The sequence below is a fragment of the Neltuma alba genome, unplaced genomic scaffold (assembly GCF_004799145.2).
Source record: "Neltuma alba isolate B1F8T4 unplaced genomic scaffold, ASM479914v2 tig00011306_pilon, whole genome shotgun sequence".
NCBI lineage: Eukaryota > Viridiplantae > Streptophyta > Magnoliopsida > Fabales > Fabaceae > Neltuma > Neltuma alba.
This window is the reverse complement of record NW_021636015.1, coordinates 283-72,371: the sequence shown is the minus strand read 5'-3', so window position 1 is coordinate 72,371 and position 72,089 is coordinate 283. Positions and strand designations below refer to the sequence as shown.

The window sequence follows — 72,089 nt, the reverse complement described above, 5'->3', positions numbered from 1 at the left end:
AAGATGTTAGCTAAATTAGCTAATATGGTATATTTTTTTTAGAATACCCTTAGCATCTTCCTTAATTCCCTCCCCCCTCCTACTTAATTATTATTAGAAAAATATCAATATGATTAATTTGAAAAAAGATTAATAAATTTGTGAAATAAGTCTTATATATAAAATTAATATAAGCTGCTAAATTAGGTCCTACATTAAGGACTGAAGGAGTATTAATATTATACTTTTAATAATCTGACTAATTCATTGCCAAAACTCAAATGTCAAAATAAATCTATTAAATTGTTGTATTTTACTCAATTTTAAATTCAATATTTATAATTACCAATTTTGCAATTAACGGCTTGTAATTTATAACTCATAAATTCAATTTTATAATCACATTGTCGTGAAATATCTTAGTATTACATTTTATTGATTTTGGACAAAATTTTTCTTGCACTTTACATTTGTATATTTAGTTACTTACGCTAACATGAAAAATAAAAATATAGATAAAAACTAAGATATTTTTAGCCAGCAACATAAAAAGTAAGATTAACACATACATGCACCTGCTCTCACACACATTCATTGCCAATACATATGCTACCTCCGATCTTGACTACAAATGCTAGACAAAGGGCATATTTTTATCTTAAATATAAAAGCCCAACTCTTACTTCTCAAATTTATATTTTTTCCCCCAAAGTCTCCTTTTGTTTTTTAACAGACCAAACTATCCCTATTTTGAATGCACATGATAGAAGGTTTTCATCAAGAGATAATTAAAAAGATATTTTAGAAAAATTAATATATATATTTATCATAAATAACTAACTTAACTAATCTTTTTTAATATTTACAAATTAATTATTTAACTTTTATACTAAAAACCAAAGAAATACTATCAATGTAGGGGGCAAAGATGTGTTCGATTGAAGGAAACAAAGGGACGAGAAGACGTTAAAAATGTTAAAAATTTGGAGAAGTCTAGTTAGAAATTTTTAATTAATTTTTCTTTTTTCTTTTTTAATTTTACATCTTCACCTTATTAAAATTTTACAATCATATTTTTTTTTAAAATCAAATTTATTAAAAATATTTCTCATCATTTATTTTCCTTGTTTCCCACACAAACAAACAAGGGTAAAAGTTAAAGTTGGCCTGCGGCAGGAAAAAGGATAAAGCATTCCTAGTTTTAAAAGAAAGATGAGGGGAGCAGAGGATAAAGCATTCCTAGTTTTAAGAGAAAGATGAGGGCAGCAGAGGACTACTGAAAACGAAATGTCTGTCCCGGAGTTCACTTTGCAACAATATATATAATAGAAGGCTAAAATAAATATCCATTTCTTTTATGATTTATTTATTAATTCTTTAAATATTTATTTTTTTATGTTTTGGGCTACGAGCTTTCACATCATATCATATTATATGGGAGATTTCCTCGTTTGTAATATTTAAATTTAAAACTTTTCTATACGTGGGCCGTGGCCCAAAAAACTCAAAAACCAAGAACTTTTTCACATTGAAAATCAAAACCCAACAACTTCTTTTTTAATGAAAAATCCTATCACTAGTTATCTAGATTTACTTGAGAATTCATGAGATATCATAATTTTTTGTCGGCAAGGCATGGTTTAGGGGAAGGAATAAAAAATTCTTATTTATTAATGAAAAATAAGTATTTTATTTATAAGCTCTTAATAATTAGTTGATGGTTAAATTTAATCATAAATATAAAATTTTGATACACTTTATTTGGTATCTTTTACTAAAATATTCTTATTAATTATAAATTTTTTTTATAAAAAGTAATTTTAATTATCTGCTGCACATGATGAAAGAGAATAATTTTTTAAAAAATCAATATATATTTATAATAAATAACTTATTTAATTAATTTTTTAATCACCCAAAATAGTTGTATATTCCTGTGAACTTGCGGTGGTCTCAATTTAAAAGATTATCATATGCCATAAAAAATAATAAATAAAAAATTACTGAGAGAGAGATGGTGGTGCAAAGTACTAACCACAAGATTGCCACCGCCAGAAGAAGGAAACGAAATTGGTTTGCCGATTCGGTAGCTTCCTCCCTCCAAATCAATCAGTACTCCTCCCAAATCTTTCACTCCTCTCACCAATTCGCGTCCCTCCGTCGCAATCGCAAATGCCTCTTCCAGAGCCTTCTCGAACGCTTCGCTGCTCTCCTCTTCCCCCGTCGGATCTCCGCCGTACTCCGCCGGGTACACCACTCTCGTCTTCCCTTTCTGCATTTTGCACAATTTCACCGTTTGGATCCCGAGAACAATTGCGGAGAACAAAAATTGCGTAGAAGCTCCAATGTGGCATCACATTCTTACCGTAATCTTGGTTTCAGGCGAAGCCGCTGCAGCGATGAGCTTTTGGTGAAGCTTCAGGCTGAATTCTGATAGCTTTGGAGCTGTTTGTGTGGTGCTGAAACATGTGGATTCTTGTTGTAACAGCAAGAATAATACTGCAAAACCTACCGCGGAGAATCTGCTTATCATTCTGCGTTTATTTTTCCGAGTGATTTTGGGCTCTCGAGAACAGAGAAGAGATGGGGATGGAGAGCCAGAGGTAGAGAGATGGTGACAGGAGATCAGTAAGAGAGGCTTGTTCTGGAGGAGAGTGGTCGGTTAACTATTAAAATGAAATTTAAAATTGTCAGCGATAATGTTATTGAGGGCCAAAATAATGGTGTAAATTTTCTCAACACCAACGTCAAATTTTTGGGGACCGGGTAATTGGAAAATAATAAAAATAATTTTAAAAAATATTTTTCTGTAAAATGTGAGAGAAACTCTTTTTTATATTTATTTTATATATTATAACATTATTTTAAAAATTATGGTTTGATTTTTATCCAAATTATATGACGTAATAATCAAATTTTTAACTAGATGTTCTCCTCAGTTTTGTTTTTTTGTCTTGAAAGAATTTTGAACTATTTAATCTATCTTTCTTAGCACCTCCAAGTAAAAAAAAAGTACATGTGAATGGATAGAAATTGACTGGTTAAAATCTGAAAAAGTACTTATCAAATTGAAGGATAATTACTATACGTTATTTTTAAAGATAACTTGAAATTTTGCAAGTAAATATATTACTTGATAATTATAAATTAACTTGTCAAATTTCGAATGTGTTATTGGTAATTATAAAACTTTTACTTGCTATTTTTGAGATAACTCAAATATTCTAAACTTTGAATTTTATTTTATGGTTAAAATATAATGAGTAAAAAATTTCTACTTGACAACTATTTAAGTTTTGACAAATTAATTTTGTTGTTATTACACATCACATTTATTTATAAAATTTTAAGTTATCTTTAACAAATTAACATCTCAAAATGCTTCCATCAATGGGTACGTGTTTGGATACTGAAAAATCAATATTTAGTCAATTCCTAATTTTTATGTTTATTCATATTATTAGGCATTTACTCTTAAATGCATTTTCTCTTAGCTTAGCGGAAAATTTCCAAAAATTTTAGACCCAGAATGCTATTATCATAATACATGGGCTTGATGATCTTCTTCTCCCAAATTCTTAATTTATATTTTAAATTTTTTTCCGAATAGAAAGATTAAAGCATCAATAACTCAGTACAAGTGTTGAGATTAAGGCTAATCTTATTTTAAATATTGAAAATGACATATAAAGAATGATTATCCTTCTCGTAGTTCCCAAGGGCGATTTACCTTGGCCTTTTTATGCAGCACGCTCCAATGGCTCCCAGTATATTTATATTACTTATAATTTGTTTTCAGGAAAATGACTTACTCCTAGTATCTTTAACATAGATCTAATTCGGGAGTGGCTTTTACTTAAAATTTATTTGACAAGTTTATTAATTTGTTTTAAATTAACCGTGTTACTATTCCGCCAACAATAACCAAATAAAAGAAGGAAGAAAGAAATTAAGAAAGATGTTTAGAGTATTTTAAAAAAATCATACTAACTAATTTAACTAACATTTTTAATCTATTCAAATTAATTAATTAGGTGATACATTAAAGATTAGAGGAGTAGTTCAAAATATAAGTCATTTGAAGAATAATTAAGACTACTCATTTTGTAATTTTGTTCCTATAATTAATGTTTAAATGTAATACTGAAAACATTGACCTGAAAAATTAAGAAGAAAAATATATGCAAAAACAAGTCAGCCTACACATATATATATATATATATATATATAACTTGTCATTTTTTATTCTTTAAAGGGTTAATATAATTTTCACCCCCGCTCATTTTGATTTTGGTTCTTCAAATTTCAAACTAATGATTTTAATCCCTGAAATTTGGTTTATCTTAAATTTTAGTCCCTGAAAGTGCAACGATATTAAATTCTATTAAAATATCATCAATGACATTAAAAGTGGTAATATGGATGCACCAGATAATACCTAACTAGATCTTACGTGGACAACATATTGTAGCATAGTGAGCAACTCCTGAAAAAATAATGATGAAGGAAAAAAGAAGGCTAAAGAATTACATTTTGAGGACTTGTTCTTTTTCTCTCTCTTTTTATTATCCACACAAAATCTAGCTATATGCTATTTGGTGAGTCTATATGGCCGCTTTCATGTTGTTTATGATACTTTGTAAATTTTAATACTGTTACATTTTTTGGAACTAGAGTTTCAAAAATGACTAAATTTTAAGAATCAAAACCATGAATTTGAAACTTGAATAAATAAAACAAGATAGATCCAAATTTCAAAGATAAAAAATTACAGTAATCCTTTCTTAAAAATAAAAATTTTCCAAATAATGAAATTTTATCCTGAAACCAAACAGTCAGATTACTAAGTTGAATTCTGGCCCAAAAAAATATATTATTAAGTTGAAAATAGTGTTAATATAATTGTTCTCTTTTTTGGCAAATATTTTAGAAGGCGCGAAACTTTCCCTCTGGCGAGAGGCGCTGATGGAAAGGTAGCAAGAACACACGTGGTAGAAAGGAGAATCCGGTAAACCCACGTCTCATTGATCTCATATTCAGCGCAATCATTAACGGTTTCCCCAACCATTTTGTGCCTTTGGATTTCAACTGAAATGGCCAAATTGTCCTCGTATGCCTTGTATTTTGGAAGAAAAATTAATTCAACTACACGAAAAATGGCATCTAATCATGTGAAAGCGAAAATCGCAAAAAAATTTTAAAAGAGAATATATCAAACACCTTAAAATATTTTTTTAAGTAAATTTAGTATTTTTAAAATATTTTATGATACATCGGTATCCAAAGTTATTTTTTATGTGTCTTTAGTATCTTAAAATGTTTTTTTAAAAGCAATTTTAGATTTAGCAATTTAGAATGTTGGATGCACTAAAAATAATTTAGAAAGTTAGAAGCATATTAAAAAAATATTTTAAGGTATTGAATATATCAAAATATAATTTAAGGTTTGTAGAAGGCTTCTCACATTTTATATGGCATCCTATTGAGTGAATAATTTCTGGTAAAATTTCTTCTTTCTTTTGTTTAGTAATTTCTTGATTTTAATTGAAAAAAAATTGGGTGTAGATGGCAATAGTTCTACTTGTAATAAGAGTAATTAAGGAATCATAAACATGGAAAGCACAAGAAATAAAAAAAAAAAACATAAAAACAATATAAATATAAGGATAAAAATGTCTTTTAATTTTAAAAAATTACTTTTGCATAAGTCATAAGTAGATTTTAAGTGTTTTTGCAATCATAATCAACAAAAGAATCAATTTTTGACCCATAAATAAAATTGGTAAAAAACTGATCCAAAATCATAGTTTCAAAAAACAAGTTATAAACACGGTGATGCCAAAGAGAATCATAACCTGACCCTTTTTTAATATGTAGTAAGACAAAATGCATTAAAAATGATGGCAAATGTTGAAGACTAGATTTAAATAGCTCTTATGATATGTCATTTACCTAATTCAGATTTAGATTGATGGAGTAATTTTGATAAAATTTAAGTTTTGATATGATAAGAAAAGGAGCAAGCAAATTTGAATATGATGTAAGAAATTTAAATTTTTTCCCTTACATCAAATTTGAATTTGTTCAAGAAAATTCGAATTTGTTGTAGCAAATTTAGCTTCTTCTTTTTTTGCATCAAATTCAAGTATACTCAGTTCTTTTTTGCAGTTTAAAATTTAAAAATGTTTTCAATGTAAATTAAAATTTGTTATGCACAATAAATTTTAAATTTTTGTGTAAAATTTGAATTCATTACATTTCTGTTACACTGTGTTTTTGACGTTTTGAACATAACAATGTTTAATTAGATATAACTTCTCAATTTAAATTCAAACTGGGTAAATAGCCAAAGCTCTCTGAGTCTCAATTTTAATGAACAAGATCCATTCAAAAACACTTTGTAATTTTAAAGTTATGATCGAAATAATGAGCAAAGGTCAGAAATGTTTATTCTTACCAGATTTTGAATCAGATTTGAAAAATAATATCTAATTTATATGGAAGCATTTTTTATTAAGGTAAATGTTAAAATACTTATTAAATGAAGGTTGATGCTTGTTGGCCAGTCCGTGTGTGCTGGTTGAGCGACTCACTGGTCACAAAATAGATAAACAGGTGACAAGGATAAAAATTCAATGATATGTTGAGTGTTCAAACAACTCCACATGATTTTATTGATCAGCCTCTAAGCGTTTTATTTAAATTTAAAGCCAATTAGTCTTTTGTATTTTTTTTTGGCTGGTGATGAAAAACTGGTTCCCACAAAAAATGGTGGGAATGGATCTTCCTGTGTTTAAGGGAAAATTTTTAGCTGCAGAAAAATCCCTTCTAAAAAATTTGCTACTAAACGCGCAAAGCCAGGGTCTTTCTTTCCCTTCTCAAGATCTTTAGAGTAACAAACAAACTCTAATTGTTAGCGGTTTTTCATTGGGTTGAGTTGTTAGTTAGAAAAATTATAATCAAGTCCTAAAAAAATAATTACTAAAACATCTCAATGATAATTAAGTAGTTTATAATAACAAGTTCTACAGTAAAAAAATAAGCTCTGAGACTTATTTTATAATCTTTTTTCTTAAAACTTTGTTGTAATTTTCCCTTGTTACTCTTTAGCGTTGTTTCTTCCAAGCTTAGCTTGCCACTGTTATGAAAAAAGAATATTGATAATTGCCTGATTGGATGTGTAGAGATTGGGTGTTTTGAAAGTCAAATTACTTTACTGATTTTCTTTTTTTTTGTATGTAATGTAATATTTGGACTTTGGAGACCAAGAAAGAGAGGGAGGAAGAGGAAGAGGAAGAGGAAGGGGGTGGAGACTGTGGAGTCGATGCTCATTGTTTGGCTGGTTTGAGCTTCTAACTTCCTAGAAGAAAACCCAACAAGTTCCTCCCTCTCACCTCTACACTCTCCTCACCTTCACCGTTTGCCCCACCTATAGGGGATAAAACGAGGGGCAAACGAATTATGACATGTTAAAAAATATTTATAAACATATTTTACATAAATTTAAAAAAATTTTATAAATATTTATAAACATATTTTATGTAAATCGAAACAAACTCGTTTTACGTATTTATTTTATATTTCATAAACTGTGTTTGGGTCTTTAAATGAGAATAAGGGGTTTTAATTAGGAGTATTCAATTTGTCTTATTTCAGTGGGTCCGTTCTAATCCCGATCATTTTGAGATAGGACGGGACAACAAAAAAATTTTTTAGGACAGGACCAACATATTGAACGCGATGGGACGAGTCATCCCATCCCAAAATATGTAATAAATTAAAAAAGAAGTACAAACACAATAAAAAAAAATCAAAGCCCAATAAACTTGTCCACTAATTTCAAAGGCCCAAAGTAAAGTTGTCCATATTTTTTTTCCTAGCCTATAGTGCCAGGCCCAAAAAAAAACAAGAAGGAATTCTTAATCATTTTTTGTTCATACAAAAAAAATCATAAATTGTTAGACCCAAAACTAAATTTGGAAAAAAAAGTGAGGAGGGGAGTCCCAATCCTATCCCTGTTCCTATTAGGACGGGACATGAGACAAAAATTTCTTTCTGCCCCTGTTCATCGGGACGGGACCTGGAAGACCCTTATCTAGTCCTGTTGTCCCTTGAACAGCCCTAGTTTTAATTGACTTGAAAATGAACAAAAATTCAAACTAGCTATTGAACTGATCAAGACAATGAGTTAAGAGTCAGTAAGTTAGATCGTAGTCAAACTGATCATATTAAAATAATACAATTAATTTGACAATAGCAAAATATAACATTCATAAATAATAATCTTTCAATAAAATATAAGAAACTAAAAAAATAATTTAAATGTTTAATTGTACAAAACTAACCTTAATAAAATAATTGAGGGTATTTAGACATTATGTAATTTGATTATATATGTAATTATATACTATATAATGTTTGATCATGTTAAATTAGTTGAAATCATACAGATAAATTGGTTAAAATTTACAAGATTATATATGATTTTATTTATTTGTGTAAATATAGTATTTTTAATTAAAATGTATAAAAACATTTATACTTAATTATAAAAATAATATTTAATCCTATTTACTGTTTTTTAATTCTGCATGCGCAACCCATCCTTTTTTTTGAAAAATTCTTTCTCTTATTTTTCAAGTAATAATTGATATGCAACATCACATCAATCAACAATTCAACGTTCTTTCGTCTTTACTGCAGCTTCCGCATTTTGGGTTGCTTGCTGGGGTGGGAAATTATTTTTGCCCCACTTCAAAACACAGCATCCAAGAGAAACCCTCTCCCTTCTTCATGGATCTGATCGGCGCTTTTTATCATAGGAGAACAACAATGTTGGAAATAAATATGACAGGGGGCTCTCCTTCATTTAGATTGTTCCTCCTCTCTCCCTCCCTCCTTTCTTCTTTTCATTTTTTGGGGAGAAATTAAACCGGATAACCCATTCTAACTACAACTCACAGATCACCCGGTTTTGTAGCTTTAACCAGTTAAATGCCAGTTCAATACTTGGCAGGTTTAGAATTTGAACTTGACCGGATTATTAACCAGTTCATTGGTTTTTCTTGAACCAACCAGTCTAACTTTTTAATTTTTGCTGCTTGAAATTAATAGCAAGGGATGCACATGATCCATGTAAATATATATGTTTTCTGTTTGATGTTTAACATAAAAAATAATTAAGTTAATTACTCCTCCGGTCCTTAATATAAGACCCATTTAACTAATTTGATTAGATTAAGGAAGTTAGGTAAGTTAGTTAATTATAAAAAAAGTGACACATTTTTCCTAAAACACCATAATCATCTTACTTAATACCTCATATTCCTCTTCTACTTGACTATGGTTGGGGGTATCCATAGGGGTAATTTAGAGAAAATTGATAAATATGAGAAATGGGTCTTATATTTAGGACCAAAACTAACTCAAAAATTGGATCCTATATTAAGGACCGGAGGAGTACTTATACAATAAATAAATATTGTTGAAAAAGTGAATAAATATACACGAAAGACAAATTTCCAATGGAGGTAGTATAATATTGGTCCATACTACTGTCTTTTTCCTTGTTTTGCACAAATAAAACAGTCATGACCCTCTCACAACAGCATCAATTTATCATACCCAGTGCTCATACAATGTTTTACTTAGCTTGCATAATCCACATTCAAATAGAGTTTTGGAGCAACTCGCACCAGAGAAAACGATGAAAACAAAAACCAAACAGTGAGAAAACGATAACCAAACACGCAGAACCCACATGTGCCATGCGAGCTAACCTAATCTACTGACCCGTTGCACTATTCTTGTGGGTTTCTCTTATCATTTGTGTGTTTCTGCTTCTTTTTCCCCCCAAATTTTTTCTCCTCAGATCGTCTTCTTTTCCTCCTCAGATATTTTCTCCTCATATCTTGGAGGAATCGAATTCTACTGATTTTTCTGAGGCCTTGAATCACAGTTTGTTTCCTTCTAAACATCACCAAGAACTTTCGAAATCCTTCGTTAGTACAGATCAAGGCCGCTCCAAAACCTAACAATTGAGGAGCGAGTTTGAGTTTGGTTAATCTTGACAGAAATACACGAATAGAACAAGTATTGCCGGTGGAGGATGCTAGGGAATCTGTGCTCAGGTCAGAGGAAGGACTCACCTGAAGGCAAAAAGAAAACGAAACGTCAACAAAGTGATAATATATATGATGAGTGCTTCAAAAAGAGCAAAGCAAGGAACTTGAAAGAACTTGAAAGTGACCTCATTGTTAGCAGGAATATTAGGATAAATGTTGTAGAAGCATTTGTACTCTTTTTCTTTAGGAGGCCAACTCCAACACCTCCTCAGTCTGGTCGGATATGACATTTTTAAATAAGAGCTTGACGCAGGGGGAAAAAAAAAAGGAATTCAGAAAAGCATCCATAAGAATACGTTCATGACTTGTTTATAAGACCCAGAAGAGTCTCTCTACTGCTCACCCAAAACTTAAAGGAATTGGATTCTCTCCATTACTCTTCTCATCCTCTTTCCCTCCACTACCCTCCTTTTCTCTTCACAACCATTGGATCAAAACTCCAATGGTCCAGATTTAATATGTTATAACATTTTATAAAAATAAATATTATGATAAAAAATAGATAAATAAATTTAAACTGTTAAAATCTAATCTGAACAGCTCATAACTACAGACTGTTATTATAAAGCAAATTTTTTTAATTTTTTTTATTACAATTGTAAACTGTTCAGATCAGATTTTAACAGTTTAAATTTATTTATTTTTTTTTTAATAACATTATTTTTATAAGATGTTAAATCTGGACCATTGGAATTTTGATCCAATGGTTATGAAGAGAAAAGAAGGGTAGTGGAGAAGAAGAGGATGGGAAGGTAGTGGAGAGAATCCAAATACAAACTTAAACCATACTTGCTTTTTGTAGGATTAAAAGAAAACGCTTGTAAACCAGCCGAAGATCTAGAGGGTGGGAAACTATGGCACAGATGAGCTTGAGACAAGATCAAAGGTGAAGGATGATTTAGAAAGTATTTGAATGGAATCAAAATCATAATTTTAAAAATACTTTTACGGTATATAAAGTAAAAATGTAAAAGAGTTACCTCGCTTTGCCAAAAAATACTCTTAAGAAGTTGCTTCCAAACACCCCTGGATGAAAATGGAATCCTTAAAAAGTTTGCCTTTTAATTATTTGGGCTTCGCCTTCTTTATTCACCCAGAAATAATTAGTTTAGCCTTCAGAAGAAGTATAATTAAAAAAGTTCAGGTCTTACCGGCGATGGATGGTTGGTACTTAGTAAAGGAGATCCGGCGAACTCGACCCTTCACACTTGGACGTGGAGAATGGATGTGCGTAGGAAATGAGGAGAGGATTGAACGGAAAACGCGTGAGAGGGCATTGAATGGATGGAGTTGGAATTTCGTTCTTTTCTGACCCATGTTAAACGAAAACCAAAAAGGACAATTTTGCTGTTCTGGCGGTGGGTACCTTTTTAATGATTATAATATAATAATGATAATTAGATGATAACATGATAATAATAAGAAAAAAAATGATATTAAAAATTATAATATTTCAATTAAGATATATAAGATTTTAAAATTCCAAAAAAAAGTAAGTGATAGTTGATCAGATATTTTATAAATATCTATTATGCTTCTTCTAAAGGCTAAACTAATTTTATTAATAAATTGATAATGACAAGTGTTAAACAGCTAATGATAAGAAATTTACTGACAATAATAAGTTTGATAACTTTTTTTAAAAAATTTGATATAAGGATACTTTAATCATTTGATCATATTTACAAAATATTATATCAGGTACCAGTTCTTCTTTTTAAATTTTAAGTTCTTAAATATTGGAATTAGAATATTTTAATTTTTAATTTTTTAATGTATTTTTTCTAATAATAATGATGGTATAAAGCAAGGAGAACAAACCAAACTGGACCGGACCGGCAGGTTCAACCGGAAAACCGGTGAACCAGTTGCCGATCCGTTTTGGTTTGAAAAAAAAAAACTGGTGCCTTATTGAATCGATATTAAACCAGTTCAACCGTGAAAAACCGATAAGAATCAGGTAATTTGACGGTTGGATGGGTTGTCCGGTTTGGACACTTTTATTTTTTTAAAACCTCCAATCCCAGAAAACGACGCCGTTTAACATGAAAAAAAAAAAGAAGCTAGGTGCCTAGGTTGAAATCGAAGCTCAGCTCAGCTCCCACCACCCCCAAGCTTTAGTTTTGCTTTGCCTTTTCACCATTTTTCTCCCCTCCCCCAAATCGAAAATCCCTAGCTGAATCCACTCTCATTGTGCTGGATTTTTCTTCACCATCGAAGGTCGCAGATCTTTGTGTAACATTGTCTAGGACTGCAAGTCAAACAGTTGAAGCAGTAGGCCATTGTGGTCGCCTCCCGTCATCGCTTCTTCTTCACGGTGGCAGAATCATTATCGCAGCTCGGAGGTTCTTCCTTCTACTTCTACTTCTACTTGTTTCCAGCTTCTGTGCTCTTGTTGTCTTGTTCATTACTTTCATTCAGTTAGATGTGCTCTGCTTTTTCCTTCATTGGTCATGCTTTGTGCAATTGTTGATTGTTCCGGTTTTGAAGAGTGAGACTGAGATATGTGCGTATAGCACTATAGCTTCAAAGTCATTTTTCTTCTTCACGATACCGATTATTCCACTTTGCTATTTTCTTTTTCTCCAATATCAAAGCCATTTTTTGTTTTTTGCTCGTCTGACTGTCTGAGGCTAAATTGAAAGTATAAACACTGAAATAGGTAGTTGAATTTGTCAATTTGATTATGCTCTTGTTCCATTGTGTGAGACTGACTGATATATGAAATTTGAATTTCATATTTGAGGTTGAGCCGTTAAGGAATATTAGAATAGTCAAATCGTTTGCTGAATTAGGATTGTTTTATTCTAATAATAGGAATGCATTTATATATCTTGAATTAAATTGTATTATTTTAATATGACCGGTCCGACTTTAGTTTGACCAGTTATCCTTGACCTACTGTCTTGACCGGTTTAGTTACCGGTCCGGTTTTTTATTCTTTGATACAAAGTAAAGTTCATCAACATATCCTATCCTTTTTAGATTTAGATTGAAAAGTGAAAAATTATTTTTAAAAACATGCTTTTTTAATTAATAATAACAAAAGAAATCAGTTATTTGTTTTTGGGCTGAATTTTTTTTTATTATTCTAAAACAAAAGTTGCTTGTCAGCTCGGACTTTTTGGGGGGGGTAGAGTGTAGATTACTATCCATAGGCTATGCTGCATTATCATGACAAGACTCATCACTGGATTGCATCTTTGTGTAAGTCGTAAAAATATTTTTGAGGGGATAATATTCTGATCACAACTCATAGACGTACCACGGGAAGAGAATTTTGATGTTACTCTTCCCACCAAGAATGTACGCAAGATTAACCATTTTGTTGTTGAAATAAAAACAAGTTAGGTGCAATCCGCAATCACAAATCAAAACACAAGATACTGAGAAAGATTAGGAGTTTACTCAGTTCTTTCCTAAGTTATGATGAGTGTTCTATGTTCAAACATGATGGTTTGTGGATTAAAGTAATCATTGAAGATAGATCTAGGAGGTGTTTGAAATTGATCAAAATGTTTTTTAAAAATATTTTTTCATAAATTAAAATATATTCATTTCATATACTATAAAATTACTTTTAAAATTATAATTTGGTTTCAATCTAAATGCTTCCTTATTCTTTCTAAGGAGCTTGCAGTCCAATAATTCAAGTCCACTTTAGCACAGAATTGAAAGTCCCAAATAACAACTTATGCGAGAATGACATTGTTCACCAACATTATGCCATGGTTTAATGAAATGAGTCATGACTAGCTGGCGATTCTTTTTTTTTTTTTTTTTGAATTCGTAGGCAGCGATTCACCTATTCACCCAGCCGAATCACTTAAACTATGGACCCGTTTAGCTCACGAAAGATTTGCTATTGGAAACGGAAAATCCAAATTTTCTATTGGCATTAGTTTGGTTCGAGGAAAAGGCAGGAATGAAACGAAAGGCACGATCTGATTTTTATTTAAATAACTAAAAATCTGTTTCCACCTAAAGTGGGGGAACAGGGGAACAAATTTCCTGTCACGTTTGCAATAACTTATTTTATTCATTTATCCTTAAAGTCGTAAACCAAAAAAAAAAAAAAGAGACTGGAGCTTGACTTAGACATAGACGATATCATCATGTATGGAGAAGGCTGAAGAGGACGAATGCTATTTTGCAGGTGTTGAGAGCAGGAACTAGCATTGTTGACAGGTTTGTAATTGTCCTCTACTCTTATTCTGTTCTTCATTTACAATCTTCTTCTTTTCTTCTTGCTTTGTTTGTTACTGCTGCTGTGTCGAAGTCAATAGAAATAATGGAAACATTTTGAACAAACTTAAACTTGGGTTTTATGTATGAATTGATAAACATGTGTTGAAGATGGAACCTGATAAACATTTTGTAGATCATACAGTAAGAGTACGAAAATATACGAAAATATATGTCTGGAAGTCATGGTTGCTTGTTTAGTTATGGTTGTGGCTATGAGAAAGCTATTGATTGTAATGTTTGTGTGTAGCAACATCTATATATGAGCAAGTTGATGAGGAAGTTGCCATGCTTGTTTGTGAGCAGGTCACCATGTTCTTGCACATTTTGGGTGATTGCAAAAGCATTCCACTATGTTAATGAATATATGGTGTATATATGAAGCATAACTTATATGTTATTTAGTTGGTTTGGACTTGTTTCATTTGTATCTGATTTTAATTTGCGAATTTATTTTGTTCATACACGAAAAAACAAAGCAAAATAGAGTTGGTATTGTGCCTAAGTGAATTTGAATTGTGTGCGCAACGTTGGAATGTATGATAATAAAGTTCAAGCTTGTAACAACCTAACTTTTATTTTTGATATAAAAATTATAAAAAAAATAATATTAAAAAGAGAGAATTGTTAGAAAATCATTATTTTAAATTAAATTAAATAATAAATTATTATTTAAATTCTATTATATTATAATTTTAAAAAAAAACTTTTCCACCAAATAGAGGTTATTTTAAAAGAGGAAAAAAAAAAGGAGATGGTTAGTTGGGAGATGAAGGGAGAAAGAATAAAAGAGAGTGAGAGGCAAAAAGAAAAAGCAGAGGCGCAGAAGAGAGAGAGAGAGAGAGGCGGAGAAGTACTAGTATTTTAAAGAAAAAAGCAAGTTTTGAAGATCAATTACATACATAAAAATACTTGTTGGCAAATAGTCTTTATGATTATTTTTTATATATTTAAAGTTTTTTTTAGTAGAAAAGAAGATTCATTACTCAAAGGATATATACAAATGGAGGAAATTTACCCAAAAACAAAGTGATTTATCAAACGACCGGTTAGCCGCGCTCAAACTTAAAAATCTAAGAGACTCATTAGCAAGGATGGCGTGTAGAGCCAAAGCGATGGCTTCATTAAGTACACTATGGCAACGCACTCTTTCATTGGCAAACGCCGCACCATTCCTGGCTCTCCAAAACTTCCAGCATAAGATACCAAACAAGACGTTCCAAGAGGGTCTGTTCTCATCTCGTTTAAGGTTCTTAGTCAGCCATCCTTTAAGAGGCTGGGAGTAGAAGTAGGGATAGATCTGAAGCTGGAACAATCAACTGCCAGCAAGAGTAGGCAACATTGCAAAATCTGAAGACATGATTTAGGTCTTTAGTTTGGCCATTGCAAAGTTTGCAAGAGTCTCTAATGGCCGTATGTCATCTAACTCTTTTGCTGTTTGTGGGTAGTTTGTCATTAAGAACAAGCCAAAGAAAGGTCCTGATCCTTTGACGACCAGGCCACTTCCATATGTAGTCTCATATACTACTTTCCTCAAACCACTCATCTTTCTTCAAGAGTCTATAGGCTAAGCCCACAGAGAAATCACCTCTTTCCGTGAGATGCCAGTAGCACCTATCAAGTTTGCTGTTGGCTGATGGGGGATTAATTTTCAGAATTTGATTAACATGTTTTTAGAACTTTCCATCTGCTTGATTTTGATGAGTTTAAGAGTAATGAAACCCAGAATTCCTTAAGTAATAATGAGTTTGGTCATGTTTGTTCATGTAAGGATTCTCCGAAACCTAGTTGTGACAATCACAAGAAACTTGAAGTTAAGTTCAAGCTTCCTCTTCGCGACTCTGAAATGATACTTGACATGATGCTAGAGGCTAGAAGGTGGGGCATGAAAATAAAACTATACTTGCTTGTAAGCCAAAAGATGACAAGTTTGATATAGTGAATTCTTGCAATGGCCTTCTTTTCCTGTAGGATCAGTTACTAGGAATTCACGGTTTCTTTACAACCCAAAGCCACTTATTGTTTGTAACCCAATCACAAAAGAGTTTATAAGACTTCCAGCACGATCCAAGAATAATAAACTGATCATTACATGCCTGCATTTTCTTTGGATTAGATTATCTCAAGAAAACTAATAAATATAAAGTGATAAGAATATATGATCGCAATGCAATCCATGATGATAGAGTTGTTGAAATACTCACATTGACGATGGAAAGTAAATCTCTCACTTGTTTGAATGGATTGCTTCATTGGCTTGGTTATCATTGGACGGAAGTGTCAATTTTATGTTTTGACTTAGAAAGTGAGATGTCAAATTTATTCCCTTTTTCTTCTACAATATCATCCATCATAATCACAAATATGAATGCTGAAAGTTGTGTTGGGCTAGGAGAATTAAAGGGAAGTCTCTACAAATGTTGTCCAATTGAAAATGAAAAGCGTCTGAGGTTTTGGACTATGAAGAAGTATGGCGATGAACAATCTTGGAATGAAGTTCTCAGGTTTAATGTTGAAGATTGTGATGATGGGCAACATTTATATTAGCTAGTAGTTGTTTTTGGCGGTCTTGGAATATTTGTTTTTGATTTTTGCATTTTGGTATAGATCATTTGGTTAAAAAGTTCTTTTTGTGTGTGCAAATTTGTTTTAAAAATTAAAAACCATAAAATTTTATCCCATAGAATTAAAAAATTAATATTGAATATTAATATAGTGATAGAAACCATTAGCATTTAAAATTACTATGATTTTAAACTTTGATACAAATTTATTCTAAAAAACTTATGGGTATCTAGTGCTCTTGATTGAAAATTTTCTAGACAAATTTAAATATTAATTTTTTTTATTATTCTCTAATACTGATATGAATATATATATTTATATAAGTGTGCAATATTTAAATTGCGGGAGGATGAAGTTTTATATTTGGCGAAGTACAATGCTGGCATGAGAATATGAGCATGGATTTCCAGAACTTTTGATTATGTTATGTTCAGTGGATTATCGTTTTAGTTAGCAGTTTTTTATTAAATTTTTTAAGGTTCTATTTGGTGTGTGAGAGAAATGAAAAAAGGAAGGGAAAATTTTAACAATGAGCTCAATATAAAAAATTTTAATTAGTTAAAACTAAGTGGACGTGTGTGGCCTGAACGGGAACACTACGTCAAGATAAAATCTGGTAGTTTTCTTCTAAAGCATGAACTTCAAAAGCAGGTATTTTTACAATTAAAAAAAAAGCATGTATTTTGAATTTTAGATGTCTTTTTTAAGTGAAAATTTAGATTTCTTTTAGACTTATGAGATCCCTCGTGCACATGGGAACCAATTTTTCACATCTTATCTTATTTCTTTTCAGTTTCTTATTAGTTATTATAAGAGATGAATAATCGAATTACGTTAATAAAAAAATAGTTAAAATTAGTTAAGAACAATTAGTGCATAAAAAGTATAATTTTTTCCAAAAACACCCTCGTTAATAAGGAAAGAGAGCATAAGAGAGAATAATTAAACTATTAAAAGAAAGAGAAGTAGGAGGGAGAGACAGTGTGAGTTGGAGACAAAATAAATATGAGTAAAGTAGAAAATCAACACAAAAAAATAGATATCACTTTTAAGTGTCTCTTACATATAAGAACATACCATAAACATCAAATATCTCTTATAATAAGAAACAGAAAAAGTATTAGAGAGGACGATACTCATCTTATACTAAATATAAAATTAATATTATAATATAAATTATATTAAAAAATATATTTTATATTTAAAATCGGAATAATATATTATAAAAAGTCATAATGCTGAGAGCTAAGACCCCACCTTACATCAAGTACTAAGGGCAGGGCTCTTCACTTATTGTACTGGAAAAGAAATAAAAAATAAGAAAATAAATAAAAGTTGTTCTTACTTTTTTATTTTTAAAAAATATTATTGTTATTTTTATAGAAAAAATTAAAAATAATCACTTATTTATGCAAAACTCTAACATACTGTATCATTCCTGAAAAATAAACAGCACCACTTGTTAACCAAATTTCATGTGATATCATGAGATGTATACTAATTTTCTTTTATATATATACTTTTTCAGTTTTAAATATAAAATCCTTATATTAGTGTGTATAAAAATTTTATATTTAAGACTTGAGGAATATATTGATTTGATTTGATTGGCTCAGCATTTTAAGATATTGAAAAATAAAATAAAAGCGCAAGGAAATAAATATTTTCAAATACACGGATATGTTTCATCCTGATTTCAAAAATATGACGTACTATTATTTCCACTTTATTAGAGCACATGGCACTCTTTTCCTTTTTCGGCTGTCTTTATCATAAATCAATCAAAGAAGGAAGATATTAAAGAAAAAAAGTATTGTTGGCTAAGGGTTTTGTTTCTTGTCAAAAAGAAAAGAAAAGAACATAAAAGAAGAGAGAAGAATTATTGCCGGGGCATGTTCAGTAGGGGGCGGACAACACTTCAATGCATTATATATTTTACTTCTTTTCTTTTTTTAATGTGCTTATGTGCTAAGTTTTCTGCTCTATCCTTCTTGACTTGTTTTTTTTTTTTTTACCTGATTCTTAACTTGTTATTTTTTTCCACCTGATTCTTAACTTGTTAGTTTGTATATTATATATTTTACTTTTTGTACTTAATAATAACAACTTTAATATTTTACTATTACCCATTATGACTTTATATTAGGAGGAATTACAATAAATTTCAAAAAAATAATTAAAAAATAAATATAAAAAATTGTCATTTTTTATTCTGAAATTTATCATTACAAGCTGTTTAGATTGTTATTCGGACTTTTTAGTATTTTTTTAAAGATCTCATTGTAATTCTCTCTTTACATTATGCATGAAATTTGAGCAATTTAAAAAATTTTGTGGTACTATTATAAAGTTTAAGAAACAAGTATATGTTGTTTATAAATCATAAATAATATAAGAAATTAAGTGGATTTTTAAGTGAGTAAATTTGGCAACCGACTTGTATGTTAAGGCTTCTTCAAAAGAGTTGTCTTTTTTCTTGTCAAAAAAAGTTCAAGCAAGATGAGTTTTAGGAATTTATTAGAATTAGGACATACTTCTAAGCCCAAAAAATAATTATAAAGGTATTTATAGATAATTTATCAAAATGCTATAAACAGTAAAATTATTTACGAAAATGCTATAAACAATAAAATTATATACCTAAATACTGTACTTTTAAAAATATTTACTAATATACTGCACTTAAACTTATTCTTGGCAAGAATAACTTTTAAATTACACACAAGTTGTCCTTGACGTGAATGATTTTAAAAATCGTTCACGCTAAGAACGATTTTGTTTTTTTTCCTATTCACTCCCCATGCGAGGATCTCTGCCAATTTAAATGATATAAGTTTAAAAGATTTTATAAACTATTTAAATTTATAATTCAAAACTTTAAAACAGTTCTTTGTTACAAAGATTTATAAACATATTTAGTTAAATATATATATTTATTAAAAAAAATTAGTTAAAGTTTTAAGCAAATCTTTTTATGTTTGTCTTAACTGAATGAAATTAATGTAATTGTAAAAATATAATTTATGAATTTATTAAAATCAGAAGTAAAATAGTAAATAAATTTTATTTTAATATAAATTGTAGTTAAAATAATATTTTTAGCATTTTTTTAGAATACTCCTACTAACAGTATTAACTAATTAAACTAAACTATATGTTTTTAAAATAGAAAAAAGATCTATGTAACTGATGCAACCTAGAAAGATAGTCAGAATATTTTACTCTTGATTTAAAACACTCATATCATGACACGTCATCACCAATTAAAAAATGCAACATAGCAATAGCATGGAAAAGGCAAAATGAAAAAAAAGAAATTATGAGCGCCCTTCATTCATTTCAATTTTTCATTACTTATGCCTTATTTAATTGGTGATGACGTGTCATGATATGAGTGTTTTGAATCAAGAGTAAAATACTCTGACTATCTTTCTAGGTTGCATCAGTTACATAGATCTTTTTTCTATTTTAAAAACATATAGTTTAGTTTAATTAGTTAATACTGTTAGTAGGAGTATTTTAAAAAAATGCTAAAAATATTATTTTAACTACAATTTATATTAAAATAAAATTTATTTACTATTTTACTTCTGATTCTAATAAGTTCCTAAATTATATTTTTATAATTACATTAATTTCATTCAGTTAAAGCAAACATAAAAGATTTGCTTAAAACTTTAACTAATTTTTTTAATAAATATATATTTAACTAAATATGTTTATAAATCTTTGTAACAAAGAAGTGTTTAAAAGTTTTGAATTATAAATTTAAATAATTTATAAAATCTTTTAAACTTATATTATTTAAACTGACAAAGATTCTTGTATGGGGAGTGAATAGGAAAAAACTAAAATCGCTCTTAGCGTAAACGATTTCAGAAATCATTCTTGGTGTGAACGATTTCACTTTTTGATTTAAAAAAAATTTAAAAAGCGAAATCGTGCATGTCAAGAAAGATTTCTGAAATCATTCACGTCAAGAACAACTTCTGAAATCGTTCATGCCAAAAACAATTTGTGTGTAATTTGAAAGTTATTTTTGTCAAAAACTATTTTAAGTACAGCATATTGGTAAATACTTTTAAAAGTACAGCATTTTACTATATAATTTTATTGTTTGTAGCATTTCGGTAAAAAAGCCTAAAATCCTCACATTAGCAATGTGATTCAAACCCATAATACTGAATTAGTTACTACTCTAGTCCTATTTATAGGGCAGAGAGATAATATTTTTTGGTTATATTTTTAAGTCATTTCATTAAATTTTCAGTGTGAATATATTATTTTGTCCTTCATTTATTATAGTGTAGGTCATTATTTCTTTTGAAAGGTATATATATTAAATATGGATAAAATTAAAAAATTATCATATTTTAATAGAAAGTTAATATATTTTAAGATTTTTTTATCTTTGTGAAATATGCTGAAAGTGTTTTATAAATAAAATCAGAAGAGTATGTTTTTTTGAATGGGTTTATTTTTTTTTTTCAAGGATATTAAATTGAATCTTTCAAATTGTTCTTTTTTATGACAAAAAAAATTAAGTTAACTATAGATGATGTAAAATGGGCATGAGGGAGCATGATTGGAATTGCAAAGGAAGCGAGGGGAATGAGAGGAATGGGGAAGAGTGAAGGGTAATAAAGAAAAAAGAGGAAAGAGAAAGTGAGAGAGAAAAAGACAAAGAAAGAAGAGGCGCAATGCATTGGTATTGAAGTCCAAATAATTACCATGTGGGCCCTTACCATCCCTCTCATAGCTAGAGCCGGGAATCAGGGCCGGCCCGGCCCTCCAGGGCCGGCCCTTCAGGGCTGGCGGGCTTAAAAGGGCCGGCCCTCTAGGGCTGAAATTTTAAAAATACCTCAATTTGTTAAGCCCGGCCCTTAAGCTACAGGGTCAGGGCCGGCCCGCGGGCTTTTGGCCCGTTTAAGGAAAAATACTATTTTTTTATATTTATCAAATTTTTTTATAAAAATATAAAAATAAACCAATGAAATTATTAATAAAAGACATAAATATGAATAAAATTAAATCACAAATATAAAATATCATCATATATAAATATTCATCAACATCTAAGAACATGTAAAACATTCATTAACAAGATAACAATATCTAAAAGTTTTATCTATAATGCAATTGTGCAATAAATAAACACTATCATTAATCTTTTGAAACTTCATCATCACTATAATTAATTACTTTTCTTCATAAGTATGCTTTTCTTTCGTAACAAAAATATCAAGTTTTTCTTCTTTATAAGAATTTTATTTTTGAATTTTGCAATCTAACTATTATTTTACTTTAATGTGAGAAACATTGTTGTTGAAACTCATGAATTTCTAATTCAAATTATAGAATCACAAGTTATATAAGTATAAAAATATTCTATTATCAAATATATATATAGTTTAAAAATATCAACGCATATAATATAAATCAAATCATTATTAAAGTCTAAATTAACCGATTTTTTAAAAATTTAATTGGATAAATTATTGTCTAAAACTAAATTTAATTTTAAAATGATAATAATAACTAAATATTTGAAATATTATTAACAATGTAAAAAATTAATAACATTAATATTATATAAAAAAATTTAAAAAATAAAAAAAAAATTATAAAAGGGCTTAAAAGGGCCGGCCCGCGGCCCTCCAGGGCCGGCCCTTTTAAGCCCTCGACCCTCCAGGGCCAGCCCTCCAGGGCTTGTTTCTCATTTTAAGAGAAAAATATCAAGCCCGGCCCTCGTAATTTAAGGGCCTAAACAGGCCGGCCCGATGGGCTCGGCCCGTTTTCCCGGCTCTACTCATAGCTTTAGGCTTAGCCTCTTGTTTCTTTTTTCTTCGCTCTTTTTTTTTTTTTTTAAATGAAATTAAGTATGAAAAACCAGAGGAACAGAAAGGAGGCTGCTGGGATGCTGCTCACGACTGAGACACCGGTAAATTCCACCTAATCATATTTAAGATGCAGTTGTGAATTAAATATGCGCACTGTCTGTTAACATAACATAAATTTAAACTTTAAGCGAGTAATTTTTTAATTAGATCTAATTCTCGCTGGTATTTAATTTTATAGTTTTGTTGCGAAGTTTTTACATGAGATAAATTTTTAACATATTTACCTTTTATGATACAAAATCACCCCCAACTAATTCAAAAGGGGAATATGTAATGTTTAGCAAAAACAATCTTGCTAAAAAGCATGATATTAATCCAATTTGATGTAGGAGAAACAATTCTCTCTTTTGGGGATTTAAAAAACAAAGGAGAAACATTTCTCTCATACATAAAGATATTGTTTTCGTGCACAAATCGAGGGTTATGGATTCTTTTCTTCTTCATTCTTCAATTTCATGCTACGCTTTTTGGTAAAAATAATTTATGAAATACGAAATAAGTATGTAAGAATAATTTTATCTTGACTTATGTGAAACATGTTTATAGGAGATTTTCACTGCTTTGCTAAACAGGATCATAATTAATTTGCAGTTCTGAAAAAAATAATTAACTTTTAGAGATCAACAAAATTAATTAAATTAATTATTTATTAAAAATACGTATTAATTTTGTTAAAATACTCATTTTATTTATTTACATTAGAAACTACTCTTTTAATGAAAACTTTTTCTTAATACGAAGAGCTCATGAAAAATTTATAAATTTTTTAAAAACAAAATGAATTGAGTTACTCCCTTCAATTCACAATATAAGTTATTTTTATAAGAATGATTTCATTTAAATATAGGTCATTTGTAAAGTAATTAATGCTTATTTGTCAATTTTGTCCTTATAATTAATGTTCATACATGACTCTTTGCATTTTTCTCAATATTTCACAACTTGGTTTAACACAAATAAAGTTGAGAAAAATTTTGAATTCGAGACACATTTAGTAAATTTACTACTATTTTTTGATAGGAGAATGCCTACATTAAACTCTTTTCAAGTTTTCTTATCACACATGATCATGTATTTTATTTTTAAAATATCAGCATTTAATTATAAACCTACACAAAACGAAAAAAAATACATGATCATGTATGATTGAATAACTTGATATAATAGATACAAGAAACTTGATCTGATATTTTTCCTTTTTGCTATTGATGAATTGATTATAATAACTTATATTGTTGACCGGAGGAAGTATTACACTTAAAATGAAAACCGAGCTGGTGAGTACATCAATTAAGGTGGTAGTTCAAAGATCAACAATTTAATTGTAGCTGTATAGATCAATATAATCATAATTAAAATAATATAAATTAATTAAAATATTATAATATATTAATATATATAATCTTTAAAAGATAAATATTTAAATAAAAAATTAATTTATAAGTAAATGAAACATCAATACATTAATCACACATAATTTAATAAATTGGATTTATTAAAATAGGAATATGAATAATTATTATTATTTTTTTGATGAAAAGAATAGGAATAATTATTTTAAATTCAAAATAAAGTCATCCTGATCTGGTTTTTTCGTCCTATTAAATCGATATTATAAATGACGTGGAAAGGTGGGAAATTTTGGATTGGACAGCCACCTAGAGAAGGTATACGGCAATAGCATGGCATTTAGAAGAGGGGGCGAAATCTGGGTCCCACATTCCTTCGACGTAGGGATCCGTGACAAGGAAAGAAGTCTTCACTGTGGGACCCACCGATCCTCCTCCACCAATCCCCTTTCCTTCTTTTCACCGCTCCATTGAAAACGAATCCCTTTCAGTCTCTCTCTTTGTCTCTCTCACACTCTCACTCTCTCACTTACTTCACCACTGCATCCCCCCTCTCTCTCACACACTCTGGCCATGATTTTCCTCCATTTTTTCCGAGAAAGGAAAGAACAGCGAGAGACATACATGTACGAATTACAAAGAAATTATTGATTACATCAACGGCATCGTCATTGATTTTTCGTCTCTAGCTAATGTTCTTTGCTTCGCTTGTAATCTACTTTGATTCCCAATTATTTTGTTTCAGATTTTTCCCTGGATCGGCGACCGGTGTCTAAGTGGGCGATCTCTGTTCTTGATTTCAAAGAGACTGGGGATATTGTGAAATGGTACATTCTCGATTACTATCTGTTTCTGGAGATTTTCTTCTTGCTTTTTTAACTGTTCTTGCGGTGAAAATGAAGGAAATGCAGGGGATCTTCAGCTGAAAGTGGACGAAGTAGTCACTGCTTTCGCTTTCTTCGTTTAACGGGAACATTAGTTAATTGCTCTTACTTTCCCAGTTGGAGTGTAATGTGTTATTTTTTTTATATTTATTTTGTCAATTTATTTACAGCTTCATTAGCAACCTAACAGAGCTTGGTGTTCAGAATTCCCTAATGCCAGATTCGATTTCATTTCAGTTTTTGATCCACTTTTTGTTTCGCTTATATCTGATGCTAGCTTATCGAAGTCAGGTAGTTGCATCAGTTAATATTAATTCAATTAAATCCTCTCTTCACTCTTTATTACGAGTAATTAAGGGGCAGTTGAGGTTTCTATCACTTCGTTCGTTCATTTATGACACTGGTGCTTAATTATACAGATTTGCTCATTTTCTTTGTTCATTAATAATCCCTTCACACAGCTTTCTCGCATAGGTTGTCCTAGAAAACGTCAAAATCAGGTTCCTATACTTACATTAACAAATCTAACTTTGTTTGGACTCGAAACTCAGATTGTTGAATTTGTGATGGCCAGATTTCTTGTCTCCATATTTCTCAGCTATTTATGCCTCTGATAATGATCGGAAAGATGCATTCAAATTCAGGGTGACATATTATTTTTCTTATTCCGATCTTATCATTATTGCGTTCTGAAACTCATTTCGTCGACAGATAATGACGGGAGCGTGCTGCAAACCATTGCGGAGTAACTTTGGGATGAAGTTCAGAAGTAAAGCTTGAGTGAATGCCGTGCCATGCCATTGAGGTACAGCCAAGAAGATTAGTTTGTGAAACCCTCTGAGGAAATGGGATTCATTTCAGAGTTAAAAAGGATCAGCTCAAAACAACAAAGCAGCTCAAAGACGAGTAAGGAGGATAAGTTGAAATCTAAGAATGGTGTTGGTTCTGCCATATGCGGTGATCTCAATTACAGAGCACAGCAGGTTGCGGATAGGAAGAGTCACAACCATGAGAAGGTAAAGGGAAATGCAGGTAGGAAGGATGAGCTTGTCAAGCACATGACAAATTTACCAGGTTATCTCTGGAGCACTGATGGAGAAGAAAACGTTCGCGGAAAGGCTTTAAATGTTGGGGTTCTAGATTGGACACGACTTGAAAAATGGAATCACAAGCAAACGAATGTCCCAGCATTTGGTACCAATTTCACGTCATTCAGTGTCAGGGAATCAACCTCAAGAGTGTTCCCTAAATCATTTGCAAGTGCTGGTCTTAATGACAAACTTGTTAACCAACGAGGTTTCCTATCTTCAAGTACTAAGGCATCTTATAAGGGAGGCTTTCCTGAAAATTCCAAACAACCATTTCAGAATGTCAAACAATCTCACTACTCTAAATCTGAAGCTGAGAGCGTTACAGATGAGCAGGGAGTCGTACCCCCAACATATGAGTCCTTCAGGAGAAATCACATAGAGTTATCGTTTGAAAAGGTGAAGAGGAAACACTCAGATAAAATGACTCTACAGATGGGATACCTTGCATCGAACTTGCGGCACCAAGGGTTCTCACAAGTTCCTAACGGAAACATGAATGTTGGAGCTGATAAGAGCTTGGAGGGATTACAGGATTCTCGCCTCAAGAAGAATAGCAAAATTCGTGAGTCTACTTCTGGCATGGGACTTGCTTCATTAAAGCCAAAAGGCGAAGGGGTCTCATGCCATTCTAAGAAGAAAACGAGTGTTTGCAATAGTGAAGTTAAGAAAGCGGCAGAGAAGCCTTCAGAGTCAGATATCAATACTGGTCACAAACCATGCTATGACAAGCCAAGTAACGTCGTGCTTCTTCACCCGCAAGAAATTATCCAATCAAGTAATCCACGGGTTCACCAACCAAGAATGCCTTTTGATGAGAATGTAAAAGAATCAAGTCAAGGCGGACCGTCAGATGTTTCCCTTATTGATGATGTTTACTCTGAATATGTAAATTTTGAAATTCCACACTCGTGTCCATTACCCTGTGTGGTTGAGCCAGCTCCAACAGCAAAATTCGAGCAACACAAAAGTAATGTTGATCGGGATAGTAGTCATTCTACTACTGGGTCCAAGAAGATGTATAGCTTGCAGTTTGAAGGTGCGTACGATGAAAAGAATGCATTAGATGATAAGCTCGGAAATCATTGTGTTCACGATGACTCAAATAAATCAGGGGATCTAGAAACCGCTGAACAGACAGCTCCGAAAGGAAGGACTCCATCACCCAATCGTCGGTTTAGCTTCAGTTTAGGACGGATTGGAAGAAGTTTTAGTTTCAAAGAGGGGTCAGGGTCCTCTCTGCCACAGTTTCGCTCCACATATGTCAGCGTAAAGTCTGGTCCTGTGACTTCTGAATCTTCTGATTGTTTGGATAATTCAAGCAAGGAGAAGGTGCGCAGTCATAGGAGAACCGGGTCCAGCCCCTTTCGAAGAATATTAGAGCCTCTATTGAAGCAAAAGTCAACGGAGATGCACCACTCAGCTCAAAGAAGCCAAGCAACTAAAGGAACCATTGGTCCAATTAACTTCAAGACAAACAGTGTCAAGGAATCAATATCGCATGCTGAAAAGAGCGAGGGCTCCTCAATTCAAGCTCTTTTGCATCTTACAATAAAAAATGGAGTCCCTATATTCAAATTTGTGCTCAACAATGAAAGAAAGATTCTCGCTGCTACCATTAAAAAATCAGCCTCACCGGAGAGGGATGACTCAGGTTGTTTTACGTTTTACCTCGTCGATGAGATTAAAAAGAAGAGTGGTGGATGGATAAGTAACAGAAGCAAAGATAAAAGTTCTCGTTATGTCCACAATGTTGTTGGCCAGATGAAGTCTTTAAGCTCAACAGCTGCTAAACCAAGCAATAAGAGCTCTAAGACGCAGTGTTTTGTCAAAGAATTTGTTCTATTGAGTGTTGAAATTGGCCAGAAAGATCAAATAACACCTAAGTTCATCCCGAGCCAGGAGCTTGCAGCAGTCGTTGTTGAGATCCCTTGCGGAAATGTCAGCCAAGGAGCAGATCATGATATTAACTTTCTGACCAATGAATGCCTAAAGTGCTTGGCAGAAGATAGCTGCTCATGCAGCTCAAAAGAAAATGATGTCTCCAGTAGAACTACAGTCATACTACCAGGTGGTATCCATGGTTCACCCAGCAAAGGCGAACCCTCCCCATTGATCTATCGATGGAAAACTGGTGGATTGTGTGATTGTGGGGGGTGGGACATTGGTTGCAAACTGCTTGTCCTTTCAAACCAAAAGGAAAGATCAATTATAACACGAGGTTCAAAATCTCATCCAAGGCGTTTCCAACTTTTTGTTCAGGTATGACTCTAACCCTTCTACTGAGGGCTATGATTGTGCACAACAATAAATATTGCAGCCCACTGACTAGTCAACTTTCTATAACTTTCAGGAAGGAGCTGAACAAAACAGACCCCTTTTCACTTTGATGCCACTGAAGGATGGATTCTTCTCAGTGGAATTCAGTTCATCGATCACTCATTTGCAGGCATTTTTCATTTCAGTTTCTCTTTTAAGCTGCCAGAAAGAAATTGCGTTAGAAATAAATAAGACGCATGAGGCCTCTAAGCAACTCAGTTCAAAGAACAATGATGGACTCCAACAGAAAGAACATATAAAATATACTCCCATCCCACCACTCTCCCCTGTAGGCAGAGTCTAGTTCTAGATTCTCAGTTCTTTTCCAAGAATATAGTTAGCTCATGAAGATCTCCCGAGTTCTTCCTCTGTTTTTTCTTTTCATACATGAAATGTGGTGAAGTCCTTTTTCACCAAAGTTAAAGTTGTTACAGGCAAGTAGGTCTCTGTATGCTCTTCGTGCTCTTGCTTGCACTCTACTACAGCAAGCGCTATGTATAATATGAAATCTGTATCTAGTTACAATTTACAGAAGCCATGAACAATGACGCCAATTTTTTATAACTACACAGGAAATTTAGTTCACATGGAAATATTAACTGTTTAGGATAATAGCATGTTTGGCTTCAAATTAAATTTTGAACATAAGGATTTAATGTATGTAGAAGGAGCTTAAATGAGGAAATATGATAGGAACCGAAGTTAAGGGAAGAATTAAAGGCAGAAAATAAAAATGAAGGATAATTCTATAAGGGATGTTGAGGCAAGTATCTCACTGTCAGAACTCTTACAGCCAAGGCGAAATTTTTAATAAGAATAAGCAAAGTAATAATCTCAGTTTACTAAATCTCCTAGCCAACAAAAGGAGAATCTCCAATTGAGGCAAATAAAAAATTTATTAATTTTTCAATTATATCTTATTGAATGGTAAGCCTATTTATAGAGCTGGAATACATTTAAAATAAGAAAATCAAATTTAGATACTACTCTTGTCCTTGGTGTAAATCACTTGCAATCCATTCTCATATTAAGGAATGCATTAAATTGACATAATTTTTTAATTTTACCTCCATTAAAGTTTTTCCTCTTCTATATTTATAAATCATTCTTATTTCTCTCCCCTTTTTCTCTCATTCTAATGTTGAGATTAAATAAGGATAAAATTAAAAAAAGTATTAAACATATTACAAGTTATTTACATTTAGAATCAAAATTTTTTCCTCCAAATCACTTACACTTGGGAACAAAGTGGTAATTCTTGAGATTATGGAAGCTGACTTCCTAAAATTTAGCCCACTAACTAATGGCTTTAGGAAAATAACAGATTTAAATATTCAAAGTTAAATACTTGACTCAACAAATAGCTCTAACAAACTCCACTTGCTCGTAAACTTGTGCATCAATTAAACTAACCACTAAAATAAATATTAATAAAATACAAGCAGACTAAATAATTCAATAACATAAATCCACTGCACGGTGACTTCATACTTGGTCTCTATCAAAATATTAAGAATAATTAATAAAATTAACTAAATATTCTTTATTTCTTTCCATGTCTATTACTTCTCGTACTAACAATATTCACTCAAAGTGCAGTCACAACCATAATTTTTTGGAGGTACAAAATTACTTATAAACTCATAAAATCAGAGCAAAAATGACACTGCCGTTAAACCTGACTAGTGGCCTTTACTTTTTGTAGTGGGACCCACACTAATATTATGAAAGTACCAAAATACCCCTCACTTGGGAGAAAAAGTTAAAGTGCAAAAATACCTATAAGTTTTGAGCCCAAATGCACTTAATATCATATGTTTTTTTAAGGATGCAAAAGTACTAATAACCATGCAAATAAATTAATTCTTTCAGATTTAATGAAAAAGCTTTATTAAATTTTATGATACTATTATAATACTAATAATTTTATGGTTAACATATACGTCTGGTCCTTCAAGTTCACAAGCTTTTTCTATTAATGAGATTAATGGTGTTAGGGTTAAGGGAATTGAAAATACACTTTATAAATTTAAGTGGCTAAATCAAAACTTGATGTAAATTTCATCATATTTTGATCTATCAGTGATTGAAAAGTAAAAGCAACAGAAATTACAAAGGATTAAGCTAGAACATGAATTGAATAGCATTCTTTCTCCATAATAATTAAAAAAAATGAAATCCGCGTTGGAATTTATTTATTTTCTCAAAAAATCACTTGTTACAGACCAATTATGACACATTGGTTGCCATTGTATCCTGTGCAGTTTTACAATATTAACAACCCATAAAGGTCAATCGCTGAAAACACAAGAAGAAGCACAAACCCCAAAGCAAGCCCTACATGTAACATAGAGCCCCATAAGCCAACTATACCACAAAATGGGCTTTCTGTAAAAATCATTTAGGGCTTGTTTGAGATCACGTTTGGAGTCCCAAACGTGCATCTTAACCTGCAAAAGCTACTTTTATGTTGAAAGTGATGTTTGGCATACCGTTTTTGCAATCTGGCTTTTGGGTCTAAATGGACTTTTGGGTTGAAGCTATTGGATCTTGCTTTTCACAATAGGAAGAATACCAGTATGGTGATATGGGGAGGAAGGTTACAGTATTTTCAGATTTTTTAGTGTTATGTGTTCTTGTTTTATTTGTAGTTGTAATATATTTAATTAAGTATTTTAGTATTTTTCAATTTCCTTCTAATAATAAATTAATTTTTTTTATTTTTAATAATTTTATTTTCAATACTTCTTTTAAAATGGTCACATTATATATATAATTTCTTTCTAATAATAAATTAAATTTTTTTACTTTTAATAATTTTATTTTCTTTTACTTTTTTTAAAATAGTCACATTATATATATCTAATATTAGATATGTACTATTTAATAAAATTCATATCCTTTTAAGTCATTTTGCATCTAAAGTTACTTTTACATTGATCATCCAAACAAGTTTAAACTTCTCAAATTGACTTTTTTACAAAACTCAATCCAAACATAAATCACATTACCCTATCTAATTTTTACTCAATTTGACTTCTATAAAAGTCATATTAAAAAAAATTACTTCTGATACCGCTATCCCAAACACACCCTTAGTAGTATGTTTTCAAGTGTACAATTGAAAACTAAAGAATTCAAGAGCGACACAAGGGCAAGTTCTCTTTCTCAGCAACCAGTTGAGAAGGCAACCATCATGCATCAAATGAGAACAAGGAATGTGAATCACTGATGCCCCAACTTCAATACCTTCCAAGCAAATTGGACAGTCAAGCCCATCTTTCAAAATACTGACAATCTTGTATCTTTTTTTATCCTCCAAAAATGCCTCTGCAGCCGAATAACTACTAGAGTAGTGAATGCTAACATCAATCTCTACCATCATGAAGAAAATAACATAGTTCTTGTGGGCATTGTTAATCATATTGTTAGCAAAATCTAAGATCTTCATCCTCATAGAATTGATAACTTCCTCGGGGACATTAAGAATTTAAAGTACACACCACGCTGCTTGCTCTGTTGCATTGGCTGACATGTTCAAGAAGTCATGTCTAGAAGTGTTTGTTTGAGCTTTTGTATTAAAATGCATGGTTGGAAGATGCCAATAATGTTCATTCAAAACAATCCTAATATTGATGTATTTGTCATTCATGGGAGGACAAAAATTATGCCTATTGGGAAATTTGCTGATATTGATCCTATTTGCAGGTGTGCCCCATGATGAACTGTACACTTGTAAATGCATTGACTGCCCAAATCCATACCCTGTTGAAACCCAAAAAAAAAAAGATCAAAGTTTGCAAAGGAATGGATATCAAACTGAAAAATAAAAGACATATAGGGAGATAAATAATGAACAACTAGCTAGGAAACCAACAATAATCGAGCTTGAGATTTATTTAGTTGAAGTAAGATACAGGGTTATTTTGGTAGGAAGTAATGAATGGGCTCAAACATGAACTGGGCTACAACTGTGGGCCAGAGATAATGGGGCTCAAGATGTGATAATTGGGCTTGTGACTGTGCGATGTGAGAAATTCTGTTGGCATAATTACTTGTTATTCTCATATATTACCAATTGCTTTGGATGATATAATTTGAGAATTGTTGCCGCATGGGTTAAGAATGTGATTCCTTGGTTAATCTTTGATCGGGGAATTAAGCTTCATTTTCCTATTGAGATTCCCACTTTGCTTTTGATATATGAATGCTTCTCAACTTTTTTATTCACTGTTGTCTTTCACTTTTTCATTTTGTTTTCGACTCTGGGGATGCTAAGCATAATAGGTTATTGTGTCTTGTTGAAAATTTTCCTTTCAGCACGCCGACACATCCTAAGCATGAGAATGGACAAACTAAACCTATTATATTGGATTGGGTTTCAATGGAAGGTGATCGATTAGATTACGGTTCTTTTTTTGAGCAAGATGCGAGGGGGCAAAACTGACAAACTTACTTGTGCCATGCATCAATATTATTTATGTATGCAAGCGGCTGAATATGATGAGTTAATATTATTAAAGTGGCTCAAATTATACATTGGGCTATTGATGATAGATTTACTTTTTAACAGTTACCATGGATGCCTAGCACATTTGCCATGAATTTATGTTTTTATGAGTAAAGTTTGTCAAGGGAATATATAGGATGTGTTATGCTATTTTGGCTCTGGTCTTTTATTCTACTTAAAAAAAAAGCTTGCTACCATTGCTCCTCCGCTGCGCTTGGTACTTCTTTTTTTGCCCCTAGACGCATGTATTTTCCTATTAGAGTCAATCATGTTTAAAGCACTGTTAAACACTAAATATAATGTATTTTAATTTATCATATTGTGAGGAATTAACTTATTCACTAGACCCAACCCTTATTCATCACTAGATACTTTTTCTTAACGTTAACCCTATGCTTATTTAAAAAAAAAAATCAACCCTATGAGTGAAATAAATTGGCGTTGGGGATAAGGAATTGGGCTAAAACATGAATTGGGCTATGACTAACCTGAGGATAATAAGCCTGGAGATATGATAATTTAGCTTATGAGGGGTGGAATAGAACAAGTCATCAAGGCATTTAGATGAGGCATGATGGGGAGAAGGATCTCTCCACTTCCTTTCCTTTTGTCCATTTTCTTCAACTTCCCATCTTAATAATAAGATTACAATTTGAACAGTTCAAATTTTATACTCCTTCGGTTCTAAATATAATATCCTTTTTACACTACAAAAAAAGTTTTATATTTAAGATCAAAAGAGTATCTTATAAAATTATGAATAAAATGTTAAATTTTTAAAAAAGTAAATAAAATTAAACTACTAAATTTTAACCATGATTATTTAAAATAATAATAAAAATATTTTATAAAATTTTTATATAATATGAGATCTAAAGGGTTTAAGTTGCAATCTCAATGACTGAGATGTGAAATGGATTGAAATAAAAGGGAAGGCAAGTGAAGAGACCTCTCCTGTGATCTCTTCTCTCTGAATTGTATCTGCTTCTCTTCTCTTATGAACCTTCTTTCTCCTCTCTATGTAGCCGCTACTCCTTCTTCATTTTATCAATGTCTCTTTCCTTCTGAGATTTTCTATGTGAATGTTGCTTTGTGTTTTTCTAAGTGATTGTAGCTAAGAGTTCATGGAGTTCTAATCGGCTGAGAGGTGAGTTCATAACATGATGCTCATTCTCAAGCAAGCATATGGTTACAAAACAGGAGGTTCAGTCTCTGCTAATCAAGAGAGGGAAGTCGAATGGACAGATTGGGATTTGTTAATCCTAGTTTGTAAATTTTCTATTTATCTTTTTTTTTTTGGAAATCAACAACACAAATTAGTCTTCTAAGAATTCATTTCAAAGATTCAAATGACATTCATTTTAAAATCATAACAAGGAAAAGAGCAATATGGTTTGGGGATCCATTGATGCTTTTGTTGAATAATTGCTACAATCATTGATCTTATCGCCTCCGAGCCACCACATCCCCGATCGCCTCTATCTCGTCATCTACTGCTCCAAGATATCGTTGAGTCACAAACTCTGTCACATAAGGGTGTTTAGGGCTGTCAAGATTCAAGAAGAGGAGAAAGCAATCCATTTCAAAGATTCAAATGGAGATTCGTTTTAAAATCATGAAGAGAAAAGAAGTAATATACTTTTGGTGTTCAAATGGAGATTCATTAGACTTCTCTGTAGTTGCACATCTTTGATTGCCTCTGAGCTACCACGTCCGATCACCTCTGCCTAGTTTGGTGACAGATTCAAGCGAAGAAGGGGGTTTAAGATTCAAGAAGATGAATAGTATCAAAGATGGGAGTTTCGCAATCTAAGGAGGAGACTTGAGAGGTTTAGAGTCTTTTAGCACACAAGCCTAACAACATAACAGAACTCTAAAGCCCAAAACAATACAGGAATAGCCAGCTAGCCCTAAGCACCTTTATGATGTTTTTCACTTCTTTAACACGTGTCCAATACTACTCATATTGATCCTTCTTGCCTTCTGCCTATAAATACTAATGTAAATGGGCACTGATCACGTGAAAAATACAATAGCAATACAAATAATTGTTCTCCAATATTTATTTTTGTCTTATTTTTATAGTTAGAACTCTATTATGGTATCAGAGCCACTTGGCTCTTTACCATGAGTCACCAACGTCTTCCTCTGCTACCTCTACTACTACTGTTCCTTCTACCACACCTACTGTCTTTCCTTCTAATGTCTCTAATTATATTACTATGAAGCTCACTCTTGATAACTACTTAGTATGGAGAGATCAAATGCTTTCTTACTTATATGGGCAATGCCTTTTCTGTTTCATTGATGGCTCCACCACCAACTAAAGCTCCAGATGGGTTACCCAATCAAGCATACATCAAGTGCTTTGAGCAAGATCAACTTGTTGCCTCCTTGCTCATTGCCTCTTTGTTTGAGAAGCTCATTGCATAGGTTATGCGCCACAAAACATCTAGAGCTATGTGGCTTGCTCTCGAAACATCCTTCTCTCAACAGTCTCAAGCTAAAGTCCTACTTCTTCAATAGTAGCTCACATCTTTAAAGAAAGGAGGAGAAAGTATCCTAGACTACTATAATCATGCCTCACTACTCACTAATTCCTTAGCTGCTGTCAGAAGTTCAGTATCAGATATTGATTTTAACACTTATCTTCTGGGAGGATTAGGCATTGATTTTGATTCGGTGGTTACAGTGTTAAGCACTTTTAGAGCACATTACACTCTTGAAGATGTTCTAAGCTATTTACTGACATATGAGGCTAGACAAAAGAATGTGTTGAAAAATCCTGTATCTACCGTAATGGCAAATGCAACAACCCACACTTCTCTCTCTCCTGTGCAGTAGCCTCCGTACACTAGGTATGGTGGTCGTGGTTATTTCTTTAGAGGTTGTGGTGGTTGCAACTTTAACTATTTTGGTGGCCGTATATCTATATGAGGGGGGCGCAATGCTCGAGTAGGCACTCTTCTCTTCACACACAAGTTGAAATACTGTGTTAGGTCTGCAAAAAACCAGGCCATAATGCCAAAAGCTACTACCATCGGTATGATCACAACTACCAAGCTCCTAGACCCAGCTTTATTTCCACTCACTATTCTGTTTTTCCACCATTGATGGATGACACTTTATGGTATCCTGACACTGGTGCCACCAACCATATGACCTCCTAACGCTCAAATCTCAATATTAGCTCTACTCCTTATGTTGGTACTGACTCGGTTTGTGTCGGCAATGGTGCTCCACTTCCTATTCAGAACACTGGCTTTGGTCTTCTTCCAATACCCACTAGCAAATATCTTCTAACCCAGCTTTTACATGTTCCTCAAATTTCTAAAAACGTCTTACCTGTTTACTAATTCTGTTTAGATAATCATGTCTTTTTTGAGTTTCATGCCCATTGTTTCTTTGTGAAGGATTCATAGACCAAAGCCATTCTCTACCACGGACCAAGTTACAATAAACTCTACCCTCTTTAGCATCTTCACTCTGTGTTTCCTCCTTCAACTTGTGTTGGTGAACGCACCTCTCTCAATCAATGGCACACTCATTTGGGTCATGCAGCTCATCGTCTAGTTCATCAAGTGGTCACTTTCAACTCTCTTCCTATCTCATCTACTCAAGTTTCCAGTCAATGTCTTGCCTGTTGCACATCCAAGAGTCATCATCTCCCCTCTTCTCCACTCAGCATCGTTCCATTAGGCCTTTAGCTTTAATTTTTTGTGATGTATGGGGACCCTCCCCTGTAGTTTCTGTTAACGATTTTTGCTACTATGTTAGTTTTGTTGATGATTACTCTAGATACATTTGGTTGTTTCCCATCAAAACTAAAAATGAAGTGCAGTCTGTTTTCTTATCTTTTCACACTCTTGTTGAAAATTTGTTTAATTCTAAAATTCAATATTTTCAATCTGACTGGGGAGGTGAGTTTCGACCACTGTATAAACTCCCTTCTTCTTTGGGCATTCATCACCGCATCACGTGTCCGCACACTCACACTCAAAATGGCACAATTGAGCATAGGCACCGAACAATTATGGAAAAAGGTCTTACACTTCTTAATCATGCTCACGTGCCTCGCTCTTACTGGATGTATGTCTTTGGCATTGCCACTTTCCTAATAAATCGCCTTCCCAGTCCTACTCTCCACAATAAGAGTCCTTATGAACTTTTACACCATACAAGACCGGACTATAAATTCTTATGAGTCTTTGGTTGCAGCTGTTGGCCCAATCTTTGTCCATACAACACGCATAAGCTTGACCCCAGATCCAAATTATGTGTCTTTCTTGGTTATAGTACTAATCACTTGGGTTACATTCGTTTGGATTTATCCACAGGTCGGTTATATTTGTCTAGAGATATTCTTTTTGATGAATCTTTTTTTTCCTTTTCAAGCCCAACAACAGCCCGTAGAGCCCACTTCTTCCACTCCTACCTCTTTACCTTTTATTTCTCCCATTCATGACTAGATCCATACTTGGCCACCTTCCCCTGGGCCCATTCTCCCTCAAAGACCAACTCCCTACCTCACCGAACCTTCCTCTCCAAACCCTATCTATTCCTTACAGTCACCTCTAACCTCTCCTTCTTTAGCGTCTCCCTCTCTCTCTTCTAACACGCCAATCTCTCCCTCCTCTCCCGCTCCACTTCCATAGCCTACCCATCCCATGATCACTAGGTCTAAAGCTCACATCTCCAAGCCTAAGATTCCTACTGATGGTACCATTTTCTGGCCTCTACCGAAAGCTCTCATTATCACCTCCTCTGTCTCTATGCCTCGTTCAGTCTCCGAGGCTCTCAAATCACCAAAATGGCAAAACGCCATGGCCACCGAGTTTCAAGCTCTCCTTGACACCCGAACATGGACCTTGGTTCCACTGTCTCCTTCTCTCAATGTGATCAGTTGTAAGTGGATATTTCGCATCAAATTTTCTCCCTCTTGTTCGGTTGACAAGTTCAAAGCCCGACTTGTTGGCAAGGGCTTTCATCAACAGGAAGGTGTTGATTTCTTTGAAACCTTCTCTCTAATTGTTAAACCAGTCACAGTCCGTGTGATTCTCTCTATTGCTGTCTCCTGAGGTTGGTTCTTGTGCCAAATTGATATTCAAAATGCTTTTCTTCACGGACTTCTTACTGAAGTGTCTATAGGAGTTAGCCTCCTAGGTTTGTTCATCCTGACTATCCGCATCACGTCTGTAAGCTTCAAAAATCTCTCTACAGTCTCAAGCAAGCTCCTCGTGCTTGCTTTGGTCGTTTGAGTAACTCTCTCCTTGCACTTGGATTTGTTGCTTCTCGATCTGATCTCTTTTTGTTCATCCTCAATTCTTCTACCTGTCAAATATATCTGCTTATATATGTTGATGACATTATTATCATTGGATCATCCGATGCTACCCTGTTTGCCTTCATTAATATTCTGAGCTCCTCTTTTCCGATCAAAGACTTGGGTCCCTTAAACTATTTTTTGGGTATAGAGGTAATCTGTAGGCCCGATGGTCTTCTGCTTTGCCAATGAAAATATATTAATGATCTTCTAGTCAAAACAAACATGCTTCATGCTCACTTTGTCACATCTCCCATGGCTGTCAATACCAAATTAACAGCATCTAGTCCCATATTCCACAATCTGAGTCTTTATCACAGTGTTGTTGGTAGTCTCCAATACCTCTCCTTTACTTGTCCTGACATTTCATTTGCTATCAACAAAGTTTGCCAATTCATGCACAATCCCATTGAAACCTATTGGTCTGTTGTGAAACGAATTTTACGCTATTTGTGTGGCACCTCCCATTTTGGTCTAGTTATTCACAGGTCATCTCAGTTTAATCTCACCACTGCTGCGACCTTCATTGAAGCTTATTTTGATGCGGAGTTGTCAAACCAATGGCCGCTCCACTAGTGGCTTTATTGTTTATCTTGGTCCTAATTCTATCTCCTGGAGCTCTAAGAAACAACCTATTGTCTCTCACTCAAGTACTAAATTTGAGTACTGCTCTCTTGCTACTGCTACATGTGAAGTCATCTGGATTCAAAATCTTCTTGGAGAACTTGGGATCACACTGCCTGACCCTCCCACTCTTTATTGTGATAACTTGGGTGCCACTTATCTTGCTGCAAATCTTGTGTTTCATTCAAGAACCAAACATATTGCTCTTGATTATCACTTTGTCCGTGAACGTGTTTCTGCCATTTCTGCCAAGTCACTCAGAGTAGCCATTGTCTCCTCCAAAGATCAAGTTGCTGACATATTCACCAAACCTTTTGTGGCAAATCGCTTTCACTGGCTCCGATTGAGTCTAAATGCTCATCTTGCCTATTTGGACTCGAGGGGGCAGATTAGCACACAAACCCAACAACATAACATAACTCTAAAGCCCAAAACAATACCAGAATAGCCAGCTAGCCCTAAAGCACCTTTCTAATGTTTTTCACTTCTTTAACACGTGTCCAGTACTACTTATACTGATCCTCCTTACCTTCTATAAATACTGATGTAAATGGCCACTGTTTATGTGAAAAATACAATAGCAATACAAATGATTGTTCTCCAATATTTATTTCTGTCTTATTTTTATAGTTAGAACTCTATTAGAGTCAAACAGAAGAGAAAAGACGAGGGGTTTTAGAGTCCAGAAAACGCAGCGTTTTGCACGCTAACATCATATTGGAAGGCGTAAACGACTGGTGGTCCCAAACTCCCAATGATAATGTCACTTGTACTCGGCAGTGCAAGTAATTGTAACACTGCGGGAGAGAATATTCAAGGAATCTTGATTGCTAGAGATGATAATGAAGAAGGATGTCAATGTTTATTCTATGTCCTTATTTAAGCGAAAACTCAGAATTTTGTTGACACTTTTCAATGAATTTTTATGTATTAAAAGTGGTTAAAAGTAATCACAACCTTAATCAAGAAAAAATGATAAGAAAATACTATTAAAATTACTGAATTACAAGGTATGGTGTGTGAATTTTAAAGTTTCAAATCAGTTTTTTTTTATACTATTTTGAAAATTTAAAAATCTTACGACATGACGCAACTACCTTTACTCCCCCCCCCTTCCTTCTAATCTTCTTTTAAGAATAGCATCTAAGAACTCCTAATTGGAAACTGGGTGTCGGAACTTCAATGCCATGATCCCTTTGGTTGCATGTTGTTAGAGCTCCAGTACATACACTTGTTTACCTATATTAATATATCTTATTTAACTGTTGACTATTTTTATTTCTTGAACTTTGGTGACTATTTTTATTTAGTTATTAACTATTCTTGTTTAGCTATTTTTTACTCTAACTATCTATTTACTACCTTATGTTTCAAAAATTTGAAAAATGTATCAGGAGCTCTATTGACTGCTTTTGAGAAACAAGAATAGTCATCAATAATGAAATTAGAATAGTAAATAACTAAATAAAAGTAGTCACAGAGCTCTAAAAACAAAAATAGTTAATATTAAAACTAAAGTAGTTAGTAGCTACATAAAAATATAAAGCTCTAAAAACAAAAATAATCAGTAGCAAAACTCAAGTGGTTAATAACCAAACAAAAGTAATTACCAAAAGTACAAGAGCAATAGTGTCATTTCACAATATTCACAAATTTTAAAGTAGCACGGGAGATCTCTTTAGGAAAAATCCTAATAAAATACAGTTGAAATATCTAAATTCAAATTAAGACCTACACTTTCAATAAATTCCTAATTAGGACATAAGCCCTAATTTAGAATTTTTGTATATTGTTAAATGATCAGAATGTCTCTCTTTAATTAAAATGAAAAAATTAATTATTTTACTCTCCTGAATGATCTCTCACTTCTTATAATTATTTTTGGACCAAAAGACACATAAAATCTTTTTACAGTGTTTAAAATCTGTATATATAACTAAAATCTTCAAAAATATTTTAAATTTTAACATAAATAGCCTTCAAATAAATAATTTTTATTTTATGTTTTTAAATATTTATTTTAAGATCTTAAAATATTTTTATTACAAAAATATTTAATATTATGTTCATATAATTTATTTTAGTTTTATTTAGGTAAACATTGGATTTCAACCCAAAAGCGTAATTTGTAACAACTTAATGTAAAATATTTCTTGTAATTAAAATATTTCAAAATCTTAAAAATAAATATTTGCAATGTGAAAAATAAAAAATATTTACCTAAAGGGTACTTAGGTTGTAATTTAAATTGTTTGATTAAAATATTTTTAAAATTTTTAGTTATATATATAAAATTTAAGTATTATAGAATTATTTATGTGTTTTTTGTCCCAAAAAATAATCATAATAGAAAAGAGAAACCATTCGAGAGGGGTAAAATAATCAATTTTTTTAATTAAGAAAGGGTTCTAGTCATTTAACAATATTCAGAAATTCCTAATGAGGTTCCATGGCCTAATTATAAATTTATCAAAAGTATAAACCTGAATTTGGATTTAGGCATTTCTATTGGATTTAATTGGGATTCTCCTATCTCTTTATCCACCATAATTTGTCATTTGGTATTTTTAATGGAGATTCGAAAGCAGATTTCAATATTGATATAGCTCATTACTGACACTAAATATAAATGAATTTGTTATCTAATACAAATAAAATTCTATAATTCTTTTTCTTTGACCCAAAAACTTGATATATAATTAATAATATTTAAGGGCATATGGAAGACGCTACTTGAATTGAAATATTGAATGGAGTTTTTTTTTTTTTTTACCAGAGAAATATTGAATGGAGTTTGAACCTGACTATATTATAATATTTTTATATAAAAAAAGGAACCAAGTTATCCATAGGTATAAATATTTTTTTGCCAACGGATATATAGGGATATATATAATAAATATAAATAATATATTGAATTGAATATAGCTAAATTCACAAGATGTTAGCAATCTCCAGACGCAAATTTCCGATGAAAAACGCGGATCACAGTCCCCATTCAATGCATGGCGGCACGAAAACCCTTCGAAACCTTCCTTTCTCTTACGTGATTGTGTTGCTGTCGTTATTCCAAATTCTTGTCGCTTGAAAATCCTGAACGAAACGAAGTTCTTATAACCTTTTTGACTGATTCGTCTTCGTCGTAGAATGAGCGAACTTTGTAAAATCAGTTTAATAGACTGGAGGCCTTCCCCGGTTGTATCTCTAGCGACCAGCGTTGATGGTTTGAAGGTCGCCGCCGCCCGTGAAGACGGCTCCTTGGAGATTTGGCTTGTCTCCCCCGGCTCTGTCGGCTGGCACTGTCAGTTGGTACACTGGCTTCTTCTTTTGTTTATGAGCTATTATTAATTTAATCGGTTATTAGTCCAGTTCATATGAGTACCTGATGCATTTAGCATGCCCCACGCAGACTATTCATGGAGACCCTAATGCAAGAGTGTCCTCACTTATTTGGTGCCCCGGGGGTTCACTCGGTCGATTATTCTCATCTAACATCGATGGTTCAGTTTCTAAGTGGGATCTTTTCCGCTTGGCACAGGAGGTGTGAGACAGTTGCTTTTCTTTACGATTTATCAGCTGCATTTCATCTGACTTTCTATTGTTTTGCATTTGGAATGGAACCCACGTTCTGCTGACATGAGTAAGCTTGAAGTATGGCTCATATCTTCTTGTCTTGTTGTGGCGGTTAATAAAGTGTCTGGGACCTTAATAGTTAATACAATGGCCTGGTCCACATATTTCAAGAATTTTTGAGACTAATAAAATTTTTGGGAAAACAAAACTTTTAGTCCTCAAAGTTTTACATAGTTTCAATTTGTTCCTTGTGTTTTAATTTGAGATTAGTTTGGTCCATATGATTTCAAAATGTCAAATAAATGGCCCTTATGCTTTGAATATGTTCAAACAAATGTCAAGCAATTGGTAGTCAACAACGGTAAGAATTTATTTGACGTCTATATGGTATTGCATGAGGACCATTTATTTGATGTTTGGGAACTCTATGGACCAAATGAATACCCCTTTTAAATTACAGGACGAAATTGCAAATTTGATGAAATTTTGAGGACCAACAGTTCCCTTTTCTTAACATTTTAGGAGCGTTAAATAGTACCAGTCTTGTGGCGTTAAATTGTTGAATTATGTTTCATTTTGTAACTAAAAGAATGTTTTCAAAATGCCAAATTTTTACACTGGTCATTGTCCATATGTCACCTGTGTTCCCCTTTGGTGATATGTTAATATGGCGCTTTATTTCTCGCCTTATCTGATAATGCTTTTGCAGACTGTGCTTCCTTCAGTTGGCTTCTCAATCTGGCAGATGGCATTAGCACCATCTAAGAGTAGTTGTATTAATACGGAAGCAGAGCCAGATCCTATGGGGAATGGACATTTATCTTATAGTAGGAACAATGATTGTGAAGAACATGAAACCAGTGAAAGCGATGAAGATTCTGTCTCACCTAATTCTCTTAAAGCAATTGAGCATCCACGTGTAGCAATGGGTTGTGATGATGGATGTGTGCGAATATATGCCATTTCAGACTCAGATGATTTCACGCCTACAAAATCCTTGCCTCGGGTCAGTGGTGAGATTTCTTCTCGAGTTATGAATTTTGCTACAGATGCTCTATTTATTCTGCTACGTTTCTATTAAGTGATTTCCATATTGTTTCAGGACGAGTTTTAAGTGTGACTTGGAGTACAGACACTAAGTGCGTATATTCAGGAAGTAATAATGGGTATGTATTGATACGAACATTGATCAATGATCATGTGAAAGTTCTAGGACATCTTTCACCTGTATATTTCTACTACTATATGAATATTTGGGCACCTTCCTCCAAACAGTGAAGTAAACGAAGCAGCATGATCTTCCCGTACTTTAATTTTTGGTACTAATTGATGAAATATGCTTACAATTCCTTGCCACCTTTGTTTCCTCACAGCTTGATAAGGTGCTGGGATGCTACACTGGGGCATGAATTGTACAGGATTACGGCTGGGCTTGGAGGTCTGGGCAGTGGGCCTGAACATTGTCTTTGGTCATTACTCTCCTTAAGGTAAAGAGCGAATGCTTCTGTTGAATCAAATGTCTCATTTTGATTATTCACTTTGTATTTTAACCATTGTTACTTTACTAATTTTGAAACTGAAGTATTAGCTGGCTATATATTATATGAAAACCTTTCTTGCTGATGGTTTTTTTTTTTTTTTTTTAATAAAGGTCTGGCACACTGGTTAGTGCAGACAGCAGTGGCAGTGTGCAGTTTTGGGATGCCCAGCATGGAACTCTCTTACAAACACATTCATTACACAAGGGAGATGTGAATGCTCTTGCCGCATCTCCTACTCATAACAGAGTGTTCTCTGCTGGCTCTGATGGCAAGGTACGGAGTTGCACAAGTTTTTCTTTATTATGAAACTGAACCAATTAGCATTCATACAGCGAGCAAGCATGTCATGACCTGTTAGTTTACGCTTGTATCAAATCAATATTGTGAAGAATATTAGTTGCTGGTAGCTTGTGCTTTTCAATAAAATCAAGGAGAATGGAAGAGGCTGTGAATGCTTAATCGCTAGTTCTTGGGTTTGTATAGATACAAAAGAAACCTTTGGGAGAGCTACCTCTGGCTTGAGGCCTATGTTGGATCAAATTCAGATTAGTCAAAGTCCAAAATGGCTTTGGATAATGGATTGTTTGTCACAAAAAAAGAAAAAGGAAAATCAAGGATAGCGAAGACTGAAGACTAATCAGAGGAGTACATTGATATTAGGAATTCAGACCATTTGAGTAGATTCAGCGAGTTAAAAGGGTTGACATGGGTATCTAATGAAGAACTAGATTAAAAAACATTGGAACATAACTGAACAAAATTAAATGATAATTCATTCAAACTATTGTTATAATTAACAGTAATTTTCTTGAATTACTCTAGGCATGTTTGAGGCAACAGAATAAAAAAAAAATCTTCTAGCTGCTCAAATTTGAATACTAGAATCTTTGTGAAACTTTAACAGTGCGGGGCAACATATCCTTAGATCCTATATTTAATTGTTGTTTTTGCCAGTTCCTAATTACTGATAGCCAACCTAGATCACCTTATTATTAAGATGCAAACGTTGAATCCCAGGCAATAGTCACTGTTAGAGATAATATAGTTATTAGTAAAACTCCTGTTAGCTTAGTGCTCGGGAATCAGGTAGTCCATGACAAGGTATTAAAGCCTCTATGTCCAAGTAGCCCCTAGTTTGATCACTGCCACCTCCTTCTCTTGAACCAAGTTAAATATAAAAGGCAAATTGATGCTTGTATTTGGTGTCTATTTTGACAGAGGTATCTTCCTATATTCCGTGAGTAAATCATATATGAAAAATTGCTGATCTCAAGTACTTTTAAGATATTATATCCTTTTATATTCATAACAACTAGGTAATTGTTTTGAATGCGATAAGGATGTTTTTAGTCTCAGGTATTTGATGTTGTCCTTATACAGTTATGTACGAGTAAATATTCTCCTGTTTTTACGTTTCGTCTGCTTTTCCTATTTCCACTATGGTGCCTTGTTATCCAATATTGAGTTTGTAGATCATGTTACATTATAATAATGTATATTTAAATTTTTCTATTGGAAGATTATCCTGTATAAGGCGTCCTTTGAGTCAGTGTCATCCAAGAATGTTAAGTCAGAATCAGTGAAGAGGAAATGGATCCATGTTGATTACGTGAGGGCTCATACACATGATGTCAGGGCCTTGACTGTGGCTGTACCAATCTATCAAGAAGGTTTGTCCTTGGATTTTAATTCTTCATTATTTCTTTATAGACAGTTTGTCTATCCCTTGTTATGCATGTGAATGAAATCTTATCGCTTGTCGATTTCAACTTCATCCATCAATTCTGTTCCTTAGTTCTATGCTTATTTTTTTATAGCTCACTTGCCATGTGGGAAAAGGAGAAGGCATACAAGAAGGGCTCGTTTTAGAGAACAACCGATTGATTTTAGTTACAGTAAATGGGCCCATTTGGGGGTTCCCATGCTGATTTCAGCAGGTGATGACGCCAAACTTTTTGCATATGGTGTGAAGGAGTTCACTAAGTTCTCCCCACATGATATTTGCCCCGCACCACAAAAAACACCCATTCAACTAGTGCTGAAAACAGTTTTCAATCAATCAGCAATCCTTTTAGTTCAGTCTTCTCATCGTTTAGATATTCTTTCTGTACAACCCAAAAAAAGTGTCTTACCTGATGTCACACATCTCACTGCTGGGGGCTTTGCAAAAACTGATCTGCTTGCTCAAGTTAAGAGCAACTCACCCCGGAAGATAATTTGCAGCACCATCGCTAATTCAGGTGTGCTATTTGCGTACTCTGATAATGTGAAGCCCAGTCTATTTGAATTGAAGAGGTCTGAAGTTTGGAAAAGTACATGGAGTGTTAACAAAAGGAAACTCCCTCGCAGACTACCTTTTGCTCATTCTATGGTTTTTACTCATGATTCCTCTCGGTTGATTGTAGCTGGGCATGATCGAAGGATATATGTAAGTGGGCACAAACCTTTGCTCTTTAAATTTTGTCTTTGTGAACCTCCAATCATAATTTTCTGTAAAAATATGGTGACTTCTATATTTCTATGAAAACGATTTCTTATTGATGTGTGCTCCGTGCAGTCTCTCTCTTGAGTGATTGGTAGGGTTGTTGACATGATGTGATTATTACACCTTTCCCTGAACACCAAATATAATAGTAATATTGGATGCTGTCAACTGGAGATATTTGTGTTATGTAGTACATACGAGTTGATGTTCGAAAGTGAAATCTTTGTCATACAATATATCATTTGTTGTCTCCCTTTATTGACCGTATTGACAAGGTTTAATATTTAAAGCTAAATTTGTATATGTTTGTATAATAAAATAATTTATTTTGAGAGAACATGCTTGCCTGAGGTTATCAGAAGTGCAAGGCTTTGGCAACCCTTAGGCGGTTGTGGCCCACATGCTAAGTCTTACTATATAATTATTGTATAGCCGTATGGTACATAGATATAAAACAGGCTGAATGCATGGCAAAGAAGAATGACAAAGATTGTTGGTTTAACCATTTAGGAGGTCATTGCTTCTATTCTCTGCTTTCCATTGCAGATGGATGTTTTACTTTCTTTCCTATAACAATATTTATCTTTCTTAATGTCTCATATGAACTAAGTCTAGAAATTCTTTTCTCCAAGTCTTGGTTCTTCTTTCTTCTTCCAACTTCTCATACCACATCTCATCCCTCCACTCTGTCTTAGCCATTGTTTTTTTTTTTTTTAATCATTGTTCCCGGTGAAACACTATCATTCTTTGATTTGTTTGTAACGCCAATTTGTAGCATAAAGCATTCAATATTTTAATTTTTTCACAAAGAACGGCTGCTCAGGTTTGGATTTGAGCTGCTTGTAGCTAAGTAGCTTGTTGCATTTGCTTTTATGTTTTCCTTAACTATTTATTTTGCCTTTTGTTTTAATATGAAATATGAGTGTTTTAACTTTTATTTTATGTATCTTTAGTGTCGAGATGTCAAATAAAAAGTATGAATAGTTGTAATAGTAATTCAATCTTAACGTGCTACTCTTGATAAATTTATTAATGATCATATAAAGGGGATGAACATTCTAAAAAGGTTTTAGATTTTAACAAATGTACTGATGTTGAAGATCTTGCTTTATTTTAAGAATTAAAGATATTGAGAGAAATTATTGACATAACTCTTACTAAGAGAAATGGCCATGCTTGCAATGATTTTTATTAGTGATTATTTTTCTTAATCACTTTATTACAGAATTTTAATGATTGACTTTATGGATTAAAAAAAAAAAGCATGAAAAATAATGTGAAAATTGATATGTCATGGTCGCTAGGCTCCGTAATAGTTTCACCTTCGGCTCTAGAATTTCATGACATGGGTTTGCAGAAGTGAAGGGATTATTTGAACCATTATGTCTCTGTGTATCTGTTCTGTTTTGTAGGTTGCGGACGTGGGCAGTTCAGGATTGGTGCATGTCTTTTCCCCATCCCGTGCGATGCAAGATGAGGAATTACCTCTTACCGAACCTCCCATCACAAGAATGTTTACCAGTTCTGATGGGCAGTGGCTTGCATCTGTGAATTGCTTTGGAGATATATATGTATTCAATCTTGAAACACTAAGGTTGCCCACTAAATATCTAATCTAATGATTTTGCCTTTTGAACCTTTCATTGCTAGGCTTGCAACTGGCTAGGCCATCTTGCTTAATAGAGGTAGAGAGCAAAAGGCACTTTTAGGAGGCACATGCATGTTGGTCCATTATCATTTTTTGAAATATTTTTCTTCGTCTGAGATGAAATAGTTGCATCTGATTTTCATGAGATTGAAACAAAAAATTGGTAAATTAAAATGTTAATTCTTTCTACAGGCAGCATTGGTTCATTTCTAGATTGGATGGTGCCTCTGTTACTGCTGGTGGTTTTCCTCCCAAGAACAACAATGTATTCATAGTTACAACGTCCTCAAATCAAATGTATGCATTGGATGTAGAGGCCAAGCAGTTAGGAGAATGGTCAATGCGGCATAGCATTGTTCTTCCAAGGAGATTCCAGGAATTTCCTGGTGAAGTTATTGGGCTCTCATTCCCTCCCTCCTCAAATTCATCTGTTGTTGTTTACAGTGCCAGGTAAACTAAATACTATGTATCAACTGTTCATTTATGTTGTCCTTCGGTAAATTATTAGTTAGGCTCAAATGTCACAAGGTCACAAGCTTGCATTAGTATTTTTGGCAAATTGGAAGCGGTAATTTTAATACTGAAGAAATTTGGTTAGTTTAGGCTTGTCTATAGCCATTTTTTTGCCTTTGGAATTGATTAAACTGACTTGAAATCAAAACATTATGGAGAAGTTAATTGTACGTTTATATGCTTTGCCTTCCTTGTGTTTGATTTCTGAAACTTGTTCTATATCTCCAGGGCAAGGTGTTTAATTAATTTTGGGTTGCCAGTGGAGCAAGGTGATGATGGTAGAAGGGATTTTGAATTTGTTTCATTTAAGGATCCTGTTTTATTTTTAGCACATTTTCCAGGAAGTTCCTTACTATTAATAGACAAGCCCTGGTTGGAAGTGGTTAAAAGTTTAGAAGCCCAGCCTGTCCACAGACATATTTTTGGGACATAACAGCTGCCATGGGGATGCAGCAAAAACCTTGCTTTGCTTATTATTGGAAATCATAGTTAGAGCCACGGACATGTAAACTTAGCGGGTTAATTTGTATGCCTCTGATCAATGCATTTTATGATGAAAAAATTTTCGTTCCAAAATAGGACAAAAATTTTGCAACGGATTTTAGGACTGAAACTGTTGTAAATTCGTCAGAAAGTTTTTTGCAGTGCCCTGTATTTGTGTAGCAATGGCCCAATATAAATTTCATCATTCTTTTAGCTTAGATTTGGTCAGTTGAATTGAGATTCTTGTTGAAATATCTTTGATATAACTGAACCCAAAACCAGATTTTAGTGATTCATGAGTTAAAATGAGTCAACCGATGAGTTAAACGTGTTGATTTGCTTAATCTACTATAAAAACCAGGGTGGATGATTATGCTGTTCAAGGAAGAGGAAAATTCATCCTCTTTTTTTTTTTTTTTTTCCAAGTCATAGCTTGATTTGTTTACAAGGTAACTGAGAGTTCTTTGGAAACGAAGCCTAAAATCAAATTGCTCTTTTGGTCCTTAGTGCTTTCGAGCTTCTCTAAGCTGGATTCATAGTTTGGGACCCCTTAAGCAATGAGCTTGCTATCCTTTTTGTTGAAACCTTTTTCTATAGGTTCCCACAACTCTTTTGATGCCTCTTTCTTTTCTTCTTTCTTATCTTCGTGTCCTCGGTCTTTTTCTTATTCAGTATCGTAACTGTGGAACTTTTTTACGACTAATATCATTTTGATTACTTACCAAAAAAGAAGAATCAATCTAAATTTATGAGAAAATCTTTCTGAGAAAACAAATATCGAGTAAAATGATGTATAAACCCCAATTCCTTGGTTAATTCTCAATCCCATCCATGGACCATTTAAGCTGTTTAGTGAGTCAAGTTTTGATTTATTAGTTGTTCGTTGCCTGTGATAGTTTGATATCTTTTGTTAGCAGACAAGGTCACCCAAGAATTGCGTGCAGATAAGAATTTTTTACCGTTAAACTTGAAAAAGCACAAGCGGCGCAACATTTCGCATCCATTTTTTGAATGAAAAATATTTAGGTCTTATATCTGTGATGTCAGTAAATATAAAGAAATTAATGTGAGTATTATTTCCATTGAATTACATATTATTATTATTACGGCTTATATTATGCTCTTCACTTGTTTATCTTTCATATTAGACAATATACCCCCACAAACACAAGGACTAATTTTTTTTTTTTAATATCCCTCCAAAAAACAAAACCTTTGAAGCTGCTTGGTACAACCGACAAATTAAGTGAAAAATAAGATAAAAAAAATGAGAACGAAAAGGATGGAAAAAACATAATGATCAGATAAGACGGAGACAGATAATTAATTTTGCAAACTCAGTTTTCCTCAACTCAGACTCGAATGCCCGAACCTTGATATTTTTTCTCAAGTGCCATTTTACTCTTTTTTCATGTGTGTATTTTTATCACTAATTTTTGGGTGCATAAAAAAACTTAGACAAAATTATACCACTAAAAAAATTTAGAAATAAACTTGAGAAATAAATATACATCTTTATTATTTAGTTAACATCATTAAATATAGAAATAAAAACCAAAATTTGTTAATAGTACAAGGATCATAACCAGAACTAAGTGTAGGATGAGTTTTAGTTTTAATTTCTATACTTCTAAAGAGTTTTTAAGAAATGTTAACTTAAGCTCAGATCATGCCCTGTCCTATGTTCTTATGAAATCATATGAACAAAAAATCACGGTTTGAAGCAAAACTGAAATTCGATTAACCACAGAAACAGCAGTAACATTAACCCTTAATAGTTATCTTTAATTAACGACGAAGTAATTGAGCAGCAAGCAGAAGCATAAAGTTGCCCTAATTTGAGGGATCTGTGGCGTGGGTGCCCCATTGGGTGTGGCCATGATCATCCGAGAGGTTGAGGCGGCCAATCCGATGTTGCTCGACTTGCAGTTGAGATTCTTGACGGCGTCGCCGACGTCTGATTTGTTGTTTAGACAATTTAGGTTCAATCTCAATGCTCACCTTCTCGCCCTCGCTCACCACGTAGGTGTGTTTATCTTCATCGATTCGAACCGTCATGATAAAACTCATTCTGTTTTCTTCTTCTTCTCGCTGAAAATCAAAGAAACCAGAAAATTATGTTATGTGGGAGTCTGAGAAGCAAAATCAAAGTATACCAAGAGTTTAATTCCTACCTTAATGGATTCTTCTTCTCTTTTCTCCGATTCGAATTCCCTTTACAGCTCTCCGCTCTGTTCTTATAGCCAGCGAAAGGGAAAAGATAGGATGGCATTGGGGATCGAACACGAATTAAAATCTGTTGTTCCTCTCTCGCACGCATTTCCTTTCTTGGCTTTGTGATTCAATTTCTGCTAATTCCTCTCTGCTGCTGCTACGTACGTTTTACATGAAAGAGGAAAGGGGGAGCAGTGAATAATTGGTATGGGTGATTTTACCCGTCCTGAGTCACATAACCTACCAAGGGTTTAAGTAGTCACATAACCTACCAAGGGTTTAAGACATTTTTACTTTTTAGCCCCTTGGTTTCGACTTTCGATTGCATTAGCAATTTTTTTTTTTTTGCCAGTAAAGGCAACCCTTTTTTTTTTTTGAATAAAGGGGAAATATATTAAAACCAATATTTACAGAGGAGAAACAACCAGACTAGGCAGTAGTGGTTATAGAGTTAAGAACCTCTGCTGCCATAGTGGTATGATGCGCTAAACTATGCGCTATTCGAATAATACAATCCGGCGTTCTAGACTCATTGCTAAAGATGATTCTATTCCTATTATCCCAAAATTTCCAAACGAGGATGCCAAAGAAGATTCGCCACTGAGTGCTTGAGTAGTGCGGGTTGAGGTTCCGTGCTATCCAGTCTATGGGAAGCTGGAAAAATTCTTGCCTCCTTGAGGGTGGGATGACTTTCAGCCAACAGTTAAAAGCCACGGGGCAGCGCCGTAGGACATGGTCAATATCTTCAATTTCGCAACCACATATTTCGCAGGTAGCACTATGAGTCATTCCCCTCTTGACTCGTTCCACATTCGTTAGGAGGCGCTGCTTCAAGATGAGCCAAAGGAAGGTTCTAATTCGTTGCATTCCCGGCCATTTCCAGGCTAGGTTCCAATTGTTATTCTGATTTTGCCAGGTCGGTTCTTGGGAGATTTGATAAGCAGAGTTAACTAAAAAATTTCCATTCGCAATAGCTGACCAATAACAAGTATCCAGTTCAGCTGTCCTGTTCGGTGGGGTTATGTCCGCTATTTTGGAGAGGGCTGCAGGGGGGAGGTAGTGTTGAAGACCCTCCTAGTGCCATTCTCCTTCATTAGTGATGTAATCCTTGATAGGCTTTTTTAACAGGTGGTCTTCAATTTCGGTGAGGGCTACAGACTTGAGAGGTCCAAGGCCATTCACCCAATTATCAGACCAGAATCTGGTTGTGTTCCTGTTTCCCAGGTTCCAAGCTACATTGGGTTCTATGTCTTTCCATACTTGTGCGATGCTGCGCCACGTGTGAGAAGTAATTTGAGTTTTGAAATCATAGTTGCTCTCTTTTGACCAGTTGTATTTTCCTCGTAGGACTTGTACCCAGAGTTTTTTTGGTTGACTAATAAGTCCAAAAGCAAGCTTTGAGAGAAAAGCCAGATTTTGGCCGCGAAGGTTTTTGAGTCCACTTCCTCCTCTTTGAGTCGGTTGGCACATTTCCCGCCAGTTCACAAGGCTTGCCTTCCTGCTGTTTTCAACAGATCCCCATACAAAACTACGGATTGAGCGTTCAATCATAGTGATACAGGAGGCAGGTATAGCTGAAGTCTGCATCGTGTAAAAGGGCAGAGCACTAAGTATGGACTTGGCTAGAGTGATGCGGCCAGCTAAGGAGAGAGTTTTGGCTTCCCAATTTGAGAGCTTTTGCTGTACCTTCTCAATGAGATGCTTGTAGGTGTCCTTAGTTATTCTTGAGTGGAGCAACGGAACTCCAATATATTTCCCAAGTTGCTCAGTTTTTTGGAATCCCAGTTCTCTGCAAATTTGTTCTGCCTCTCTTCTGGGAACATTTTTTGAGAAATGAATTCGGGTCTTAGCTTCACTGACCACTTGACCAAATGCTAAACAAAAGTCTTGGAGCACTTTTTGGATCAGTCTTATTTGTTGTGGCGAGGTGTTACTGAATAGAATTAAGTCATCTGCAAAAAAGAGGTGAGAGAGGGGAGGGCCGTTGCGTCCAAGTTTGATGCTTCCCCAATTATTTAGTTGAACCTCCTTGGCAATGGCTTGAGACAGTCTCTCCATACAGAGTACAAAAAGGTAGGGGGATAATGGGTCACCCTGTCTAATGCCTCTGGTAGGAGTAAAGGGTTGTGAGGGTTTACTGTTCCACATAACCTGCATGGTTGGAGTTGTGATGCAATGCATAATCAAATTTATTATTTTCTCTAGTAGTTGCGCATCCCACAAGGTATCTTTGATGAAATTCCAATCAAGCTTATCAAAAGCTTTTTCAAGATCAGCTTTTATGGCAAGCCATCCTTTTTTGCCTTGTTTTCGGCGCATTGAGTGTATGACCTCTTGAGCTATAATAATATTATATGTTATGCTTTTGCCATTGATAAAACTGGATTGTTGAGGAAGAATGAGTAGAGGCATCATAGGTTTCAGCCTATTCACTACGATCTTGGTGATGACTTTGTAAACTACTAAGCATAGGCTGATGGGGCGTAGGTCTTTTAGAGAGGAAGGTCTTTCAGTCTTGGGGATTAAAGCAATTAGAGTGTTGTTAGTTCCTTCTTCAAAGGGTTGGCCAGCAAGGATGGCATTTGCAAATTTCCAGACAGAGTGTCCCACAATATCCCACTGGCTTTGGAAAAAGAGGGCATGTAGGCCATCCGGTCCTGGGGCTTTCAAAGGTTTCATGTCGAAGAGCGCTTGTTTGACTTCAGCAAGGGAGAAATCAGCATTTAAATTTTCTAGCAAAGTGGAAGGGATGAGAGGAAACTTACCTCGGAGGTTGTAATGGGTAGGAGGATGACTTGGCTTCGTGTAGAGATGGACAAAGAAATCTCTGGCCATTTGTTCAAGTATCTCCTCATTTGTGATCCAATGCCCACTGGTATCTTTTAGAGTGGTGATTTTGTTGTGGGCCTTTCTGATCTTTGCTTTAGTATGGTAATAAGAGGTGTTTTGATCCCCAAGATTAACCCAGCTTGCTCTGGATTTTTGGAACCAGAGAAGCTCTTGCTGGAAGCAAGTTAATTCATAAGCTTCCGTAAGTTCCTTGTTGAGTCGATTCAGGAAGACAGAGGAAGGCTTCTCTTCAAGTGCTTTCTGCAAACCAGAGAGACGGCCCAAAAGTTGACGTTTCTTGAGTCCAATTTCACCAAAGATATCACGGTTCCAAGCCTCTGCCTTTTGACGGAAAGCCAGGATGTTTTCAATTAAAGAGGAGTTGTCTGTCCAGGTGTCAATAACAAGGTCTTTGAATTGTGGATGAGTCAACCAGGAGGCTTGAAATTTAAAGGGGGATTTGGGTCTGATCCATCCACGGGTTGGTTCGAAATGCAGCTTTACCGGCCTATGATCAGATTGGAGGCTGGGGAGGTGGGTGACTGGAGCTGTGGTATAGGCATTGACCCAGTTTGTGTTAACTAAAACGCGATCTAATCGGGCAAAGGTGAGTCCCCTACGCCAAGTGAATTTTGGCCCCGAATATCCAAGGTCCACCAAGTGGTTGTCCGATACAAAGGATTGGAATTTTGGGCAGCCGTCTCTGGCTCAGCCCGATGTGGTTCTTCTCTCTGAGGAGTTCAAAACTGCATCGAAATCTCCAGCCAAAGCCCAAGGCCCAGTGACAGAATGAGCAATTGTCGTGAGGGAAGGCCAGAGCTGTGATCGTATGATGGAGCTGGGACTTCCATAGACTGCTGTGAGGAAGAAATTTTTATGTGTTTGTAAGTCGCATACTCGGCCATGTATGAATTGCCAGTGGTTGTGAAGAATTTCAATTTGCACTCTATCAGTCCAGAGGATCCAGATGCCGCCGGAAAAACCACTAGCTTCTACTCTATGGGTGTTATGGAAGTCAATGGATTTAATGATTCTATCCGCTGTTGAGCCAGAGATTCGTGGTTCCACCATAATTAGGATGTCGATCCTATGATCAGCAACAAAGGATTTAAGCACCGAGCGGAATTTACTCGTTGCCGCACCTTGACAATTCCAAGAGAGAATATTCATGAAGAAACAAGACAGAGTTAGCACTCCATGTTGGAGCGCTGAGGTTCCTCCTCTTCACTAAAACTATCGTCTGACAGTTCATCTTTATTAGCCGAGTATTGGCTATCCAGGGCCTTTGTGATGGCCTTGAGCGCAGCGTCTGCTAAGGTGGGTGAGACTTCTTTGGGCCTTGCTTTAATAGATCCAACAGAGAGACCTGGTTGAATCTTGAGGCCCAGCTTGGGTGGTGATTTATCGGGTGGCCTGGGATGGATATTTTCCTTGTTTTTCCCGGTGTGGTGGGTTATCCTGGTTGAGGGGCGTGTTGGGCTAGTGTTGTTTGGGCTGGAGGAATGGCTGGGAATAACTTTAGGGTTGGCAATGGTGCACTACAAAGTGGCGGGTGTCAGGTACGGTTTCTGAAGTTGAGTCCTTATAAGCTTTGCTAGTGAAGAGGGTATCATTTGTGGGTTTCGAGGTAGGCTTTTTTTGTGTCTTGGGTGGATTAGTAATCCTTGCTTTTGGTTCTTTGTTGGTCTTTGGATTGGTGACGGAGGTAGATTTGGCTTTTTGGTTGGTTACATGAGAGGGGACAGGAGGGGGGTTGACAACTTCTGTGGCTTGCTGGAGTGGCTCAGTGTTATTTTCAAGAGAAGCTTCAGGGTGGCATAGGACGTCAAACCTCGTCCTTGAGCTAGCATGCTTTGGGTAACTTGTGTCAGATTGCTTTTTTGTATCTATGAGGAATCGGTGCCTAGAAGACGGAGTTTGCATCCACGCGCCATAGGGGTTCGTTTCTTCCACTTCGTCTGCCGCCGGGTTTCCTACTACCGGAGTCTGGGTTGTAGCTGGGGCCTACGGTGGTGGTTGTTCCGTTACTTGCTCGGGGGTCTTCAAGGGGCATGTTTCTACCAGGTGTCCGTATCTCCCATAGGTATAGCAAATAGTGGGTAGACCTTCATACTCCACAAAGAGCCCTTTACCATCCACGGTGATCTTGGACGTGAGGGGGGTTGATAGGTCTAGGATGATGGCCATCCTAGCAAATTTGCCCCTTTCTCCCGAAACAGTATTATAGTCTATCTTAATGACTTGGCCGAGTATTTCTCCAATGGCTCAAATGATATTCTTCTTGTAATACTTAGTTGGAAGACCGGGAATACGGATCCAAGCAACCACTTGGGATATGTTGTGATGGATCGGTGAGAAGTCTGGTGTCCATGGATGTATCGTGAGGTAATGGCCTGCGATAACCCACGGCCCTTCAGTCAAAACTCTTTGGTAGTCTTCGTTCTTAGCGAAGGTCGCCGTGAAACAACCCCCTTCAAGATCAGATAGCTTGAAATAAGCTACGAAACGCCATAGGTGAGTCAAGTGATCGCGCAGGCGTTGATACCCAATGGGTCTACCCAAAAGTTTGAGTATCACAGTGTATCTCATGCTTTCATCAAGGAGTTTATGGACTCGAGGAGAAAAGGCAATGGCTGGAAATATTCCCTTCTTATCGACGTACACATCCCCATCCTCAAGGACGAAGTCTTCTTCGTGGGCGGGGCTAAGCATACTGTTCAGCAACTTGTCACGAAAGGAAGGTTGGTGGCTCTGGCTGGTTGTCCTGGGGGACTCCTTTGTTGTGGGCTCAGCATACATTGTCTCGTCTTCGTTTGTTGGTTCTGTTTCATCAAGACTATTTCGCTGCTCCTGGTTATCAGAAGCCATTTCAGTGTCTTCATCACCTTCTGGCCGAGTTTGTCGTATCTTGACTTTTTTGGTAGACCTGTTGTCATCCGGGTGGGGAGGGGATGCCTCCTTCTCTGGGAGTTGTAAGGGGATAGAGTGCTCCATGCTTGCTAAACTCTTGTTACTCCTCCGTCGCAGTAGGCGGCGGGGGCGGTGATCTCTTTTCTCTCTCTCTCTCTCTAAAGCTCTTTAGAAACACGAGTGGAGTATGGATTTGAGTGTGTGTCTAGTAAAGGCAACCCTTTAAAATGTGTGATTTGGATCCATGGTGGCAGAATTGAATTTTTGGCAATCTGATTTTGCAAAAGTCTGTTAAGATAAAAGCTAGTTAGGGTATAATGATTTATATTTGAAATAACTTGTATGAAAAAGTTAATTTAACAAATTAAAACCTATTTAGATAGATAATACTACCTTCGGTTCTTAATATAAAACCTCGTTTGATTTTTATTTTAGTCATAAGTATAAGAATCCAATCCACTTTGTCTCTAATATTTATGTATTTTTTTCAAGATAGTTTTTCTAACAATAGTAGTTTTAGCCAATACACTTGATTAGTAAAAATATTTTAGGAAAGACAACACTTATTTATAACAAATAACGAACTTAACTTCTTTCTTTAATCTCCTCAAATTAGTCAACTGGCTCTTCTAATTAGAACTGAAAGTAGTAAAAAATAAGTTTAGATCTCAAAAAATTAGTATCATGTGTGTGTAATTTGACAAATTTAATAAAAATAAAAAATTGATATAAAAAGAATTAATATATAATTAGAAAAATTTGTAAGTGTTTAAAACCATTTAATCAGGTTGGCCAAAAAAAACATTTAATAAGATGTATTGAATAAATAAAATAGAAATATATGTAGATATTAAATTGTTATTGTAAACTAATTTGTATGATTTATAAACTAATATATAATCTGATAATACACATAAATATTTTAGTAAAATTATATAACATATGTTATATTTAATTTATAATTTTCTCAATTTTTCCAAATTAGTGAACTAGGTTTTATATTAAAAACTAGAATAAGTAATATTTTAAATTTATATACTAAATGTCATTAATTTTTTTAAAAAATTATCTTTCTTGGATTTTTTTTTCATTTGCTTTCCTTTTTTCTTCTCTTTCCCTTCTCTCTTCTTCTTTCTTCATGGTTTTTTTAATTTCTCCCCATGATGGATAAGTAACTTTTTTTTCGAAAGCTTATCAAAATAGCTTTCACATTGAGAGAACTTGTAGCTTAAAAGTCATTCTAGCTCATTGCTGATCCAAACAAAGCCTACTCTCTATGGATTTGTTTGGATTAGTAGTAGGAAAAGTAACTTATTTAACTTTTAAAAAAATTAGATTGAGTAATGTAAATTGTATTTGGATTGGATTTTACAAAAGTTAATTTGTAAAAGTTAGATTAGATAAAAGATTGTTTGGATTATGATTGAATAAAAATAAATTTAATTTGTAAAATTACCAAAATAGGTATGAGCTTTATTAAATAATGAAAAATGATTAAAAGAATGAATTTACATAATACAATGAATTTAGTAAGTTTAATTTATAAAATTACCAAAATGAATATGAGTTTTATTAAATAATAAAAAATGATAAAGAAATAAATTTACATAATACAATAAATTTAAATTATTTTAATATGAAGAAGTGAAATTTAATAACTTAAATATATTTTAAAATATTAGAGATATCACAAAAAATTATTATGAATATAAAGTGAAATATAATTTCAATGGATAAAATAAAATATGATCAAATTAAAATTTATTGTATTGTGACGAGGTTAAACAAAATAATCACATAATTATTTAACTGATAAGCTTTGGATAATTTGATCTCTAATTGTGTCACGGACACAATTCATATGCGATGAAAGCTGTGATGCTATATTTGAAGACGATGCTTGACCAGCTCATTTTCTCCAATTATAGTATCATTTTCATCTTTTAGGAAATAGTCATCCAATCTCAAATATCTCCTTATAAAGTTATGAATGGTCATTATTATACAAACCATGTACACTCGTGTTTGTAACTCTTAACTACGCATATAAGGTTATTAATGACAGATCAAATATATATTAAATAAATGAAGCATAAAAGTACGATAAAAGGCAAAATCGATCCATCAGAAAGGCCAGTGCTCTACCAAAAATCATCAGCAAACTTCAACTGATATGCGATGGATTATCAAAGTAATAACATTAATTGAGAACTGTTACGTGTTATTCAAATTGTTTCCCCACACGCCTAAGACAAAGGAGACGAGCTCGAAGAGAGGAGATGCGTGAAGTATAAGACAGAGGAGAGAAGTGAAGTGTTAGACAAAATGAGAAAGAGGAGAGAGAACATTCTTTTGAGCCACCAATAATTGTCTATAAGCCTGATTAGCTAAAGCAATAAGTAGGAAAAAAAGAGTTCTAAAAAAGCCAGGGTCAAACCAAATTTTAGCCTTTTAGTGATATGAGTCAAAAGCTTTGCCAAACACAACCTAATACTACCTCCAAACCTTAATACCACCTTCGGTACTTAATATAAAAACTTATTTAACTTTTACTTTGATTCAAAATATAAAACTCTAATTCACTTTCCCAATGTAGACCTTGTAATAATGGTAATTATAACCAATGTACTTGATTAGCAAAGATATTTTAGGAAAGATAATATTTATTTATTACAAATGACTAACTTAACTAGTTTCTTTAATCTATTCAAATTAGTCAACTAGCTCTCATATTAAAAACCAGAAGTAATATAGTTTAATTTGAACTACAAACTAGATATTATATTAAAAATAAGAGGTAGTATGTGTGTGTATATACACACACAAAAACATTAAAACCTAGTTGTATAAACATTCCGGTTGGAATTTGGAATTCTGACTTTTATTTCGTTGATTAATAAAATGCATAAATTTTTATATCCCAATCAAACGGTTCGACATAGATAATGTGTAGTCACATTGCACTGGCAGCGGCATATATTCTTGTGTTCCAAGTATCTGGATGTTATGTGGCTATATATGTGTGCGCGCGTGTGTGCGCAACCCTTTCTCTGATACGCCCGTCGCGGCTCCAAACGCTTTACCATTTTTCATGGAAAATAATGGGTGTTGAAACCGGTAAAACATTAAAACAGTTATCCTTAATAACATATATTTTAATGCTCAAATAAAACCGTTTAGCCTAAAAAATTCATTTTTTTCATTAATAGTAATGTGGGTCAGCAGTTGGAAGAGGGGAGGGAAATATTATCAGAAAAGAGAAGCCAGTGGCGTACGTGTGATTTTCAGCTTCCAACTCCATATAATTAAGATCCAGCAGTACCTAATTAACTTGCAAAATACACTGATTAATTATTTATGGCCCAGGTGCGTCAGCGAAATTAAAGAACATTAAAGGAACCGAAAAGCAGACACAAGTTAAACATTGTTTGTAAATTCGCAAATTGCCTTGTATAGCTCTATCCTGGGTCTCTATTTCAGGTGCGTCTGGAATATAGGGTTTTCTTGATATATGAAGAATATATCGAAGTAACCAAGGAAAGAGAAACAAGATAACACTCACTCCGGTTCTTAATATAAGACCTATTTAACTAATTTGATTAGATTAAGGAAGTTAGGTAAGTTAGTTAATTATAATAAACATGTCATTTTTTTCTTAAAATAGCATGATCATCTTCTTTAATATCCTCCCCCTCTTCTACTTGATTATAATTGAGAGAATAATTTAAGAAAAATTGATAAATATAAAAAATAGGTATTATATTTATGAATAAAATTAACTAAATAATTAGGCCTTATATTAAATATTGGAGGAGTAATATATAATGGTGCTGAATTATTGGTTTCCTTGGCTGACAAATGAGTCATTTAGCCGACAAAGAGATGGGGATGATGATTAATTGCTCAAGTAACATTAATAAGTTGCCTTATTCTTTTAGTTTTACGATAAAGAGATAACTTTTAAGTTTCAACTTATTCATCTATAATACGAACTCTAATAAAAGATGAATTTCAGAAAACAGAATTTTGAAATATATTAATAGACTACAAACGATATTTTATAATTAGGACCGAAAATAATAATCTCGAAGGTGATTGCAGTTTATGCATTTTTATTATGTCTCCGAGTTCATCCAACTACAATCTCGAGTCTCTTGCATTAGTGCTTGTTCAGGATTTGAGGGTCTGTATAATATGCGTGTAACATAAGACCATTGCCAATGAGTTCGAGTCGAGACCCTTCAATGATTAATCACCACGGTGGAGAGGCCATGATCTTCAATAAATACTACCCCTTCACAAGCAAAAATCTTATTTGAAAGTAAGAAACCTTATTGATGGAACGATCTACACTCATATTGTAACTTAAAGCTGTGTGGACAAAAGAAGAAATGAAGGTGTGGATTTATAGCTAACTCGCCGACCCACATGGCCAAACATAGTGAAAGTGAGGCAAAGGTTTGGTTCCTATTTGGAATCACATTTATAATCATTGATAAATATGTTTTACATGAGTCGAGACAAAATTTCTCTTGCATACTTATTTTGTATTTTATAAATAATGACTGAAAAACTGCTTATAAGTTATTTCAAACAAGCCTTTAAAGGCAAGAGATCATGCTGGGGAAATAAATTTGTAATGAAGTCAAGATTTAAGTACTAAGAAGGGAGTTTAAATATTAAACAAAGCTAGGACATGGGGACATGGACCCAATGGCGTCCATCCTTAGACGCCCTCATGAAGTAATATATTTCAGCTTAGTGCTTGTCGAAACGAGAAGATTTCAATTATTTAATTCAATCTAATTGGTAGTTCCTATTTCATGGAATGAAACCAAGAACAAAAATGTTTGGAAGGACAGAAAAAGAAACGGAATGGAGATAAAAAAAAGAATAAAATGACCTTATTAAACTACCAGTAATTCTAGTGAGGCAAATATTTGGGCTATGTTGCATTTTTAATGAAGCTTATTCTCCGAGGATGAGAGAGAGACAAAAATAGCCCAGGACGCCACTTTCTAATTTAACAAATGGGCCTAGTTCTACTTCAAACGGCCCAATTTAATGAACATGCGGGCCTCCATTTGTTATTGACCCAATTACGACGGAGCTCCCCTGATCCATACCAAAACGGGAAAAAGGTCGAATCGTTGCAGCTACGTGCGTGAGCGTGACGCGCCCTTCTCCTTCGCCAGACGAACACCACAGCACTTTTTAAATTAAAAGGAATAATAAATAAATAAAATCTCACTACTGGCCTACTGGGGCCCAGATGAGTATGACTCTCTTGGAGGAGGCCGAAGCGTCACTTTCTTATAACCCCATTCCATTTTCAGTATGGATTCGGCTCAATTATTACGTGAGCAAGGCCAATGATGAGAGAGTATGTCTAGTGTACGAGTTTGGACTCTCAGTGAGAGCTTACGTATAACAAGCTTTCAGAAAGCAGGCATCCACAAGGCCAGAAAGAAAGCTCGCATCCTTTTTGGATATTACTCCTCCAAGCGTCCTAGTCCACCACCACTTCTTCTAATCAAAAGACAAGCTAAAACTTGTAAATTACAACGACTCGGAGAACAAAAACAAACAACTAGGGAGTACAACAAGTTATACATAATATGACTCATCATCAAGATAAAGCCACGCTGTATTTATAATAATACATTATCAACTGTGCGACCTCCGCTTCAAATACAGGCACACATGCAATATTTCAAATATCTAGTTGGTATAGAAGCTTGAAGCTAGCTAGATCTTGAGTGCGCTGAGTGTGAAAAAGAAAACACACACACATTAAATAGGCCGCCTAGAAGAAGATTGAAAACGTCATATTATTAAGAAGTGGAAGCTATTTCAGTTTGCTCGTTTATGGTCTCGTCGGATTGTTCTTCTCCATTCTGAATTTCCGTGCCTTGTGTCGTAACATGATTCAGCAGTTTGAATACATACTTGTAGCACAGGAACATGGCCAGTACAATGATAAATGTGGACACGTTGATGACGAAGCACTGTAGTGGAGAGACCAGAACCAGCAGGAGTAACTCAGAAGCAATAGTTCCAGAAATATGGCACACCACAACCTTCAAATCAAGCGAGTAATGACCAATGGTTTGATGATCTGCAGGGAAGGTTACGAGGGCGATGACGTAGACAAATTTTGATATCAGAAAGGTCATCATCATAACCAGGTGTTCTTTGAAGAGGTTGCTGCTCAATCCTTGATACTTTATTTCGATCAAACCAAGGAGCAATCCAGTAAGGTAGGGATAAACAGTGTGTAATGCAACACAGTTCGTAGCCCTGCAATAAATGAATATAAAAAGAGTCATAATTTAAAAGAAGAAAATAAAACTAAAGAATGCATATATATGCAAAGGAAAAGATGTTGTAAAGAAAGTAAAGAAATATTACTGATGACGACCTAGGCAGTGGTGATGTGTGAATTGGTACGAGATTTGGAGGAACAGAGAAGCAACGAAAAACCCTAGACATCATAGAACTTCTTATGTCGGAGACTTAGTGAAACTGCAGTAGCAGATGATCAGTGTCTCTCTTAATGAAACTATCAAAGGCACGATGTTAATTAAGAAGACTCTAATCAAGGAGGGGTGCCTGTAATTAAGTTGGCCTGAATATACTCCTATATATATAATTATAAATTGAAAGGGATGAATAAGATATATAGAAGATTGTGAAAGTGCGACTGGTCTCGATCAAGTAAAAGTTACTGTGTCACCAATGCCTTTTCAAGGCTTCGTCGGCATGTGTGGCCACTCTTCAATAATTCGCATGCTTCTAAAAGAGTCCAAAATAAATAACACACACACACACACAGATATATATATATATATATATATAAGTTAAAACGAGAATTTGAAAGTGGGGGTTGGGAATTTGACAGTAAAATAATCGTCACTAATCACTCACTCCTTTCAGTGATATTATCAAGTGCTTATTATAAGTTGGAAATTAAAGTATCGTCGAACAATATATTATAGGTTGAGCCCTTTTTAGGAAGGGACAAGGGGATAATGTGCTAGGACTAACTAGGAGAGATATAAAATAAACTGAAGTTTGACGCCCTAAAATAAATTGATGAGAAGTAACATCACGTACGTCAAATGAAATAAATGCAGTGTGGCATGTGTGGTTTTGTTGAGGAATATACAAGTGACGAGGTACATTGAGAGCATGCAAAATTTTCTTTAAAAAAGGAAAAGACATAATTAAAGATACATAACGTCCTTTCAAACCCTGTAAGAGGTATATAATTAATTAAGTATATTGTGGACTTAGTGGTGTATGTGGTCATATATTTTTATTATATCCTCTCAAACGGTTCATCATCTATGCCTGTCCTCTTACTTGTACTGGCATTGGCAATATATATGCTATTCTTGTGTTACAAGAATCTGCATACTTGCGTGGCTATAAATATAGGTAGAACCATTTTTGAGATACCTAAAATTTCCTTATATTTGATACCTGTAAGTTTTTTTCTTCATATTAAATTATCACAATTAGTTTTTATATATGGTCTTAATAATACTAATAAAGTTATAAGGATTAATAGTGTTGAAATTGTAAAATTAAAATATTTAATGAGAAGAAAAATATCAAATTAAGGATCGAAAGAGACTACAGTCGCCTTTAGAAATTGTCTGCTCAAAATGCACACACACAAGCCAGGTGCCGCGTACAGAATGCGCGTTACATCGCTGTCTAAACTAATCGTATTACTTTTCAAGTCCTGAGTCGGACAATTTATCGACTCCACTATGTCTCTGTGATAGTTAATATGATAATGAAAACTAAAAAATAGTCAAATTAAAGAGTATTATCTTGATATATCACATGCTTGCTTTGAGATATAATGATGAAAAATACAAACATGAAGCAAAAGCAGCACCCAGAGTCGATTTTAATTTAAGAATTGATTTGTACGTATTGATATGGTTGTTTGTGGTGATTCAGCACCTTAATTGCTTGTTTTGATATCTATTTATCAAGAACATATAGCCAATTAAGGCAGGTTGCTTTGGAGGCAATTCATTATATTGCTCTGCCATTGTACGTACGTGATGATGCTGATTAAATTTGTAGTTTTTTTACTTTTAATTTCCTGTTGGGGTTGGCCTTAGCCCTCTCTCACTCTTCACCCAAAACCCAAAAACAAAAAAAAAAAAAGTCATTGATTCCTTACTTCCTAATTAAACCTAGCGGACATAGCTGTAAGATTATTTGGACAATACTACCTCCAGTTATTAATATAAGTACTAGTTAACTAAATTGAATAATTAAAAAAATTAGTTAAATTAGTTATTCGTAATAATTAGGTGTTGTTTTTTTCTAAAATATCCTTGCTAATCAAGTGTATTGACTAAAACTACTATTATCATAAATACTATCTTAGAAAAAAATTAGATAAATATGAAAGATAAAATATATTTGGGTTTTATGTTTATAATTAAAATAAAAGTAAGATGAGCTTTTATATTAAAAGAGATGAGGTGGAATAATATATGCTGATCTTGTGGTTGCATTGTTCACTGCAATCCATGAGTGGGTGTGTGTGTGTGTGTATAGTACACACACATATATGTACATATGTTTCATTTGTCTGGTTGGCTTGGCCTTAGCATTTGGCTTGAAATCTTTCAGTTTTTATATTCAATATTCTGAAATATATTTGTTTCCAAGCATCAAGTCGTTCCTTTTTTATCTTAACACTATACATGACGATATGTTTATTAATGAAATCTTATATTTCATAATAAAATTTTTCATAGCTACTCAATTCTTTAGTTCTTATTATTATACTACCTCTGGTCCTTAATATAAGACCTTATTTGACTTTTATTTTGGTCCTAAATATAAGATTCTAATCTATTTGGTCTCTCAAATTTATCTATTTTTTTCCCATGCTAGTCATTGTGATGATAATAATTCTAACTAATACATTTAATTAACAAGGATATTTTAGGAAAGACAATGCTTATTTATTATAAATAACTACTTAACTACTTCCCTTAATCTACTCAAATAAGTTAACTGGCTCTTATATTAAGGATCGAAGAAGAAAGAAGAAGGTAGTACATTCGTTACGCGCAAACTCACACACGACATTTGTTTATTTATTTTTTTGTTCCTTTTAGTCAATTATGACCGGATGGCAGGAAGAAAAGAACATCGCCGAGGAGGAGGCGGCTTCATCAAAAATCCTCACACCCTTCTCCCTTAAGCCCTTCCTCATATAACCTACGTTCTTCGAACCCTTCGTCATAGCTTTTCGGCCCATTTACTTCTTCTGGAGCCCATATTCTCTTCGGCCCATTTTCAGAGAGGCTTGGATCATGACATAAACCAGCGCTAAGGATGTTTCGATTAGCTTTTTTGAAGGCATTTGAGATGAGCATATAAAGAAAACTTTGTCTCGACCAATTTTCTAGTGCTTCTAATTTTAGAGAATATTTGAGTGAAAACCAAATCATAATTTTAAAAATAATTTTATAGTATACGAAATGAGTATGTAGGAGAGTTTTATCTTAACTTATATGAAATTACCTTTTTTTTTTAAATTGATTTTAGTAAACAACAAAGTGTAAGTCACATGTTCTAAATATATAGCAGAGCTACCCTGAATCTTCATAAATAATCCATTCCTCTCAGCTTCAATGGCTTCCTACCAATTTGGTTACTCCTGTGTGCGTCCTCTAGCATGTATTTTCCTCACTTTCAGGTTTGCATCGCTTAATCGTCAAATGAGAAGGGGGAGGGGGGGGGGGAGGATATATTATGGGTTAAATGGATGGATAAAATTTATTACTTCCAGTTTTTAATATAAAAGCTAGCTAACTAATTTAACAAATTAGTTAAAATTATATTTGTAATAAATAAATATTTTTAAAATATCCTTACTAATCAAATGTATTAGTTAGAACTACTATTGTTATAATGACTATCTTAAGAAAAAATTAATAAATATGTGGGAGACATGCGGCCGCTCTCGACCTCTCGCGTGCTTCTAAATCAAAAGAAGAAAAACTTTGTTGTGAGCAACGATCACTGAAAAATGGAACTGGAAGCAAACACAAAACACTAATGACGGCATGTGCAGCCCACTTAGCCTTCTTTTTGTTTGGAAATTATGTCATCTCCTACGCACGCAAAATACTATCATCACCAAGAAGAGAGCCTCCTTGCTTTAAAAAACAGCCGAAGAACCGAATTTGCATCCTATCATTTTTATTGGATAGAGAAATGGATTGTTAAAATCCAATATCTTATTAAATTATGATTTTAAAATATTAATGATAAATTATCTGAAAATAAAAAAAATAAACGACAGAATTAACAAAACCCAATAGATAGTGTTATAACATGAACGTACGATTGAAAGTTGAGAGAAAGAAGAGCCTCAGAATATTATGAATCCTTACATATACAAAATACAAATAAGTCTTTTTATAGACAAATCTTAAGCAAGAAAAATTAACCCTATAATCTTATCTAATTCAGTTTAATCCTAATATCTCAGATTTATTCTTATACGATAAATATAATCCTAGATAATATTCTCATTAACATAATAACTGAATGATCAATAAAATATAATAAATGACTGATAAAATATATATTAAATAATTAATTAATTTGAGTATACTCCTCTAGTCTTATTTATAGGAAAAGAAAGAAGAAACTTTTTGATCTTATTTATATGATAGAGAGAGAAATTTTCATATGAATCTATTATTATTGTGTTGAATGATATATATTATATATTAAATACAAATAAAATTAAAAAATTGTTAAATTCTAAATAAGTTTTAATAAATTTAAAATTTTATTAATCTGTTTAAACATATTGACAGTGAGTTATAAATAATACTCCCTCAGTCCTTATTATAAGAAACATTTGATGCTTATAGCATGTTTCCATATATAAGAGACACTTATAAGTTATCTCTGTTTTTTGTATTGATTTCCTATTTTACCCTTATTTATTTTGTCTCCAACTCATATTCTCTTTCTCTCTCTCACTTCTCTTTCTTTTAATAATTTAATTGTTCTCTCTCATACTTTATCTCCTTATTAATGGGGGCATGTTGCAAAAAAAAACATTATACTTTTTACATATTAATTATCCTCAACTAATTTTAACTGTTTTTAATCAGCATAATTTAATTATTTGCCTCTTATAATAAAAAACGGAGGGAGTAAGTAAAAAATATCTCACAGATAAGTATTTACAACGTCGATCATGATGTCAACATCGGTACTTCCCATTTCCCAGCCTACCGAACCCTCGAAGTGAACACACATTTATTAATATTATCTTCTTTTCTCTTTCTCTTTGGCCAACGTTGTTAGTATAATGCTCTCTTGATTTAAAAACTCGGTAGTGTTGTAAATATTATGTTGTGTGGATGTTCATAACTCCCTAGCTCTTTAGAATTCCTTCTCATGGTTAATAGTATTATACCTTGTAACTCCCAAATTGAAGGGTTTCAAGTATTGATTTCCTATAACCTCTAATTGTATAATTATGTTGCTTAATTCCTTTCTTTATGTACTTGTAACTCTTTAGGTTAGTCTTCAATATTGGGGTCCTATAAATAGGAGATGATGTACACACATTTGAGACAATGAAGTGAATGAGAACTCCCCTTAATTTCTCCTCCAATTTTCTCTTATTTTCTCCATCTCCCTCATCTCAATCTTTGTACTTTTCTCATTTTTCATAACACGTTATCAGCACGAGTTTGCTCTGAAGATTTGAGGTATGAGCCATTTGTAAATTAATATACTCTTATAGTATATGATAATACTTTCAACTAACTTCTCCTTACTCAATTATTCTTTTATATTTATTATCACGTCTAATTTTAAGTTTCTATATATTTGCTATATATTATGTTGTTCTTTTATGTTATTTATTAATTTATTCTCTTTATACATTTTAGTTTTATTATCTCTCCATTGTGATATTGTGTTATTTATTTTATTTATTTTTTCATACTTGTTCTATTGTTTGTTTACATATATCTGTTTGGTTTATATTATGTCATTTTATATCTATCGCAGTATTATATATATGTGTGATTATATAATGTTATTTATATTTGATTATGAATTTTAATTTATTTAATTTATTTCATTACAATATTATTTAATTTCATTTTATTAAATGGCTAGAAGCCATATGTAATTAGATGACCAGAAGTCATATCACTTTTGCAATTGTTTTTTTTGTGAAAGAACACTATGGATGCTTTTAAATGGAATGACAAGAAAAATCTATGGCACTTTGATGATTTGATAGTGACAAATATCAAAGCCCTAAAGCTACATGGTGACAAATATTGAAGCTCTGAAAGCTACATTGTGACAAGTATTAGAGCCCCGAAGGCTAATAGTTCAAACATCAAATGGCATAAAAGAGCTTTATTTGAAAGATTTTTACTATAGTCCTGAAGACTAATATTTGAATAAATTGATTATGTGCTACTGAAAGTAAGGAACATGTCTATAAGAGTGATAGAAAGCATGCCCACATTATACAGTTGGAATTAATATAATAAAGGGCAATAATATTTGGTTTTAGCTATTAAACTATAATTGAGGAGATATTGATACCTCTATAGTCAAAAACAATATGAGTAAATATTATAATATGACCAGAAGTCATATAGACAAATATGTACCAATCTATTGAAAGTAAATGTTAAAATTGATTATGAAATCAAAAGATCAAGAGATATTATGAAAGGTATGAAAATGTAGTTATAATGCCCAAGGTAATGTCTTATAGAGAAATATGTTCAAATTAGTCAAAGTTGAAAAATATAATTATAAGCCCAGAAGGCTATATCCAGAAAGCTATATGACATTACTTTAAATTTTTGTGATTGATTGGTAGAAATATATTATTATAAGTATTTGATATTAAGATATTGAAAAACATTAAAAGTAGTTATTGGTCACTTTGAAATGTTAATTTATTGTGCCAATTTACTTGCATATTTATGAATATGAATTGTGAATATAATTTATTTTCATATCAATAGAATAGCAAAAAAAAAATATAGTCATATTATGATATTGGTACTTTATTGTGCTATTTGTGCACAAATTAAAGAGATGATATATTGGTCATATTTTGTTTATTTATATGCTATTTCTATGATCTTAGTTGGAATGATTCATTGTGATTTATTGACAATAAATTTTATTGTGAGCATTTGAAATGTTTTGAGTTTAATTAAACAAGAAACTAGTTGAGAAAGAAAGGTTAAGTATTCATACAATGTGTAAGTAATTTTTCAAAAGATATATTTGAGTATTACAAATTAAATAAATAATATATATTAATGTTAAGAAGTTTTGACAATAAGTTTAATTTTACATTTTATTCTCAGAAAGTTTATTTTAAAAGATATTCTATATTTGTGTTCTTTTTAATTATATGAGTTTGTTTATGAGAATAAATTAAGCATGTGCAAAATGATATTATAGTTTAAAAAATTATGATTATTGGATTAATTCAAACATTATTTAATTCTTTAAGTTCATACATTTTGAAAAAAGTATAAAAGAAAAATTGTATATCTACAATTAAATTAGTTTTTACTGTGACATTTGAGAGAAAAATCATATATTTATGTCACATTTGAATTGAGAAAATGGAAATTTATTTAAATTTATGAGAAATTTATTATAAATAGTTGATATTAATTTCGATTGGTTGGGACAAAATCACTTTGCAGTATGTGTAAATTCTATATATATTACAAGTTAAACTTATGATATATAACTATTTATTATTATGTATTACGATATTATAAGATGAATTTGTCTCCTATTCTTCTCAAATTACTTAGTTCCTGAAGAATTATGTGGTAAAAATATTAATATAGTTCCTGAAGAACTAATACATATTTTCTTTATGGCAGCAGAAGATAAAGAATAATGGTAAAAAAAAAAATGATCCATTGATCTACATTAGAACTTCGGTTTCGAAAGAGTAGGAGAAGTAATAGCCTAATCGAATTAAAATCCATATTATATATGAACTAGGAAGTACTTGGACTTCAAGTGATAGAGGTTATTAGCCTATTATATGCTAGTTATGTTTTTTGAAATACATAAACAAGGAAAACATGTTTTTATGGCTCACACTTGAGGGGGAGACTGTTGAAATACAAGTGTGAGTTAATGTTAGATAGAGTTTTACTTGAAACTTGTTACAGTAAACCAGAAGTTTACTCGCCCAATTAAGTATAGTTGTGGGTGGCTTGTCTGATTATCATAAATAATATATGATGTAACAAATTATTGATGATTATGTATCAACATTCATTGAAGAACCAGAAGATTCTTCATGAATAGCCAACATATTATATGATCCAGAATTCATATGCTGCTTATTCTCAATGAGAAATTGATTACATTGATATCACTAATTATGATTTAAAATGGATCTCTACATTTCTGGAGATATATCAAATTCAGATATATGGGCCCATACCAATAGCATGTAAACCATACAAGTATTAATAAATTTGATAGATGCATCTATAAGATGGTTACATGTATTATTATTAATTTGCAATCTGAAGTTTGCAAAATTATTTGAGTAATCATTATGTTGAGTGCACAAGTTCCAGACTATGAGATCTAGAAAATTTCTATTGAAAAAGATTGTGAATTATATCCTAGAATTTCAGTGATCAACATGTATTTGTTAGAAAAATAATTGAAAAGTCTACTTAACAGAACGATCTGGTAGAGAATATTAGCCTCTTTGAATGGCTAGATCAATCTTTTGATAACAAGATCTTCATCTCAGGGTTGGCTTGTTTAGTTTGACATGTTTTTGAACATTTATGCAAATCAAGGCCAATAAAATTCTTCCAATGAAATTGGATTTGGTTGAGGAGCCAAATACTTTCCATCTTTTAAAGTCTGAATGTGCAATGCTTAT

General features: G+C 33.3%; 4 protein-coding genes and 1 long non-coding RNA gene across 5 annotated transcripts in view; 3 read left to right on the top strand and 2 right to left on the bottom strand.

The window, feature by feature from the left end:
• Nucleotides 1–2,512, bottom strand: part of LOC114711732 (polygalacturonase QRT3-like) — a 4,283-nt gene extending 1,771 nt beyond the window's left edge. Inside the window, exons 1-2 of the mRNA XM_028896164.1 lie at nucleotides 2,345–2,512; nucleotides 2,015–2,251 (exon numbers count right to left, since the gene is read on the bottom strand). Coding sequence (XP_028751997.1) covers nucleotides 2,015–2,251; nucleotides 2,345–2,512 — 405 coding nt within the window. The remainder of the gene's footprint in view (nucleotides 1–2,014; nucleotides 2,252–2,344) is intronic.
• Nucleotides 2,513–25,819: 23,307 nt separating this feature from the next.
• Nucleotides 25,820–29,016, top strand: LOC114711731 (uncharacterized). Its single transcript, XM_028896163.1, has 2 exons — nucleotides 25,820–28,396; nucleotides 28,488–29,016. The coding sequence occupies exons 1-2, from the start codon at nucleotides 25,892–25,894 to the stop codon at nucleotides 28,755–28,757; spliced, it is 2,775 nt and encodes a 924-aa protein (XP_028751996.1). The 5' UTR covers nucleotides 25,820–25,891; the 3' UTR covers nucleotides 28,758–29,016.
• Nucleotides 29,017–37,630: 8,614 nt separating this feature from the next.
• Nucleotides 37,631–38,041, top strand: LOC114711730 (uncharacterized mitochondrial protein AtMg00820-like). The gene has a single exon (XM_028896162.1). The coding sequence runs from the start codon at nucleotides 37,631–37,633 to the stop codon at nucleotides 38,039–38,041; it is 411 nt and encodes a 136-aa protein (XP_028751995.1).
• A 3,950-nt stretch (nucleotides 38,042–41,991) lies between these two features.
• On the top strand, nucleotides 41,992–49,371 carry LOC114711734 (WD repeat-containing protein PCN-like). Its single transcript, XM_028896167.1, has 11 exons — nucleotides 41,992–42,219; nucleotides 42,320–42,451; nucleotides 43,193–43,496; nucleotides 43,586–43,649; nucleotides 43,857–43,970; nucleotides 44,135–44,297; nucleotides 45,544–45,694; nucleotides 45,842–46,452; nucleotides 47,922–48,103; nucleotides 48,350–48,607; nucleotides 48,899–49,371. Exons 1-11 carry the CDS (start codon nucleotides 42,058–42,060, stop codon nucleotides 49,101–49,103), a joined length of 2,346 nt encoding a protein of 781 aa, XP_028752000.1. The 5' UTR covers nucleotides 41,992–42,057; the 3' UTR covers nucleotides 49,104–49,371.
• Nucleotides 49,372–50,870: 1,499 nt separating this feature from the next.
• Nucleotides 50,871–51,566, bottom strand: LOC114711729 (uncharacterized). Its single transcript, XR_003737159.1, has 2 exons — nucleotides 51,328–51,566; nucleotides 50,871–51,244 (listed from the first exon to the last, which is right to left on the bottom strand). It is a non-coding gene; the product is annotated as an uncharacterized LOC114711729 (long non-coding RNA).
• Between the last annotated feature and the right edge of the window lie 20,523 nt (nucleotides 51,567–72,089).

What these genes read in the sequence shown, in the direction of transcription:
- LOC114711731 (XM_028896163.1), top strand. Translation starts at nt 25,892, where the DNA reads ATGGGATTCATTTCAGAGTTAAAAAGGATCAGCTCAAAACAACAAAGC. An exon ending in GTTTCCAACTTTTTGTTCAG is followed by an intron (nt 28,397 to 28,487) that starts GTATGACTCTAA and finishes TATAACTTTCAG; the next exon opens with GAAGGAGCTGAACAAAACAG.
- LOC114711730 (XM_028896162.1), top strand. Translation starts at nt 37,631, where the DNA reads ATGATCACTAGGTCTAAAGCTCACATCTCCAAGCCTAAGATTCCTACT.
- LOC114711734 (XM_028896167.1), top strand. Translation starts at nt 42,058, where the DNA reads ATGAGCGAACTTTGTAAAATCAGTTTAATAGACTGGAGGCCTTCCCCG. An exon ending in TCGGCTGGCACTGTCAGTTG is followed by an intron (nt 42,220 to 42,319) that starts GTACACTGGCTT and finishes TGCCCCACGCAG; the next exon opens with ACTATTCATGGAGACCCTAA. An exon ending in TGTACCAATCTATCAAGAAG is followed by an intron (nt 45,695 to 45,841) that starts GTTTGTCCTTGG and finishes ATTTTTTTATAG; the next exon opens with CTCACTTGCCATGTGGGAAA.